Genomic DNA, 60,948 nt, shown 5'->3' with positions numbered 1-60,948 from the left:
GAGGGATGGACGTTAGTCCTTAATTCTGCCTCTTTCCCTTTAAAAGGAGTTGCTTTAATCAGTAATAACGTTATTTCAAATACCAAATGGTCTGCAACAACACCTCAAAAAAAGGCCAGGCCTCCGAAGGTGTGAGCTGGAAGAGACACAGAGTTGAACAAGTTCACAAGCAACAGGCACCTTCCAGACACAGGAAGAAGGGCAGACGGAGAGGAAGCCACGCTCTACAGGCCCGGACAAAGCCCTCGCGTCCTCCTCGCGTCGCCATGGCAACGCGGCATCGGGGCCGGCCCGGATTGGCCGGGCCCTGCGCGCGCGGGGCCTGCTGGGAGAGCACGTCCTCGCTGCAGCTCTGCCGGTTTGAACTTGGCGGGCCAGATGCGGGCTGTGGGGCGGTGGAGTGTTGCTTCTTCCCCTCCCGGCATCCTGTTCTCCGCGGACTGTAGTTCCGAGTCTCAGCCCTCCGCGGCCTCCTTCTCCGTCCTCATGACGGGTCCCCGGGGGCAGAGGCTGGGGGCGGTGGCGACGTCTATCTGTTCGTCGCCGCCGCCTCAGAGCTGCAGCAATTCCACCATGTCATTGTTGTCTCCCCTCGGCCACCAGAGATTCTCGTTTGACGATGAACATGGTGACGGAGAGGATGAGGAAGATGTGGACGAAGATACCCATGACGTAGAGGCCGAGGTGTTGAGCCTGAGAGGAACGGAGTTACCGGGGCGCGCCAGGTAAACCTGAGGCTGCCCGACCGATACAACCGGTCCCAAGGTTCCTTGGACCCTTCCAAGTACCTTCAGCAAACCAAAACAATCTCCTGTCTTCCACCTTAGAGGCTGAGCAGGCGCCTGCATCCTTAAGTGCAGCCCTTTCTGCAGAGAGTCCTGGGCCATTTCTTAAAGATGACGTGTTTTCTGATTCTTAGCCCTTTAATTGCTGCTATCTCAGTTTCCTTTAAAAATGGCCCGTATATAGTCTCGAACACACAAAACTGCTTCTATTTCAGGAGTTTTACGAATCCTCAGAAATCCAGACGGTGAACTGAAGAACTCTTGTCCATAATCTTAGTTCCAAAATGTGTTTTATGTAGTAGATTGTAATAGTGTAAAGAGCTGAAGCACAGAGATTAGTCCACGACAGCATGCAGAGGCAGGGTTGGTCTGATCTGAGGACGAACTTTCAGTGGAATAGTTATTGTTGTATCAAAGAATATTTGAAGCAAAGGGATTATTAAAAACCATCATAATGTTTATTTCTACAGTGATTCAGTCAGCAAACATCTATGTTTTGTCACATATTAGTTTAGGTACTGGGGACCATAAATAAAATATACGAGATTTTATTAAATTAAAGCCCATCTCGGTCCACTCATTTTACAGGTGATAAAACTGTATCACAGAACACAAATAAAAAGACTGACTCAAAGGCATACACCAACTTATTAGCAGACCTGGGCCTAGTAGTGAGGTAAACTGATCAGGGTTCCCTCTTATACAGCATGACTATTTTGGGATGTATAGAAATAGAAGCAAAAGGCCTATCACTGCAGGAATATGTAATATTGTAGGTCTATTTGGGGGTAAATGTCATCTTCAGAAGCCAATTTACAAGTTTCTGATCATCAAACTATATAAGGAACAATACAGGAGACCTAAAAAATGCAGACCAGAGAACCCATACTTTATGTGTAAGTGACAAGATGGCCCCTCTCTATATAAGGAATGAATGAATGGAATGTGGAACCATATGAAATGACCCATACATGGTTACAAAAGTTATTCTTTTAAAGATGAGAGGTATGTTGGTGGGAATGGAAACCAGGAAGAGTAACCACGCAGGCTGTTCAGGCTGCTTGAAAAAACAAGAAAGAGGCCATCTCGTATTAACCCCATAGACTCAGTGGTAAGAGTTAGGGTTTTAGGAGACCATTTTCATCTATGCTTTGTCGGGACTCTTTAGGACTTAGTTGGTATTAGATATTTTTAAAATGAATTTTAAAGATGTGTGAAATACCTTCTGAGCATAATTAACAGGACTAAACAATGTGGACATAGTTTATCTGCCTGAGGAATAAATGCCATGAAAAACTGCAGCTCAACTACTGAGACCCTGCATTAGCTTCCTCAAGCCAAAATGCTAATCAAACGGAACCTGCCAAGGGAGGAGCCAGACCTATCTATGTCTCACCCAAAGCCTGAATGAGCTAATAGGGCTAAGGCTGCCTAAGCACATTTCATTCCCCAAGAGTCAAAAGAATACTGAGGATGTGGGTCTAGAAAGACAATTTGTTAGGTCTTGTGTGTGGCAAGTGTCAGATTCTTATTAGGTACTCAGTAAATGTGTGTTGAATGAATTCCTGTTTCTCCTTCCTGGAGAATAGTTAGATACCATGATTATTCTCAAATGGTTCAGAAAAACTAGCACTTCTTTTCCTTTAGAAGATTACTGTGTTCCTTTAGTTGTTGTTCTGGATAGCTTGTATGGGATGAGATGAGGGAAGGCAGCCTGAGTCATAGCCCAGCCATTGTTTTGGGCTATCAGCATCCTCTGTAAAGAGAAACCAAGAGCTCTGGGATTTTATGTCTCTCTCTGTCCCTTACCAGCTACATCTGATTGTGGCATACCAGTAGAATAAGGCTTCTTTGAGATAGACTCAGGCATTGGCTGCACATATCTCTCTATGTGCTCAGATTTGTGTGTGTGCTGGGCCTCATACATGCCAGGCAAGCATTATGCCACTCAGCCACACCCCAATCCCTCAAGATAATTTTCAGTACAAATAGACTTATGCTTAAAAGATGGATTGACCTTCAAGTGTATTGGCTGGGATTGAGAAGATGATCAAAGATGACCTCAAGAAAAGATAATGAAAAGTATTTTTTCTGGAGTCTTTTATAATATGCTTTGGGCCTACTGCTTATCTATTTAGTTCTTTTCTGACTTTCATATAATTACAGTTAGGAAAGTTGTGCCTTAATAAGTTTCTTGTCATAAAATAGCTAATTATGAAGCCTTTCTTTATTATGGGTATACCTGTAGTTTATATGCTATACATTTGGAACATGTTTGCTAAAAATGTTAAGGCAGGAAGTATTAAGTGTTATCTAAAAAAAAAAAAAAACTGATTTGACTAATTTCTTCTTTCGACAGTGTTTCATAATCTAGACCCTCAGTCAAGACATATTTGGTTTTCTTCTTTCCTTTCTTTTTTCCAGTACTGGGGATTGAATCCAAGGTGCTTTAATCTACAGCCTACTAATCTACAGTCCTAAACCTTTTAATTTTTCCAGGCTGGCCTCAAACTTATAATCCTCCTGTCTCAGCCTCCTACATTGCTGGGATTACAGGTCTAAGCTATCACAACCAGCCATGCTCTTATTTATTTATTTATTTATTCATGTTCTTTTCTTTAAGGAACTCATGACCTGTGGCAGAGGGAGACCAGTGACAAGAAACCCAAGGCAGTTAATCCAGAAGTTTTTAGAAAGTTTCCCAGACAATAGAGTATCAGAATAAAATCTTGAAGGAAGAATAGCAGTTAGTTATAGTAATAATTATAATAAATGGCATACCATGTACTTTCTGAGGACCCAGAACTATACTAAGTGCTTTAGCTTCTTCATGCAGCTACTACTGTCATCTCCATTTTACAGATGAGATCTCTTTTTTAAAGAAATTTAAATATGTGCACAAGCTAGGAAGAAGCAGATACAGATATTATCCCCAGGCTGTTTTACTCACAAAAGTCAGCTCTTAATCTGGCCATATGTGGAGGTAGAGGAAAGGCATTTCAGTTTTAAGCAAAAGCTGCAGAGCACAACACCATAATGTATTTACCAACCCACAGAAGTTCAACATGACTGAAATGTAGAGTCTGGATCACCCATTTATGAAAAGAAAGACAGGAGTCAATTTATGGATGTCAGGAGTTTGGATTTCATCCTGTGTGCAAATGGGCCCCTGAAGAACTTTGAGATGAGAAGTTACATGATAAAAGGATGCATTGAGGGGCAAATCTGGCAACAGGTTTAGAGAATGATTTAAAAGGGAAGGCTAGAGACTGTTTATGTTTGGAGTGATTGAAAGGTTGGAGAAGAGAATTACTTGAGAAAATTGAAGGATGTAGAATTGACATGACTAGTGATTATATGGGCATGAGGGTAGGGGGAGTCAGACATGGAGGTGGGGAGCGGGTGGAGTCAGATCTGGATTTCTGGATTAGGTAACTGGGTGGATGGTAGTAACATTCACTTAGGATTATAAGAGGAGTAAACTTTTTCTTAGTGGGGAAGAAAGAGGGGGGTGGATGCTGGAAAATGCTTACATTTGTTTTTTCAACTGACTGAGTTCAATATCATGGAGCTGTCTATCAAATGGTTGGAAATAAGTCTGGAACTTAAGATAGAGATCTGGCCCAGAATAGCTGATCCAGATATCACCAGCATATAGTGATAGTTGAAGCTGAGAACAGATGAGATCATAATGCAAGACTGAAAAGGAAAGATGTGCCTAAGAAATACTATATTAACAATGTCTCTTTTCCACTTAGAATACAAGTTCTGTAAAGACATGAATGGATGATTAAAAAACATAACCTCCCCCCCCAAAAAAAATTAGGGAAACTGAATCTATGAGGTAGAAAACGTGGTACAAAGCAGTTGTGAGGCAACTGTTTGTTAGAAGGAACAACGTTGAAGATACACACACCTGAGTCTATATAATAAACTTGCCCCTGGAGCTTTGTTGGGTACTGAACAATCTTACTATCCATGAGTGCTGATTGTTAAGTTTTCCATAAGTTTTGTGAGGCTTATTTATCCAGCCAAGTCCTTCTGTTCTTTATTTACTCATATGGTTAATTTTCTGTATACCCGGAAGAGTCAGACTGACAGAAGGTACAAAGTGGAGATGAGGACAATAAGAGATAACCAGATTGGAGATATATACTCTTAGAACTGGCAAAAGGTCGTCAAACAAAATATTAAATGTTGAAGGAGAGAAGGCCACAGCAGTTGTGGGTGTAGCTCAGTTGGTATAGAGTATACTTAAGATGCATGAGGCTCTGGCTTCAATTCCCAGCACTGAAAAAGAGAAGGGTATATTTTTTCTATAGCTTTCTACTTCAAAACAATTTCAAATCTAAAGAAAAAAGAATATAAAAAACTTCTGTTCATCCTTTACCCAGAATTCCTAATTATTAAATTATTTGTTTTTCATCATTCTCTCGGTATATATGTACACATTACTTTTTTTTTCTATGCTATATAAGGGAGGGAAAGGGAAAGGTCTGCCCCAGGATCTGATTAAAGTTATGTGTATATGTGTGTATGTGGTAGTGGGGCTGGAGATATAGTTCAGGGGCATGTCCAAGGCCCTGGGTTCAACCCCTGGTACCACACACACACCTACAAAAGATTGTGTATACTAGTAGTAATTAGTGATTACTTGTATAGATAGAATTTTTAGGAATAAAAAAATAAAATTTCAGAAATAAATAATTTCCTCAAGTGACCTTGAGGCACATAGGTTGGGCTCAAGTTATTCCATTGGGTTTTTAAATAATTTGGTTTTTGAAGGGAGTGGCTTAACTAAATGAGTAAAGTAATTCAAAATTAGATTTCCTTTTCCTGATTTTGCATATTTTTGCTTTATATAATTGATTCATGTTTTTAAAATAATAGTATTGAAAATATGATGTTAGATTTTGTTTTCATTGTATAGTTAAATGATTTTTGACTAGTAAGAGAAGTATTTCGTGTATAAGTTCTACAGTATCCTTTCTTTCATAGCAGTAAAGTTGAATCAGAAGATAACCAAGAAGAACAGAAACAAGTGCACTTAGGAGAAAGCAGCCTGACACCATGGGAGGTGTGGTTTGTTGGCAAAGAAAAAGAAGAACGTGACCGGCTGCAACAGAAAGCTCTAGAGGTACAACTAGACAGTATTTTTTCTATTTGATTCTGAGCTCACAGAGTAGAGTTGCTGTTGTAAATTAAAATGTTAATCTTATTGTTCCTGAAAACAATATGTGTGCGTTTGTTTGTATTTGTTTACTATATCAATTTTAATAAATCTAATTATAGAAGCAGTATGTTCATTAGAAGAACATTCAGAAAATATAGCTAAATATAATTAAGAAAATGAAAATCTCTTTTAATTTCACCACCTAATAATAATCTTTGTTAATATTATGGAATATAGCCTTCTAGACTTTCTTCTATGTAAATTTTTAAAAAATAAAAACAGTCATCCTAAGTATCCAAGAGGTTTAGTTCCAGGACTTTCTTGGATTGCAAAATACTCAATGCTCAAGTCTTTCTATATAAAGGCATTTAACGTATATATCTCCCCATCTACTTTTAATCTTTTCTAGATTACTTATATCACCTAATACAATGTGAACACTACCTAAGTAGTTATTATACTGTATTGCTCACAGCATAATGACAAGAAAACAATGTGTCCCTGCTCAGTATAGGCACAGTATTTTTTTTTTTTTTGGCATATTTTCAATCTGTGCTTGATTAAATCCATGGTTGCAGAACCCATGGATACAGAGGGCTGATTATATGTACAAATGTATATCTAGAGAGACATACAATAGAATTTTGCACTTAACTTAGGTAAATTCAACTATATACTCAGGAAAAGTTTTAAGAAAGAAGAGAAAAATTGAAATAAAGACAGGAACCTATTCTACCTATCAAAGAGCATGTGCCCTAGCAAGTAAATAGATTTGTATAACTTGCTATCTCCTAAGCTCCCTATCCAGACTCACTCTCTGATTTCTTTTCATCACAGAAATGGTGAAAGATACTTCTTGTTTTTAATGAAATAGTTTCAATCTTTTTCAATCTGTTTTTTTTGCCTGTTATATTATTAATATATTTCCATGTCATTTTATTTTTTATTTTTTGGAGTGGCATTGGGGATCTAACCCAAGGCTTTGTGCTTGCTAGGAAAACACGCTACCACTGAGCTATACCCCAGCCCTCATTAAATATTTTTCAACATCACTTTAAAATGATTGCTTATTATTGGCTGGGGATATAGCTCATTTGGTAGAGTGCTTGCCTCACATGCATAATGCTCTGGGTTCAATCCCCAGCACCACAAAAAAAAAAAAAAAAAAAAAAAAAAAAAAGAAAGAAAGAAAAGAAAAAGATTGCTTATTATCAAAGTATATTTAAAATGTATTAATATATATTAAAATATAGTAAACTGGTACACTATGGTTGGATGTTTTAGTTTATTCTAGTCTGTTAGTAACCATGGTATTATAAAAAATCATGGGGACTAAAGCTTTGTACTTTCTTTGCCCTTTATGATCTTCCTTGAAATTTTTCATATTGCTTTTGAAACTAGTTGTTATTTTTGTGATGGGTTTCTACCAGGTAGGCAATCATCTGTTCAGGAGACTTGGAATGATTCAAATGATTGTATAAATTAGTATATTCTGGCATTTCCCTTTTACATGATACTTCGTATTCTAGAATACAAATTTATTCCTGGAAATATACACTGTGAGAGTAGTACTTATTTCCTCTTAGCAAGCACAGGGCTTGAAAAAGACTTTGTGGTTTAGTTTCAGCCAGGCTTAATAAAAGCTCTAGTTCTAGTCTTTTTACTTGCTGGGTATCTTAGCCAAGTTATTTAGACTTTTATACTTCAGTTTCCCCATCTGGACAAGGTGGGAAAAATAGTACCTGTCATAGGATTTTTGTGAGGATTAAATGAAACAAAGTATAAAGATAGCCGATTTTGTTTTTTATTGGTATTGGCATTTCTATCACTGCTAGTCATAGCCTTTGGAAAAGGTTTTTTTTTTTTTTAATTTGTTTTCAGAATTAATGTTTATTTTTGAGATCCCAGACTCTTCCCTTTACCTCAACTTTAGATTTTAACATTACTAATTCTTTTAACATTACTAGTTCCAATGTTTAGTGTGGCTTTTATTTTTCCTGCTTCTTTTTTTCTTGGAGTGCTAGGGATCAAACCCAGAGCCCTGCATATGCTAGGCAAGGGTTCTACCACTGTTCATCAGTCCTTGTGTAGTGTTTTTGAAAAATATTTGTTCACAGTGAGAAATCTATTTTTTCATGTTGTACATAAATATAAACCTATGCATAGATGTAAATATACATATATATTTGAAAAAGTATCTTAATTTATTCAAAACATGGTATTCTTTTTTATGAAAGTCAATTATAATCTTAAATTGATTTTAGACTCACAACTTGGAAAACACTGGTAGAGTAAGTTAGTGGTAAAGCAGAGTTCATTTGCGTTTTTTTCTAGCTACTATAGAAGTCACTTGTAAGGAGAGTCACTTTATCAGTGAAAGGGGGAGAATAATATTTACCTCTTAGTGTTATTATGAGGTCTAAATGAATATCAGGATATGGCCTACTATATAGAAAGAACTCAATACGAGTTAGTTATTGCATATGAAAGTATATAATAACTACTCTGAAGATTTGTTTCAAGAACAGATTAAAATAATAAATATAAAGTCCTTACCACAACCATTAAGCATATAGAAGGGTATAATTATTTGTATGGATTAAAGCCTTTTCATGTTTTGAGTAATTTGACATTTCTTATGACTACTTCATTACTTAACTTTGAACCAATTTAAGATATTTTTGAATGAATCTTGCCTATCAGTCACGCCAAGGAATTGTACCTATCAATCATAACATATGGGTCATCTACTCAATGCTTTGTTAGCTTATTTTGAGCTGTTATGGTCTTTATATTTTATTTCTTTTGAGTGAAAACGTTATTTTTTTTTCTTTTAAAGAATACTGCTGAAAACTATCATAGCTTTCTGCAGAAATAATGTTTAACTTCTGTCATCCAGAAAGTGTAAATTGGAGGTACTTCCATTGGAAGTAGGATCAGTTTGCTTTGCAGGATATACAAGAGACATTTCGTGTTGGGGGACTGATGATATTGGTAGAAAACAATGCAGAATTAGAAGATGGCTTATCATTATAAACTTCAGCCAAAATCTATTTGGATTTTCATGCCTTTCTATTTATTTCCTAAGTCATGCTTTCCCTTATTTTTCTGTCCTTATTTACTCTATTCCCTAATTTGCTTATAAACCATGTCATTAAAAGCACAGATTTTTGACCATAAGGAATGGTTCATTTCAGATCCCTATTAAAGCTAAGAAGCATGAAGGCCAGAGAAGTAACTTTGCCAAGGGTTTGGTTAGTGGCAGAGCTGGAACTGGTATTAAGTTCTTTAGATTTCCAATTTATGTGCTTTTTCCACGATATCAAAAAATATTTTAGAAATAAATAGATCAGACTTAGTATTTGCTTTTGAACTTATTCTTGCTTTCTTATTTTCTTCCTTTAACATTTAAAGGAAAAATTTTTTTTTTTCAGTACCACGCAATGGCACTTAACCACTGAGTCATATCTCCAGTCCTTTTTTGTAGTTTATTTAGAAACATGGTCTCACTAAATTACTGGGGGCCTCACTAAGTTGCTGATTGCTTTGAACTAGTAATCCTCCTGCCTTAGCCTCAAGAGCTGCTGGGATTACTGGCAAGTGCACTGTGCCCCACTTAAAGGAAAACTTAAAGGATAGTTGAATCATTAAAAAGCTCATTTCATTCATAAATTTTATTTCAGTAACAGACATTTAAATTTGTTTTAGACATCTCTGTGAGATTGAATTAAAAAATTGTTTTAACCCTTTACAGTTACCCTATTAAAAATGTTATACATTTGTAATATTGTTGAAATGATAAACATGGTAAACACTGAAAATTAACATTGACATTATGCAAGCTAGCACATTGGTTTTGTAGGTTATTAAATATATTTACATTTTTATTATTTAAAATAATTCTTTAATTCTTCTAAGTTCTCTGTGGTCTTTGGCTAATTTTAATTTTTAACATTTGACTTAATATAATCTGTTCAAAATTATAAAAATTATTTATTTTGTGACTAGTCCAGGTACATTTTTCCTGTTTTTTTTTTTTTAACTTCACCATTTAATCTTCAGCTATTTATCAGCCCTTAAGGAAGGAATAGGGTAGGATATAGAGTTGGTGAAACTCAAAATTGTCAGTTTGTTTTTTGTTTTTGTTTTTGTTACCTTCAATAGTAAAATATTATTTGAAAATGGCAAATGTATTGAAATAATGATGCATGTTTAGGACCCTCTTTGGAGTTTGGTTTTCCATAACCAAATGTTTACTCTATGGGAAAATAGCTATAATCCTGTTGAAATTCAGTGGTGTACCAGAAGACCACGAAGGGGCTTTTGGAAAGAAGACTCCTGCTGTATCCTGGAGGAGGCCTGCCTCGGTGGTGAACAGATGGAGCCATTCAGCATGGGAAATTCTAAGAGGAGCTAGCCTTGGAAGAGAGGGTGGTGTCTGAGAATGTGATGTATATTCTGGGTAGGCAAATACTTAGACATTCTAAGAATACAGTACTATTCAGGTCAGTGGTAGCATTTTCTAGGTACTTTTGGATCTTTTCTTTATTATCCCCTATATCAACATTAACTAAAATTTGGCATTCATAAAATAGTAATGCAACATCTTAATTTTCCTCCTTTTGAGTTACCGGAAGACTCTTAAAAAGTATATAAATATAATCAATTATGCTTAATCATACATTTAAACTTTTCTTTAAAAGAAAATTTAGAACTAGTTTGGAAAATTTCAAATGTATAGTTGTCAGATTTATATCTAGCCTTTTACTATATGTATATTTATACACATGTATATACACATACATACACACATGTGTATCTGCACACCCACACACACTCTGTGTGTTTCTCCTTTTACTTGTTTTCTGGCACAAGTCCAGACTGTCTTCCCCTTATAGAGTATATTGTAGTAACCTTCTAGTCAATCTCCCTCAGAATAGTACTGATCATTTCAAACTCAGCCTTCAGTCTTAATAAGAGCTCTAAATCATCCCTTTTGACTTGTATTCTTCATCATAGTGTTCAATTTACTCTGTCTTCAAAAAACCTCTTTCTATCTAAAGAGGAAATTAGTACCACACTTTAAATTAATTATCATCCCCACCCACATCTTTCACTTCTTTTAAAGTCATCTTCTCTCACTATTTTAAGAAACTGCTCATTTCTGACTATCCTGGTTCAAACCATTTCTCTTTGTCTTCCCTTTTCGTTCTTTTCTCCAAACTCCTGTTTTTATACCCAATAACTCAGAGTGTAGCACTTTATTCTTTGGTATACAGAGAAGGATTAGATGAGAGACTTCTAGGATTTCATCTTTCTGTGTGTGTGTGTGTGTGTGTGTGTGTGTGTGTGTGTGTGTTTGTGTGTGTGTGTGTGTGTACACGCACAGTTCTTGTTAGATCAATAGCAGGCAGGCACTCAATTAAAGTGTATTGAGTGAGTAATGAAGGAGTAATAGCTATGAGGTAGTGAAGAATCCTATCAAGGTGGATATTTGTTTTGTGGGATATGGTGTTTCAAAGTTTGAAGATTTTCTAAGCGAGATAGGGCAACTATTTTCTTTGCAGTGGAATTTTAAGATCAGAAGTAAACAAGTATCTTTTGAATAGTTATTCTAAAGTACAAAAAAATATGTTCTTGGTGTAAAGTTTTATCTTCATTTAAGATCCTGGAATTAACCTGAGAGTTGGAAAATTGCCCATTGAGGTAAGTGTTTGGGGAGAAAGGAAAGATGGGAAGGAGAAAGGGGGACCAATGGAAGATTCATAAATGTGTCTGATTATTAGTATCTAAGGAAGGAAGAAAACTAACCAGTAATTATGATTGTAGAGTCCTAGAGAAGTCTAGTTTGAACAGCTTTCTCAACTAATGCCATAATTTAGCTGATGAGTGACAGTGGTGGCATTCAACTTGTAGTTTTATTTGGCCATACCTTCCACATTCTTTCTCCTGAGGAAATGCCCAGACGTGTAGATTCTGGTGACAGCAAGGCAGTTAAATAATCTGGGGTATGAATGTGGTTTTGTTTTATATCTCAGCAGCTATAAAATCTGTGAAGAAAACTCTGATTCTTTTTTTCTCTATGGAAAACTGAATACCTTCTTTACATTTCTTCTTTGGTGTAACTCTGAATTAAAATTTTAATTTAGGGATTACTTAATTCCTATTCTTTATCTTCAGCAAGAATCTTGAAGCTTTTTATAACTGTAAAAAAAAAGTTGCAATTCTCTTGAGCTACTGCCAATAGCTTACAGTGGTGCCAAAATTTATGTGTGGGAAAGTTGATTTCAATGAGGGTAATTTAGCTGAAGTTTAGTCTAAGAAACTAGTGTTTTGCTGCCAAGCAATTATTTGCATTTCTAAAAAATGACTTATACTTTTTACCAATGCTTTCTTTCTTTGTAGACTAGTTACTTAAGTAAGTTATTATCAGTAGTGGTATATATTCTATAATGGAAACTATATTCTTGTTTAATTTGGTTAAGCTCAGCCTTTTTTAAAATATGTGATTTGGGTACTTCCATTAAACATTGCCTTTTGTTTAAATGAAATCCACAGGAATTAAATCAACAACTAGAAAAAAGAAAAAAAATGGAAGAACGTGAAAAAAGAAAAATAATTGCTGAAGAAAAGCACAAGGAATGGATTCAGAAAAAGAATGAACAGGTAAAAAGGAAAAAAATGCATACACATATCCTGACATCTCTTTTCAAAGTCTTTCTTCCAATTAGTCCTTAGCTAGGTTTTTCTTATATTTCTCTTAGGTTCTTTCTTCTTTGGGGTTTTGCTTTTGTTTTTTACCCCTACCCTCATGAATATTTATCAAGTCTCTGTCTTCTGCCCTTTGCCCTTTACTCTTCTTTTGTTTTGGGTACTAAGGATTGAGCCTAGGCACTGAACTGCATCTCTGCCCTTTTTATTTTGTTTTGAAACAGGGTCTCACTAAGTTGCTGAGACTGCCTCTAACTTGCCATCCTCCTGCCTTAGTCCCCTTGAGTCACTGGGATTAAAGGCATGCACTACAGAGCCTGGATGCCCTCTAATTTTGTTCTTTTCTGTCCCTGTGACCTCTACTAGTGTCTGCCTGCATTCAGCAATTCTAAATATTTTTTTAAATATTTTTTTTAGTTGTATATGGACACAATACCTTTATTGTATTTATTTATTTTTATGTGGTGCTGAAGATGGAACCCAGCACCTCACATGTGCTAGGCAAGCGCTCTACCACTGAGCTACAATGCCAGCCCCACCAAGTCTGAATCTTTAGACTTGAATTTTTTGAGTCTTGGATTTTTATCCATTAGATCAGCAGGCAACTCCAAATGTGTACACCTAAAAAAAAAATACCTTTGCCCCATTTCTCTTCATAGACTCTTTCCTATTATTCCTTTATTTCTATTACTTCTACTGTGTCTTCAGTCACTTAAGAACAATAGAATTCTGTTGCTCCAAAACATCCCTTCCTTTACTATATATAATTGCTGCTTCTCTTTTATTTTCTGAATGGTCTCATTACTTCCTTCAACTTTATTGTTTACTTCTCCATACTAGGATATAAGTTCTTTATAAGATCAGGAATTTTCTTCTTTTTTTCAGTTCTCCAACAGCTTATCCATTACCACACATTAGAGGTACCCAGGAATATTTGTTAAATGAATAAACCCTTCTTGTATGTCTCTGCCAGATTAATCTTTGCTGAATAGATCTGACTGTCATTCTTTAAGTCTAAAAAATTTTTTTCATGTTCCACACCTGTACTGTCTTCTGACTGAGATTTTAACAACTCTAGACTGACTGGTTAAAGAGCCTCCACTCTATTCCCTAAGCCAAAGTAGCATTTCAGCCATGTCTACCATCTGTTTTCTCTTTATTCTATGCATATTCTATGCTGATTCTTTTTACTAGGATTATTTAGGGAGCACACACAAGATAATCACAGCCGCTCCCCATCTTCTTGGAGTATTAGTTTTACTGGAAATTTTTTGAGAGGAAAATGTTATATTTTTATAGTAAAGCAAACATAGGTATATAAAGAAGTAGACTGTAAGTTTTATTTTTATTTTATTTTTCAAAGTGTTAATGATCAAACCCAGGGCCTTGCATATACTAAGAGAGCACTAAATTTTTTTACATTATTTTTAACATATAAATAAATTTCCTAGAAATCTTGAGCTTTCGGCTGTACTGCCCAGGCCTCAAGAGTATGTATTCTTGAGAAATTTTGAGAATACTTATCTTCTTACTATTTTTCATTTCCTAATTTTTACATATGGTATTTTATCAGGATGGAATCTCATCATATCCTCTGTTCTACTTTTCCATTTGTCATCTAACTCAGATTATTTCCTACATGCAGATTGGCTGTTCACATGTTAGAGGTTCTTTCCTGTGAATCTTTGTTCAATTTATATTAACTTTTATAGCACTTTATCATATGATGCTTTGTATTTTGTGTATGTTTTATAAAAAAGAAAAAAATGGCTGTTTTGTAGTATGTACATCCCTTTGCTTTCCTTGTAATTTTAAGATCTTTAAGAACAATAATTCTTTTTTATATTATTTTTTATCCATTACAAGGTTTATAATTCTTTGTATATAGTAAGCATTTCTTAACTGAATGAGTGAAGGAATTTTCTTTTTTCTTTTTCTTTTTTGCAGTGCTGGGGATCAAAACTAGTGTTTCACTCATGCTGGGTTTTACCACTGAGCTATATTCCTATTCTTCCTTTCTTATTGTTGTTGTTGTTGTTGTTATTATTATTATTTTTTAATTTGTGGTGCTAATTGAACCCATGGCCTTAAGCATGTTAGGCTAGCATGCAACCATTGAGCTATCCTTCATATCCCTACTTTCAATTTTAATACATTCTTATGTTGGATCACACATTAGAAATTTTTTTTAAAGAGGTCTTTATTTTGTTTATTTATTTTTATATGGTGCTGAGGATTGAACCCAGTGCCTCACATGTACAAGGCAAGTGCTCCGCCACTGAGCCACAACCCCAGCCTGATACATTAGAAATTTTAAAATAGCTGGGCATGGTGGCACATGCCTGTTGACTCTAACTACTTCAGAAGCTGAGATGGGAGAATCACAAAGTTGAGGCCAGTCTGGGCAATTTTCTGAATGAAATGAAAATGAAATGAAAAGAGGTCTAGGGGAGGGTGTAGCTCTGTGATAGGCTGCTTATCTAGCATGCACGAGGGCTTGAGTGGAATCCCTAATACTGCCCCCCAACCCCCATTTAAAAAAAAATTACTCTGCTATCACTTTGTTTTTTATTGTGATTTTATGTTTAGAATGATACTGATTTTATTATTAAAATCTAACTGTGAATTTAGATAAATGCTCAAATTATAGGACAAAGTTTTAAATTTTTAATTATAGTTTTTGTCCTTACCTATTGTTGAATCTGCTGCCAAGTGATATTATGAGTATCAAATAATTTCAGTAAGTCGAAGATAACATAACCTTCATCATCCAGGCATTAGAAGAAGGAAATTGGTTAGAGAGGTGTCTGTGTGTATGTGTGTGTATATTATAACCATAAAAGTATTTGATCCTTACTTGGATTGTGTTTGTTTAGAAATCAATTACTATGGATTGTGTTTGTTTACTTCATCCCCAAAAGAGTACTTTGAATAAATGTCACAATCAAAATAAGTCTATATGACCATTACAAAATTTTGGTTGACACCTTTTTGAAGTTTATATGAAAATAGTTCTCCATGTATGGTGTGCTCTCTCCTCTAGAAGCTTCTCTTATCTTCTAACTTCATTAAGCTAATTTTACCATGCCAATCAAACATAATTGTTGTTTTTCTAAGAATATAAGATACTGCTGAGGGATATATGATATATATTCACTGTTTTAGTTAGTGGTAGTAGACCTAATCCAATTATTTTTGAGGAAAAAATTCTTTTGGAGTAAGTGGTTTGCCTTGACATAAATCACTAATTATTGAAAGCAAGATTCCATAAGGTAGAAAATGATTCAGAGATGAACCCTGAAAAATTAATTTACCTATTCTGCAGCATTCTTGTGCATGTTATTTTTTTTCTTTTTTTTTTCTTTTTTTTTAAAGAGAGAGTGAGAGAGGAGAGAAAGAGAGAGAGAGAGAATTTTTTAATATTTATTTTTTAGTTCTCTGCGGACACAACATCTTTGTTGGTATGTGGTGCTGAGGATCGAACCCGGGCCGCATGCATGCCAGGCGAGCACGCTACCGCTTGAGCCACATCCCCAGCCCCTCTTGTGCATGTTAAAGAATAATTGTTCCCTCCTTTTTTTTTTTTTTCTTAAAAACTATCAGATTTCTTATTCAGCCTTAGTTACATTTACCTGTATTTGTAAAGACTGCTCTCCTGGTTCTTCTCTTCCTGTCTGGCATCTAGCTTTCTGTTTACATTCATGGTGTGTGGTCCTCTGCTGCCTCCAGCTTCATTTTAGTTGTATCTTGGGCTGCTATTTTCTCTAAGTCATTTTCACTGTGTTTTATCAAAAAATCAGACAAAAGAATTTATGTATACATTAGCAAGATTGCTTTCTTCTAATATGACTGTAAATTGTGAAATCCTTTTAAAACAAATGGCTTATCTCATTGAGTACACTTAATATTTGTGTTGCTATGCTAATTTATTTTCCAGATTAATTTTTTTGCACATTAATACAAATTTTGAAAAAGGCCTCTACTTTCAGTGTTTTAAAAAGTTATTTAAAAATAAAATTGTTTTTAATTCTCAAAACACACTGATATTTTATTGAAAGGCTTAATTCAAATCAACAAGGTATATAATTGATAACACTGTTATCAGTGTATCATTCATGCTTTCAACAAATGTTTACTTAACTTTTTCTATGTGCCAAGTAGGCCCTATTAGAGGAATTAAAATAGAAAGTCAAAAACTTTAAGTAGCCAGTTGTTCATTTCTTTTACTTGTAAGAAACAAAGGTTCTTTCAGGGCACCATTTTAGAAAAGGAAGATTAATTATTCTCCTCTGTGATATAGAACCAGTGTGCTAGAAAATCCGAAGCCACTTAATGGCTGACTGCTCTCTCAGTAGCAGTGACAGAATATTCTGACTGCCTGCTGTGCAATAAAATACACCTATTTTAAGTTTATGAGTTTGACAGATGTACGTACCTGTATAATTAATAAGCACCACAAGAACGTTTTCATCACTCCGGAAAGTTCCCTTCGCATCCAACCCCCATTCCCTTCCCATAGCCAGCCCCAGCTCCAAATATCCTGGAAATCTTTCTATTCTCTATATAAGATTCTACTTTCTATACTTCCTTAAAAGCAGAATGAAAGAATGTGTTGGACTTCTTTTGTTTTTAAATATATCCTGATATTTCATATATAGTTAATTCATTTTTATTGATGAGTAGTCTCCCATGGAATAGCACAAATTGTTTATCCATTCACTAGTTGATGGTCAGTGGATTGTTTTCCATTAGGAGATATTATGAATAAAATTCTATGACCATTTATATACAAGTCTTTTGTGGACATTTGTTTTCATTTGTTTTGGGTAGATGTTTAGGAGCTGAATTGCTGGGCTATGTGGTAAGAATGTGTTTATGAGAAATTGCCAAAGTATTTTCTAAGGTGCTTATACCAATTTATATTCCCATGACTATTGTATGAAAGTTCCAAATATTTTACATCTTTGGCAAACCTTATATTGTCAGTCTTTCATTTTAGTTCTTCCAGTGTGTGTATAGTATATGCCATTGTTTTAATTTTTATTTCCCTGAGATCTAATGCTGTTTCTCATCTTTTTATAAGCTCATTGTATTAGTCTTTCAGGGATGCATAACCAAATACCACAGACTTGGATGGTTTAAACAACAGAAAATTATCTCACATCCCAAGAGACTGGAAATCAAGATGAAGGTGTCTGTAGATTTGGATTCTCTTTAGGCCTCTGGCCTGCAGATGGCTTGTCTTCTGGCTTTTTCTCTGTGCACACATCTTTGGTGTATTTTCCTCTTTTTATAAGGACATCAGTCTTATTGGATTAGGACCTCATTTAAGTTTGATTTACCCTTGGAAGGTCTTATCTCCTCACACTTGGGAGTTAGGCTTCAACATAGGAGTTGAAGGGACACAATTCAGTTTATTATACTTATTGACCATGGTAGGCAAGCGCTCTACAACTGAGCTACATTTGTTGTTAGCTTCTTTTGGATTTGTTTTGTGTCGATTTAAGTCTGTTGCCCATTTTTTGAAGGGGTTATATGACTTCTTATTAAGATATAATAATTTGTAAGAATTCACGGTTGAGTAAAACTTAGCGACAGAGAGCAAGCTAAGCAGGCTCTGGGTTCAGTCCTCAACAAGCCTCCTCTCCCCGCCAAAAGACATGTAGGAATTATTCTTTCTTTTCTTTATTTTTATTTATTTATTTATTTATTTTGAGATGGGGATCTTAGTGATATCACTGTGTTACCCCGGTTGGCCTCAAATTCCTGGGCTTGTCAGGTGATCCTCTTGTCTGAGCCTCCCAAGTAGCTGGGAATATAGGTACATGTGACACTGGGTGAATTTTGTACATTTCTCTTCACTTTTTCTAATGTGGTGCTGGGGATTGAACTCAGGGCCTTACTCACCTAGTCTAACACCTACCGATGAGTAATCTCCAATCCTAGAATTCTTTATATATTCAGACCACAAGTCCAATGTCAGATAAATGCACTGCAAATATTTCCTCCCATTTAATTTTTTTTCCTTTTTTTTTTTTTTTTTTTTTTTTGGTGCCAGGGACTAACTCCAGGGATGTTTAACTACTGAGTCACATCTCCAGCCAGTTTTTTAATTTTTGTTTTGAGACAGGGTCTTGCTAAGTGGCTTAGGAGGGCCTTGCTAAGTTGCTGAGGCTGACTTTGAATTTGAATTTGAGATCTTCCCGCCTCAGTCTGCTGAGTCATTGGGATTACAGGTGTGTGCCATCACTCATGGTCCATTTAATTTTTCTGAATACTATATTTTAAAGAGCAGAATGATCTTCTTTCCTTCCTTCCTTCCCTGAGGATTTAAACCATGTAGACTTTACCACTTAGATACATCCCTATCCTTTTTTTTTTTTTTTTTTTTGAGACACTATCTTGCTAAATTGTGTGAGGCCTCCCTATTCACTGGGATTATAGGCATGAACCTCTGTGTCCAGCTTAAAGAACACAAGTTTTAAATTTTCACGATATTCCATATTTCAGTTTTTTTCTTTTATGGTTATGGTTTGTATGTCTTTATTTAAGAAACATTGTGTAGTTCAAGAGTATAAATTATTCATTGTTTTCTTCTAGAAGTTTTTTAACTTCAGCTTTACGTGTATGTTTATTTTGAGTTCATTTTAATGTCTGGTTGAGTTAAAGGTTGGGGTTCATTCATTTGCATATATATATTCAATTGTTCCACTGTTAATTGAATAGATAATCCTTGGCACTTTGTTTAAAATCAGTTGACCACACACACACACACACACACACACACACACACACACACACACAGATCTATTTCTGAATTCTATTCTCTTCTATTGATTTATATCCTGTGTCAGCAGTACTGACTTGTTACTACAGCTCTATAATTCTTGAACTTATAGTTTTTAAAAAATAGATAATATAAATCAACTTTTGTTTTCTTTTCCAAACTTATTTTAGTTCCTTTGCATCTTTCTATATGTAATTCAGCATCTGCTTTTCAAGTGTGTTAATTATGCCTGCTTGAATAGTGCCTGGCACTATTGAGATTTTGTTAAATCTGTAGATCATTTTGGAGAAAATGGCTCTTAGTAATATCAAATTTAAAATCTATGAATATGTTTTTTCTTTCCATTTATTTGTCTTATTTCTCATCAGTTTTATTTGGTTCTTAATGATGGTATTATGCATCATTTGTTACATATATTTCTAATTATTTCACATTTTGGGCTATAGAGCAGTTATCTTGCCTTGTTTCTGATATTATCTTGTAACATAAAATTAATTTGTGTAGTCATTTGGTATTATTTCTTCCTTAAATGTATATTGCAAACTACCAATGAAGCTATCAGAAGCTAGAGTACTTTGTGGTAAATTTTTAAATTTTGAATTGTTTTATAATAAATGGTTATCCAGCTACTATTTCTTCTTGAATTAATTTTGAGAAGTAGTATGTTTTAAGGAGTTTTGACATTTCACTTTGGTTTAAATTTTTTGGCATAACATTATTTTTAGCATTCTTCCATTTAGAAGTCTTTGTGATCTTTATTGATCTACTATTTACTGTGTGATCTTAGGCAAATTACCCTCTTATGCCTTCCTTTCCTCCTTTGTAAATAGGATGATAATAGTACCTACCTCATACTGGGATTGTAAGAATTAACTGATGGTCCATATATATAATAAAGTACATAGAATAGTGTGAGGTATAGATACCAATGAAGGGTTAGTTTCTGTCATTGAAAACATTATAGGGACTAGATGATTTCTTGTTGGTGAGGTTAGGCAGGAGAGTCATAAATCACACAGATTAAGAGAGATATATTCCAAGACCATTTTCAGTTTGTAGATTTTCTTCCAGTGAGGAGTAATTAAAATCCGTTATTGTTCCAGTGGTATTGAGGTTTTGTTATGAAAAGATTCCCTTTCACAACTATTGGTTGCACAGCAAGAAAGAAATATATCAACTTGAGGAATGGTGCAAGCCCTGATTTTCAAGACTTGCTTGTGCTGCACAGCACTGAACAGGACATATATTGTATGTAAAAATTGGGTGTTAATTTATATTACAGTATTTTACAAGATACTTTCAGGGAAGGAATTTCTCTTTTTGGATCATCTTTCTTTGCTCCATGAAAACTGACATTATATATATTTGTATTCCATATTCCTTTTATACCTTTCAGATTAATTTCTAAAACTTTGATAAAGAGAACTATCCATGCTATTATTTATTTAGAATTTAACTACAGTTGGTAGGTTATCATTTGAGTAAGGAGAAGAAAAGCATTGAGTTATAGTCTATGTAAAAAATTAATTTTTCTTTTTCTGAAAAGGGCCAGATCTTAAATATCTCAGGTTTTCTGCCCATGCAGTCTCTGTTGCAACTATTCAACTTTGCTCTTGTAGAGTAAAAGAAACCATATGCAAATATATAAGCAAAATGAGTTGGCCATACTTACATAAAATGTTGTTTACAAATACAGGTGGCCTGTGGGCCGAATTTGACATTTAGCCTTGTTTGCAAGCCTCTGATCTATATAAAACAGTATACCTAAAGATTTGCCCAATTATGTCCTTATATGCAATCTTCAGCAGGCATTATTTATTTGAACTCTATAACTCACTTATGGTGAATGCTTATCTAAGTATTTGTATTGACAAGTTATCTATCTAGGAAATGTTTATATACATGAGGGTAAACATCCATTAAAAATACTAGGATTCAGAAGTCTAACAGATAGTAATATTTATTCACTAATTTATTTAAAGAATATTTATTGAGCACCTATTGTTTACTCAGCACTATCCCAGTTGCAGGTATACGTTGGTGAGCAAGATCTTTGTCAGTTTCCTAATGAAACTTACAGCCAAGCAGTAATACCTGTTATTGACATTGAACAGGTAATTGCAGTATGTAATATATTCTCATAAACCACATTGTGCCAACCACTGTTACACCACTTATTTTAAGAATAATAGAAGTTTAGAAAATTATTGCATATAATAATCCTTTCTTATGTGAGAATAATTACAGGTATTTCAATTAAAATTCCTATTTTTATTTAAGAAAAGGAAAGAAAGAGAACAAAAAATGAATAAAGAAATGGAGGAGAAAGCAGCAAAAGAACTAGAGAAAGAACATTTGCAAGAAAAAGCAAAAGAAAAATATCAAGAATGGTTAAAGAAAAAAATTGCTGAAGAATGTGAGAAGAAGAAGAAAGAAAAGGTATTTTTATTAAAGTAGCCAGTTAGAATATATGTTTTTGGTGTTCATAGGTGCCAACTATATTTTAGAAAAAAGTATATGATTAGAGAATTGACCGTATCATAGCATAAAGATATGAAACTATCCTTACTTATATTATGTTGTCTTTAAGCTTCAAAATGAATATATATTTTTGGTTTCCGTACATTGAGTAATTTCAATAAGCCTATATATTTTTTCAGTCATATTCAAAATTGTTGTTAGTTGTTTTAAATATTTTTCAATATACTTTTATCTAGTCATATTACTGTATAATATATTAGTTTAAAAAGAAGGCGGATTGCTTTCTTTTTTCTTGGGTTTGATATCTTATTGTTTAGAGGAAGACACATTAATATCACATCCCTGATCATGTTCAATTTTACTCTCAAATTATAGAAATATAATTCAATATTGTGGCCAGTAAGCCATTGAGAGAGGAAGCAACTGGGAGAAAAGACTCAGTAGAATTTGAATGGAATGTTTAGTTATAGAATATCCTTGGAAATGCTTTGGTCTTGTCATTTTAAGGAAAAAGAAAAACAACGGCAAGTCGAATTACAAGAGAAAAAGGAAATAGCAGATAAAAAGTTTAAGGAATGGTTGGAAAATGCAAAAAGTAAACCTCGTCCAGCTGTAAAGAGCTATGGTTATGCCAATGGAAAACTTACAGGTTAGTTTTTATGTTATGTGGCTTACATAAGTATGGTTTGCAGAAGCAAATTTTATACATTTTGTTTCTTTTTCACAGAAATAGAAACTTATAAAATTTATTTTTATTTCAAATTACTGTCTTTTAGAAAATTATACTATGTTGGTAGGAATTTATTCATTCTCCATAAATAATATATAAAGGTAATGGTTGTAAAACTGCAACTTATACTTTTAAGCAATGATTTCTAACATTAGGAAATAAGTTAAATTCTCAGGAATGGAGTTGTAGTTCAGTCACAGAGCATGTCCTTAGCATGCATACAGTCCTGGGTTCAATTGCTAGCATCCCTGGTAGTGCTCTTACATTCTTGGATGAAAAAGCCTTACTCAGGATGTGTTTAAGGGTTCATCTTGCCTACCCTTTTTCTAACCTTCTCTAAGGCAGAGCTTCCAGTGTCTTTGGCACATTCTTTTTACAGGGTGGGATATAGATAGCACATGACCAAACAGAACCAATTGGCCTTTAGGCTTGGTCTGATGATAAATGGCATTGCATGTTTTTCTTTGTGCTTTATGTTGAAAGCTCATACCTTGATGACAGCTGCCTTCACTTGTTTAAATGATTTATTATTAAAAATACTCCCATTCTGTTTTGTTCACACAATGGGACATATTCCAGACTTTGTTTTGACCACCTTGGTGAAGTATGTGTTGACATATTATGCAGTCAAAGTGGGCTGCCAGGGTCTGAAAGACACATTCCTGCTGTCAGGATTAGGCCTCTCTTATATGTTGTAGAGGTCATTCATTATATCCATTAATCCATTTTAGCTACTGAGGATGGCTTCTTCCTCCTCCTTCTCCTCCTCCTCCTTCTCCTCCTCCTCCTACCCCCACCTTCCTCCCTGCCACCCTCCCTCCCTGCCACCCTCCCTCCCTCTCTTTCTTTCTTGCTTAAAAAAAGGTTAATAAGAAGTGATTTTTACCTAATGATTAAATAGTAAAGCTAAGACTTTAGGTGGGAATATACATGTTGACTAGAAATTAATTGCTAAAACAATGGACTATTTTATTAAATTACTTTGCTTTTTAAATGAGTTTATCTTTTTTATTTTACTGGTTCTCTTTAGTTATACATGACAGTAGAATTCATTTTGATATAACTACATAAATATGGGACATATCTTATTCTAATTAGAACCCCATTCTTATGGATGTACATGATGGTGTATTTATATACATTTATATGAAAATTATTTTGAATTCATTTCACTTTTTTCTTTTCCTATCCCCATCCCTTCCCTTCATTCTAATAAGCAACATATTTGTCTGCATGCTGTACTTCCCTTAAGTCTTTATTCTTTATCCTATCATTTTTATAAATTATGAAATAAAGGAATTTGTGTGCCTATAATGACCAAAGGATTTGAAGATAATTTACAGAATGTTCTTCCTTCACATAGTTATTATTGTCAGGCATCACAATTTTTAAACAGTATGTTCATCAAAAGATGCTCTTTAATTAGTAATAAAATTACACTGATTCTGTGAAATCTTATTAACTTGAATAACAATAAATCAAAATTCCCTGGTTCTAAACAAAAATCTTGATTCACTTTAGCTGTATAAGCAAAATAAATTTTTCTGTAAATTTTAGTCTCTGACAAGGGGAAACTGGTTCACAAATAAGTCATTTCCTAGACAGAGTTAAGAAATGAAGGTTTTATTCAATTTTATGGTTCTGAAATTAATTCCATAGTAAAACCTTTGCAGGTATTATTATTTGCATAGATTTTAACAATATTATTTGGGTTTTCAACATTATTTTTTGTATATGTTTTAACAATATTGTTTGGCTTCTCAGAATTATCTTTTACTACATTACTATATTTGAAAGTGTTAGTTTTTTAAAAGTATTCAGATTAGCTTGGTGTGTCAGTGATAATTCGCCTTTTTGACAGTCTAACATTTTCTAGGAATTTTAAAATAAGTAATTGTTCTCAAGAAGTTTAGTTGTTTTGTTTTGTTCTGATTTTTCAATGATTGTAGGTTTTTACAATGGAACTTCCTATCCAGAACCCGCCTTTTGTAATCCAATTCCATGGAAACCAATTCATATGCCACCTCCCAAAGAAGCTAAGGATCTATCAGGAAAGAAGAATAAAAGACCTGTGATAAGTCAGCCACACAGGTCATCTCTGGTAATTCATAAAGCCAGAAGCAATCTTTGCCTTGGAACTCTGTGCAAAATGGAAAGATAGTATATGTGGAAAATACTATGCTTTTACCTGAAGCTATTTAATTTTGAAATCAAAAAGATTTTTTACCTCTCAATCAGCAAGTTAGTACTTGATGTGATTATTGTCATACTAATTTTTGTATTTTATATGGAGTCTGAAGGATTAATTGAGAAAAGTATTTTTTATGTTTTGGTTTTTCTTTTAAGATTGATCTTGGCATATGGTTTTGCATGATAAATCTAAAAATTGTGCTTGTTTAGCTTGTATTAAAACCACACTGTAATACCCATAAAACCAAAAATTTTTCCTGTATTATTTCATACTCTATATTGTTTGCTGATGTTTATGTTCAAGAACATAACATTAAGATTAATTTGTCCAAATATGCATTTCTAAACTGCATGGTTTTCTAAATGGGTTAGAAACCAAGAATAATAAAAAACAGTCTTTGTTGATGGCTTTTAGTGTACTTTTCCCATTTAGATATTTTAAAAATAACTGAGTAAAAGTTTATTTTGTTACAGAAATAAGAATTGGGACTTTCAAAGGAAAATCTAAATACATTGTTTTATGCTCTGCATCTTAGATTGATGTGTCATAATCTTGAGACCTTAGTAATATTGTGCTTTATTTTGTAAAAATACTTACACATTAATTGTACTTCTTTGTTAGCTTTGAAATTAGGATTGTCATTACATTATTTTTTAATATTGAAATGTTAATTGTTAAGTTTTATGTTGCTGAGGTTGAAATCACAGATCTTATTAATAAACACATTTTAAGGATAAAAGTTGAAATGCTTACTAAAATAGCACACAATTTGTATTAAATTTTATTAAATATGCTTTTTAGGAAAAGCCTGTTATCTTTTTTAGGGCCTGAGAAAGAAATGAAAATTTATTCATTTTAAAGTGATTTCTATTTAGAATATATTCCATATTTTTGTCAGATTAGTCACTGGCCAAGTTTCTGGTGATCAGGTAGTATGTTAGACAATGCAAGGACAACAGAATTTTTAAAGTGTATTCATATAATCACAACTTTAGAAAAATGCACTTCTAAGCATAGAACAATTTGTTAGCAATCAGTAGGGTTTGTTTAGTCAAAATGTTGGTGAGATTTAGGTTTAGTTTGTTTGTTTGTTTGTTTTTATGCAGTACTAAGGATTGAACTTAGAGCCTCACACTCACTGAGCTATGCTGAGCTATGTTTCTGGCCCTTGTGACCCTTGACCATATTTCTTAGAACTCCTGAAATAGTGAAACGTCCAGATAATCGTTCTATTTGAGTAAATTTGCCTTTATAGAGAAAATGTAGAATTTTTCAGGGTAGCAATATTTTTCTGTTAAAAAATGTAAGTGCATTTTCTCTATAAAAGCAATTTTGGCTTTATATAACTCTGTGTGTGTATGTGTGTGTGTGTGTGTGTGTGAGAGAGAGAGAGAGAGAGAGATGTATATCTGAATTTCTGAGGGTTTCACATGTAGTTGTGATATCTAATAAACATTCTATTTCACAGCTGAGATTAACTGTTAACTATAACTATTCTAGCAAGACTTTTCATTCAGTCATTAATCATTTTAGTGTATATCCTGAGTTCAATAGATATCAGTAGTTTGAATTTTATTCTTTCTCTTTTTTTAGTACTAGGGATTGAACCTACAGGTGCTGTACTACTAAGACACATCCACAGCCCTTTTTATTTTTTTATTTTGAGACATTGTCTCACTAAGTTACTTAGGGCCTCACTAAATTGCAGAGGCTAGCCTCAAACTTGTGATCTCCTGCCTCAGCCTCCCTTGTTGCTGGAATTATAGCTGTCCACCACTGTGCCTGGATTTAATTGTAATTGCCTCTGAAGATTTTAAACAGGAAATTGATAAGGTCTGGTTTATTCTTTGAGATTACACTGGCTGCTCTGAAGAAAATTACTTAATTGGGGGGAGGGGAGAATGGGAGGAGGGAAATGTTTAGAACATTTTTTATCATCTAGCAAAGAGATCATGATAACTTGGATTAAGATGGCAGCAGTAATAAGAAATAGAGATGTATTTGAGTTATATTTTTGAGATGGAGCAAACAGGGCTGCTATTATTTGGAAGATTAAGAAGGAGGAAAAATCAGATATGACTTCTAGTTATTTGGCCTGATAGCTATATAAATAATGATAATTATAACAGAAATAGAAAGATTTATAGAGCAGATTTATGGGCTGAGATGAAGAAAGAGGGAGGTCTTTAAGAATTCAGTTCTTGATTTGTTAGGTTTTCAGTACCAACTAAATATCCTAGTGGAGATGGTAGTTAAATATATTTGTCTGATGCTCAGAAGAAAGCCAGGATTGGAGTTATAATTTGAGCAACATCAGCACATAGATGGTATTTAAAAACATGAAACTTGATCAGAATACCTAGGAAGAGTTTAGATAGTAAGAAGGGTGGGCTGAATATTCCAATTTTTAGACGTTAAACAGTCATCAAATCCTGAATCAGCAGCCAGTAGAGTAGAAGAAACCCAATAGAGTGTGATATCACAGGAGCCATGAATAGAAATGAGTTGTGAACTCTCTCTACTGCCTCTTGAGAACTAAGACAAGGAAGAGCTTTCATTATTGGATTTGGTAAGATGAAGGAAGGTTCTTGTTGAACACAATAGTGAACATGTATTGAATTATTTCTACAGTCCTGGTATTCTTATGCTTTCATATGTGCTATTTAATCCTCACAACAATCTTATGAGATAGTTACTTTCATTATTTTCATTTTATACTTGAGGAAACTGAGATACAGAGAAGTTATATTGCATTTATTGAGAGTAAATCACAGAATATGGATCAGAGCCCAAGAGATTAAGGTTCAAGCTTTACAATCAGATTTGTTTCCTTTCCTATATAATAAATATGAAGAAAAACTGGAATGAAACTATAATGAAATAGACTTCATAGAGAATCGGAGGTAAGAAAGCAGAGCCCATAAGTTAAAGCCACTTTTTCCAAAAGTTTTATAGTGAAAGGAGAAGCTAAATGGGATATGAGCTGGAAGGGAATGTAAGGTCAAGGTCACTTTGTTTGTTTTGTATTAGATGGGTGATATTAAGTGTGTTTCTGTTGATGGTAATGCTATAGTTGAAAGGCGACTTGAAGATTTAGGAGAGATTAGGGATGATTTGAGAAATGCAGTTCTTAAATAGCAAAAATGGTGGCCTATATAGAAGTAAGGAAATTTCTTCTATTTTAATAGAGAGCACATTGTTCATAGATTCAAATGTAGCTGGATTGAGAGAATTATAGGAAGTTGATGTAGGTAATTCTTGTCTTATGGTTTCTTGCTTCTCTGTGAGGTATGAAGGAAAGGCAAGATCATCTGCAGAAAAATTGAATAGGTTATTATAAGTTGGAGGAAAAGGTAATAGAGAAATAAACATTTTGGAGAGGGAAGAACAGAATTTTTAGAGATATCAGAAGAGCCAATTGGCAATGGTGCTTTCCATTTGATATTTTTGGTCATAGGGTAAAACCAATTAGCATTGTTCTATCATGTTTTTCTCCATTTCTGGAGAAGAGTTTAGCTATGGGATTTAGACCCAGAGTAAGGTTTATTCAGAATTAGATAAATAGACAGTTGGATGGAGAGAAAGAGGAACAAAGCAGTTAAAGAGTTTTCAGGGAGTGATTATAGTTCTGGAACATGATGTTTCACAAAGGATGGGTAAAGAGGGGTGAAAAAGAGGAGGAGATCTTTAATAGAAAAGTGTTTGTTAAGATGTCACAAAGGTTGGGTGAACTGGAAGGAGGCTGGAGAGGTAGGAGCTTGTGGTAGAGAGTGGCAGTGACTGTATCCAAAGTAGAACCATGGCAGTGGGTGGTCCAGATAGAAAAAAAATTAAAAAAAAAAATATATATATATGGAGAGAGAGAGAAAGAAAGAGATATGAGAAAAATTAAGAATTTGGGAGGCCACAGTATGAGGAAGAGGATTATTTTTAAAGATGGGTACTAAAATTGCCGAAAATGTGGCACAAGTAGTGGAAAAGAGGAAGACAGCTAGGTACTAGAATTTCAGTGAATCGAGGTCATGTCTTAGCCAAATGACAGTCAAGAGGAACAGTATGGGCTAGTATGGTCAGATGAAATAATCTTCAGAATATCTGGCAGTTTTGAAGGAAGAAGGGGGGATGAAGTTGTTTAGAAATAATATTGGAAACAAGGTAGGTGGGGAAGACACCTGTCTACCAGTATCAAGCCTCAAAGTTTCAGAGGGAAAATAGTATTTTCAGGAGGTTACTACAGGCATGAACAACTTGCAAAAGCATGCCTGTAGTGGGATGGTTTGGATGGGTAGAGACCAAAGGCAGAGCCACCAGTAATAAGACTGTGAAACTATTTCAGGGAGAGGTGAGTGAGGATCAGACAAGGCTAATAGGGTTGGAGGGAGATGTTTGAAAGATCCATCAGAAGCAGAACTTGCAGAGCTGTTTTAGAACAAATTGGTAAGATAACTGGTAATAATATTGTCAGAGAAAGAGAATACGGAAATGAAGGACAGATTTGGGGGGAGGAAACTGAAGGTCTTTTTCGGGGAGAGTACTAGGGACTGAACTCAGGGGCACTCGGCCAATGAGCCACATCCCTACCCCTATTTTGTATTTTATTTAGAGACAGGGTCTCACTGAGTTGCTTAGAGCCTCGGTGTTGCTGAAGCTGGCTTTGAACTCTTGATTCTCCTGTCTGAGCCTCCTCAGCTGCTGGGATTACAGGTGTGCACCACCGTGCCCAGCATTTTTTTTTTAAGTCAAATATCACTAACCTTTTTTTTTGTTAGGAAAACAGTATTTTGTTTCATTTCTCAGTATCTCTTAATGCTTCTCTCAGGAGGATAGTATATATTTTTTCTTTGGTAATTTTCTCCTATAATATTTTTTGTTCATTTCCCCCATGGAATCCTGTTTGGCAGTTGTCGGTCTTTCTGATTTAATTCTGTACTTTAAATGTTGCTTTTCTTCTATCTTACTCCTACAACCATGACTCTCTACCTAGTGAGGGGACTATTTTCTGAGAGATTTCTTTAATATTATCTTCAATTTCTTAGATAACTTTTTTTTTAGAGAGGAGGGAGGGAGGGAGGGAGGGAGAGAGAGAGAGAGAGAGTTTTTAAAAAATATTTATTTCTTAGTTTTTCGGTGGATACAACATCTTTGTTTGTATGTGATGCTGAGGATCGAACCTGGGCCGCATGCATGCCAGGCAAACGCGCTACCGCTTGAGCCACATCCCCAGCCCTTAGATAACTTTATGGTACCTTATGTTTAAATTCCAAGCGTTCTTTTGTTTATTCCTTTTTCATAGCATCCTATACTTATTTATGGATACAACATCTTCTCATTTCTAAAGACATTAATTACAATTTTTCTTCTATTTTAATTGGCTCTGTTTGCTCTGGAGACCTTTTTACCTTTCATTTTATCATATTCAGAAGTTTCCCTCAATTGTTTATTAATCTCTGTCTGACTTTATATTCACAATATGAATCCCTGTTGGTATTTAGGAACAGGTCATTAAAGAGCTGAATAGAAGCCGTGTGGGCATAGGTAGGACTTGTCAGTGGTGGATATTTTTGTTGTTTGTGGTACCTCCAAAGTGTTACAAGTCATTCCCCCTGAGGCTGTCAAGTTTCTTAGAGAAGCAGCTTCTAATTTTCTAGGGGGACATAAGCCTGGTTCCAGGGCCTGGGATAAGATAAACTGACAGTCCATAACATATAATAAACTGTGGTTCTGTGTCTCAGAGTTCATTATACATTATGTACTGTCAGTTTATCAGGGTTTCAGTCTTGCCAGTGCATAAACTGTGCTCTCCTTAGTTCTATAGGCCGAATTAGTTGTTCTTCTCCTCCTTCTCCTCTTCCTCCTCCTTTTCCTATCTTCTTTCCTTTAGTAATCAATGCTTAGAAAACTTTAGATGGTTAATGAGAAAAACAAGGAAAAAGGCATCCAGTGGAAACAACTAATTAAAAAGAAGAAAAAAAATCAACTATTGTAATGTCTTTAAAGATGAGAAAAAAAATACTGCATTCATACTGACTTCTAATTCAGACATTTCACCTCTATCTGCTTTCTTACAAAAGTTTGTTGGAATTTTTAGTTAACCACTGTATTCTCTTCTGTTCTCTTTGTCCTTGTAAATTTGTATATTTTTCCTTCAGGAAATTTCTTAGCTATCATCCTAAGGAATGGGACAGAAAGGATATACTTGTGTGTGATTAATCTGCTATGTTTAATTGGACTTTCTTAAGTTTCATTTTGAACATATTGCTATAGATACGCTTGTAGACATAGAGATTTGTTGCCAGAGTTGAGAAATTTCACTTAGTGATAGATATTTAGACCTAATCAGATTAACATAATTATTGAAGCATATCCCAAGGAGTCTGAAGCATGACATTATTTCATTTATTCACTCAACATGTAACTATCAAGCGTCCACTTTGTGCTGGCAAGAAGACGTCGGACTAGGATGGAATGTGAGGAAGGAGTATAGAGGTAAGGCAGAGGGAAAGAAGCCATTGAAGAGCACCAAAAGTGGTGGGAGGAGGACATGAAGAGAGTTCTCCTATAATGAGAGTGGGTACTTTCAGAAAGGGTGAGCAGAAGGTATTCTGTAGCATCAAGTAAAGCTAAGGTTCAGGGAGAATGAGTGAGTGAGAACTTCTACTATTTACTGAATCCCTAGCATGGTGCTGGATTCTGGGTGAACAAAACTGTCCTAATCTGAAAACTGTAAGAGCTTATTACATGCCAGCAGAGATAACAACAATTAATCTTATACTCGCCCTATGAGGAGGTGGCCCTCAGAGTGATTAAACAGACTCAGGATGAGCCACCCAACTAAACAGAACTTTGAAGAATTAGGAATAGATTCAGAACTCAGGTGTATTTCCACATATAACCTTTTTTTCTTTCAAAGAACAACCAGAGATGATATGTTAGCTTTTGAACAACAAAGGGATTTTCAGAGAGTTTGCACACATTGACACATTAATACAAAATTAGAAAGGAAATTTGAAAATTCTTAGTCATTTGTAAAGAAAATCTTAAGCATTTCATGGGAAAATATACTTTGAGGCTTTTGATGTTAAAAATAGTATATTTTGTAAATATAAATAGTATATTTCTGTGACCTCAAAGTCTGAGGTGACAAAAATGGGCTATTTATTTGAAAAACAAATTGTCAGTGAATTGGCAATTCAGTGTTTACACTCTCATCGACTTGCTTATTATGATACCCATGGCCCAGGTGAATAACAAAAGTATGGAGTAGTTTACACCAATTACATTTTATAACTAAAAACTAAATTTTCTTTATTCAAACAGAAAACAATATTTGTGTTCTTACTATTGCCCATTAATATCCTAAATTAAATCAAATGTTGGCTTGAGAAAAACTGGCCCCCCCAAAGCTACTTTACCTACCTACTGTTAATAATGGCAGTCTGCCTGAGAGAAAATATTTTTCAGAAAGGACAGCAGTGTCATGGATTTCCTCTTAAAACTGAGAATACATTCACTTATCTGTCAACCATAAGAAAGCTGTGCTGTATGTGCAGGGGCAAAAGTTGGCAAGGAACACTACCCTTTTTTTTCCTAGAAACTGCAGAGCCCTTCCACCCACCTTGTTTCCCTTTTCGCCTTCATGTTCTTCTAGCTGATAGAATCAGCACAGAACTTAGAAAAAGGAGAAGCCTCTCCAGCCTACCTTTTACAGCCCCGGGAAACACCTGAGGGCCAGAGGGAGATGGAATCTCTCATTGTTCCTTTTTAGTGGCAACACAGGGTGGTGTGGGAGCGGAATGTTTTCTTAGTTTGAATAAATTTACCAAAACAACCAACTCAAACACCTACCGGTCTACAGCTCCCACTCCCTCAGCAAAAGTCTTTCCTCCCTTGGTGTAGGCTGAGATGCAAAGTGCTCACACAGATAAATCTAAAAGGTGAATCAGAGAAAGTGTCTCTTAGTAAAATGCTCACCAGTTTTATCTGTTCAATAAAGACCCTATCCTGGTTGATCTCAAAACCTCTTTTGTATGCTAACACTTTATTATTCTGAGTGATTAATTTTTGTAATTTTAGGGTGCAGGACAGTGAGAGCAGAATCATTTCCTTTGTAGAAGGGTATGTGAAATAAAAACAGCTTCCTTCAGGGAATCTTCCGATGGGCCATGCCCAGCTCCTGCTGGGAGGTAGCAGGACCTAGGAGAGCAGTAGCGACTCACCGGAGTTTGAGTACATGTTTTGTGGGGACTTAGACAAGTCTTAACCCCTTTAAGCCTCAGTTAATTCTTCTAAAAAAATGGGCCCAATAAAGCTTAGTCCATAGGTGGATGCAAAGATTAATCATGTAAAGTACCTAATACAATATTTGGCACATGGAATTGCTTATTATGTCATTTGACTATACTTATTAATAATGGAAGTAGTATATGCCCTTCTTAGTTTGAATAAATTTACCAAAACAACCACCTAACACCTACCTTTCTGTAGCTCCCACTCCCTCAGCCAAAGGCTTTCCTCCCTTGGTATAGGCTGAGATGCAAAGTGCCCACACAGGTAAATCTAAAAGGTGAATAAGAGAAAGTATCTCTAATAAAATGCTCACCAGACTATACCCATGTACAGTTTTCCCAATATTTTGTATAGTTACAGAGAATTCGCCATTGTATTACACTGACATTTTCTTCACTCAATTCTAGTATCATTTTGCTGTTGTTTTGTAAAACATTGGGTCTTTGGAAGTTGCATGATCAGATATCTATCTGAAAAATAGGTGATGCTTTAAGGATTGACCATCTTTTAATGATGTAGATAGAACATTTAGTATAACCAGTTTCTTTGTTTTTTTTTTTTTTTGTAGAACTCTTCCATTTGAATTCCATGAGGGAATTCAGGCACATTTTGGTTTTCTCTGGATAGGTTGTTTTACCCCATTAAATTTGATGCTTGGTTAATATGTTTCTTGGAAACTCATGTAAGTTGTCTTTGGTGTAAATGATGGAAAATTATTTCTCACATTTCATAAGAATGAATTAGAAAAATTTCTCAAAAGTTATTACTTTATTAAGTCTGATTCAATCCTCTAAGAAACAGACACTAAAATAATATTAATCATGCAAGAGGTTATTTGGGTCATCGCCTGGGGGAAATGGGAATGAAGCCAGTGAACGCCAAGAGACCATGATGCAAGTCTGGCCCCTGTGGAGGAGAGAAGAGAAGGATTACATTTGGGTAGGAAGAGTCTTATTACAGTGCAGTTCTAAGAAAAGTTCCACCAGTCTGATGAGTTTTCCAACCAAAATTGCAGAGGTGTCCACTTGCAGTTATGGGCCTGCTTTAGAATCCCTTCTGTGCTGAACCACAAGCTAGAAGTAGGCCACTGGCAGGGTGGCCTCAGATAAAATACAGTAGTGGATTCACCGCACGTCATTTGGGGCCTTTGGACAGTTATGCTTCTGCAGTAGATATGAGACTCCCATTTCCATGGCCACTACACTTTTATTAATTCCCATAGCCTATGTTACAGTCTTATGTTCTGTGTAATTAATATTTTCTCAGCTATTGGTTCACAAAATTATTGAGATACTTGACAGTATTTCAAAAGTACTTATGATTGCAAACTGAGGCTGGGTCCACACTGGGATCAGGAATTAAAGGGGCAATTTCTGTGTAGAGAATTTGAAAATAATAAAGCTGACTAAAGTATTCTGGTCTTTTTATTATCACCATGTGCTGGCAATTCTAAGTGATATCACTGATAAATACTTCACCCTATCAGGACAGACGACTCCAGCCACCATGCCCCCAACCTTTAATGTCACTGCCAGGCTTCCTTTTTCTCTTCTTTTTCTTTCCAGCCATGAAAGTGCGACAAAAAAAGTTGTACAGTTTTTCTCTCCAGATTCCTGAGAGGAATGTACTTAAGAACATCTTTTGGAATGCTAGATACTGAAGGGCTTTAATGTTGCAGTACTATATGGTTTCAAAAAGTAAAGACTTTATTTATTTATTTATTTATTTATTTATAGTTGTAGTTAGACACAATACCTTTATTTATTTATTTTTATGTGGTGCTGAGAATCAAACCCAGCTAGGTGAGGGCTTTTATCGCTGAGCCACAACCCCAACCCCAAGACATTACTTTCTTAAAGAGTGGCCAAGGAAGCCCTCAGGCACCAGGCCTAGATTTTGAAAGATGGTAGATTTTGGCTTGGCAGAAAAAGGCACATGGTAGGCTTGCAGGGTATAGGTAGAGTATTCAGGGCTCAGAGGATAAGGAAGTATAAAATATATTTGGGAAATTAACCAAAAAAATTGGTGTCATACTGGGTATGAATAGAAAGTAGGACTAGAAAAGTAAGTTGGAATCAGAATGTTAAGATTTTTGAATGCCAGTTTGAGTAGTATGTGTAGACAAGTTTAGAAACCACTGTCTTAAAATTTTTCAAATATGACTTCTCTCCATGCTCACTACTATGACATTAGTCAGAGGTCACTTGAATTACTTCCTGTTCAGTCACTGTGCTTCTAATCACCCCTCATAGTTATCCTCCCCACAGCAACCTGGTGATCTTCCAGCAATACAAACATGACCATGTCAAACGCTTCTGCCTCTATCTTTTCCAACATCTTCAATCCTTTTTTACCTCCTGGCTCCACAACATTTACCAGTATAACACAGGCAGGTCCTTCTATGAGTATTGTACATGGTGATTTTCAGCCTACTTGGATGTATACCCCTTGGTATAGTGTTTAGAATCTTGGGAAAGAAACTCTTTGTTCTCTCCACCATTTCTTTTTTTCCCTGTCCCCTTTTCTCCATTCTGAGACATATTCTTCTACCAAAGGGCTTGACCCTTAATATGGAATACAAAGCCACTTTATGAAGTAGCCCTGTTTCTCTAATCTCATCTTTCACCAAGGTCTTTTTGTTACTTTAACTTCTCTTACTCCAAACTTCTGAAAATTTCCAGAAGAGACCAATTATTCCTAAATTGTGTGCCTATGCTTAGTTCTCTCCTGTCTTTTTAGAATGCCTCACCTTTTCAGCTTCTCTAGTGCTCTCTCCCCTCCCTCTCTCTCTCTCTCTCTCTCTCTCTCTCTCTCTCTCTCTCTCTCTCTCTCTCTCAGTTGTAAATGGACCTTTTATTTTATTTATATGTGGTGCTGAGAATTGAACCCAAGGTCTCACACATGCTAGGCTAGTGCTCTATCACTGAGCCACAACCCAGCCCATTCCAGTGTTCTCTCTTAAAAACAAACAAACAACAACAACAAAAAGCTTGAAGTTTTGAAAGCAATCAGCAAATCTCTCAATGTGGGGATTATCTCTTTGGAGATTTCTCTGACTCCTTACTCTGCTGGGTTAGGACTCTTATCAAGGTTCCTATGTATTTTTCTTACTAAGCTTGCTGTGTTATACTATAATTAATTGTTTTAATAGGTCTATAATTTTTACCTGTGTCCTCTAGATTTGAAAATTTTATAATACTTTTATTTCATTTAGTCTTTTGACCTCAAGAAATTCAGAGAATTATTCTTAACAGAAGCTAACATCAAAATACGTCAATATTGAAAAGAATTTCATATATTTTAAAATAAATTATAACTGCTATATAAAACCATATATATTTATGGGGTACCATGTGATGTTTTCATACACACACACACACACACACACACACACATATACTCTTGTGTCATGTTCAAATGGAGGTAAACATATCTATTCTTCAAACATTTACTATTCCTTTATGGTGAAAACATTTAAATCTTCTAGCTTTTTAAAATGTATAGTACATTATTGTATAGTCACACTACTATACAATAGCACATGAGAATATCTTTCTCTTATCAAATGGCACTTAATATCTGAAACTTTCCCCATCCTTTCCTCTCCCCTACTCTCCCTGGCCTCTGGTAACCACCATCCTACTATCAACTTCTATGAGATTAGCTGTTTTAGGTTGGACAGACCTAAAACAAAAGTAATTTGTTTTGTTCAATCACAAAAGTGTGTTTATACTTGCTGAATTTTGGGAGGGTGCCATCTATCCAAATGGAAACATTGCAACATGTTTTAAAAATATGAAATTACACTATATCCTGGAGAACTTAATAAAAAAAAGGTAGGTGAAACTCCAAAAATAAAGTATTTATAGGAAGAACATTAGGGCAACATCTGCCTTCTAAAAGCAGAGATTAAGGAGTTAAGAAGACAAAAGATTTGTAGAAGGAAAGCCAGCATAATGTATAAAAACCAGAAAAAGGAGTGTTTTAAGAAGCAGAGGTGTGATGGAACTAGAATTCCAGGTGACAAGGGGTCTTGTGAAGTTTCTCTCTGGCGACACCTACTCTGGGAAACAGCATCCACAGAGCAGGAACCAACATCTCCAGAAATCAAACTGGATAAATTTATGCCATAATCTAAACCCAAGTAGTTCTTGGCCTTTTTGAGACACACAACCTTTTGAAAATCTCATGAAATCTAATGACTATCCTTAGGAAAATGCACCTGGGTACACATACATATGCAATTTCACTTATAATTTCTCATGGTTTACTCTACCACTACCCCTAAACCATCCCCACTCAAGCTTTTAAATGGACTTCCACATTACAAGCATGGTTCCACCATCAGATCACAAACAATGCTTGGATTCTGAGGACAGGTGATATGCTTGAGGATTAAGATCTATTATCTCTGTTCAACCCTTAGTAGGTTTAAACTCATGGAGGCCTTAGGAGAAATCCTCTTTTGCCTTACCCTTCTAAGGAGCAATGGACTGAGAAGAAGTATCCCTTGGTGCCTGCTAGTCTTTCCAGCCAGCCAATTGAGCATTTTCTGGATTTCTACCTATTGACAAACCAAGTCACTAACTTAGGCATCTAGCAACTGTGGTTCTACAAGCCTTGGCTTCCTAAGAGGTCTCCTTTAGAATTTTAACCAGCAAATAATTTACCTCATCCATGTCTGACTTTTGACACCCCTTCTTTTAAATGACTCATCTTCATTTATTCCCTTTTTGAATTAAAGAATTTAGGAAAGCAATGAAACATTCTGGCTTCCAGAAATAGAAAAATAGTTGTTTAAATTTTTAAAGGAAAGGAGAGCAGAGTCATGGTCAACTTTTGTCAATCTTAGCTCAAGGAAAGAGCAGTGATGTGGGAAATTCAAAGAACTGGACAATAAAAAATATTATCTTTGTGATTTATATTATGAAGTTGTTTTATCATGTATTTTCTGATTTTATTTTCTCTGAATTAGCATAAAAATATTTTTGCAATAACTAGTTTTAGAGTGAAATCAGATGTGTTGGGAAATTGTTTTGGGATTCGAAGTGTGTTTATTTGATCTATATGTGTCATTAGTGATTAAGTCTTGATATCTCTTCAAGAGAGAATTTTAGAATTTGATAAATGGAGATTCCTTTAAGTGGAATATGATATTTTGTGAAAAAAACTAAATGTAGTGAATGTGAAAGAATATTAGTCTAGAAATAATTATTATAGTCAATTTTATATTTGATTTTTAAAGAGATAAAGTGTTTACATAAAAATCCTGCCCCATTGTATAAGGGGGCTTGTGGGTGATGGGCTAGTCTGGTGCCATGCTGTTGAATTACATGACTCTGCATTTTTCAAAACACATAGAACTTTATACCCCAAAAGTACTTTTTCTTGCATGCAAATTTTAAAAATTAACCAGGATGGAAAGCAGACTAACAAATGGATCTAACTATATTACAAAAATAACCTCTCTGGAAGGGGCATGGAAGAAAGGACTTAACCTAAATAACTTTGGGAAACAATGTTTCATCTAGATAGTACAAAGAATCCAGAAGTAAGTCTAAGAAACCATGGCAGATCAAAGGAGACTTAGGAGGAAAACTAAAGGCAGTGTAGTATCCTGGGCTGGGTCCTGGAGTAGAAAAAGGCCATCCATGGAAAGACTGCAGAAATTCAAATGAAGTCTGTAGTTGAGTTAACAGTGTTGTGCCACGTTAGTTTCTTAGTTTTGATAAATGTGCCTTGGTTATATAAATGTTTATACATGGTTATGTGTTAATGCACCATGGTTATAACTAAGAGGAATATGGGTGAAAGTGCAAGGAAACTCTTAATAATAGTATGTGCTCAGCTGTTGTAAGACCAAATTTATTTTCATATAAAAAGTTAAAAAGTGCTGCCTCAAAATCCATAAATTTAGAAGTTAGGCTTTGTTGATTCTAGTAAATACTGGATATTTTGGTATTCTTTTATTTTAATATGATAAGTTGTTATTTGGTAGAAGACCATTTACACATAGATATAAATGGAATTTATTTAAAGAAAGAGCTTTATTTTTAGGTCTTAAATAGAACTAAATCAAACTGAATAATTTATCAAGGCTCACACAGGTTGTGAATGTGCATGGGTGACTATGTTTCATCCAGCATAATGCTTTTGCCAAACAGAACTAGTGTTTGAAATATTTCCAATAGAATATTATTCATAGAGAACAATGCATGATTTCACATTAAATGCATGAAAAGAAACTATAATTTCATGGTGTCAGTGGGGGAAAAAACCAGCCTATTGTTTATGTCATGGTATCTTCTATTTTAAAAAACAGGGCTGGTGATATAGTTCAGTGGTAGAGTGCTGGCCTAATGTGCACAAGGCCAGAGGTTCCATCCCCAGCCCCCCACACAAACACAGACACACAGTTCTCAACACTGCCTGTTGCCTCCCATCCAGGCAGTGATAATTGCTTTATCATCCTGCCCCTTTAAGCGTATACATTTACATTATCTGGTCTGCTGTTATGGTTTGGATCTGGAATGTACCCCAAAAGCTTTTGTGGTAAAAGCATGATCCCCCATGCAGCCAGGTTCAGGGAAGGGTTTTTTAAGCAAAAAGAAAAAAAAAAAAGATTAAAAAACTATCTGGCACTGATCTCTTCCTCCTCCCGCACTTCTCCACTCCCGCCACCTCCTTGAGCTGAGCAGTTTTTCTCCAATATACTCTCCACCTGATGTTTCTGCCTTGGAGCTGTGGGCTGAACCTCAGAAACCATGAGCCAAAATCTTTCCTCCTCCAAGTTGTTCTTGTCAGGTATTTTGATCTTGGGGATGAAAAGCTGACCAACACACCTACATAATGGGAATGGGCATAACTGCTTCCCTTCAATTCCTGCAATTTTGTTCAGTATAAAACTTAATAAAAGTTTTTACTTAAATTTACTGTAACTTTATTTTAACTCTACAATAGATTTGTTTTTTTCCTCCCTAGAAGTGGTAATTTTCTGATAAATACTGAGAACAGATGAGCTTTGTTTAAATTTTTGAATTTAAAAAGTTGTACAGTTTCAGATCTAAAACTAGAGATAAAGCTTTGTCCCCTTTATACTAATCAGTGAATGTATATATGTCTGGGTTTGATTATAGTTGGCATCTCTGGATTCTGAGACAAAATATGCATTGCTGAGATGTCATGTCTTTCTGGCAGTCCAAAAGTATAATCACTCAAATACATAATGACTCCTCCAGCTTTTTTGTAACCTGGTCTTAAGGTCTGCCTTACCTCCCCCTCTCTGCCCCCATACTCCTAGTAACCCCTCTGATTTCTCATTACTTACCTTTTAATCATTTACTCTAAGTAACACAACTTAACTTCTGTATGGTTGTATCTTACCTCCCTTATTAGATTGTAAAGGCCTACTGAACAGAATCAACTTTTTTGTTTATTTTTTAAATGTTTTAGTTCAGAAAAATAGAATATGTGCAAATATTTGAATTAGTGACTCACCAAACCAAAATATGGCCCTTTACGTTGTGCCTAATTTCTCAGTTTTAAAAAGTTGAACAAGTTTTAAAGTCTTTATTTTTCTAGTATAATACTCACAATTAGGATCAATAAACAGTAAATTGGAAAAACAAACTGTTATGTTAAGGCAACTAAATTATTTTTCAAATCTAATCAAAAGTATTCGTGTACATTGATGATTCTAAAAATCTTTCTTTCAACTCATCGCATCTGTATTGCCTTGGCATTGTTTAAAAATGTGAGATCTTGAATTTCAACTTTGAATTTATACTCTAATACAAGAATCTGTATTATTGGTTTAGCCCAGAAATCTGTATTTTAAAAAACTGGAGTGGAGCCTTTATGTATTCTAAATTTTGAGAATCACTGGGATTGTTGAAGAAATTATACCTTAATTTGGAATGATTCAAGTACATTAGAATTTCAACTTAAGTTGTACAGGGGAAAATAAACAGTATAAATTATTAATGAATAATAATTTCAGTTTGATGTTTGGGAAGTTAATATCTTTATTAGTCTACAAATGAACTTCACTGATGTTATATAGTTTTAATGATGTAGAGTTAAAATCCTATACATTTGACAAATCCCACCTAAGCTTAGAATTACTGAGATGAAACAATAAAACCACTGAAAAGCAGTTGTATATGATTAACATGTAAGTTACTCCTAAGAACATAGAGAGTAGATAACAAAATATTACTTTCTCTTCCAAAGCTGAAGGTGTAATTGAAAAACAATTACTGCCTAATATCTTCTGAGTTAGTGTTTACTAAAGTTAAAAAATACTCTATATTATTTGTTGCTATTATAAAAAAGTTCTGCAATGGGTTGAATAGGCTTTTCAAGGCATTGATTCAGGTATTGCAGACTTAAGTGTACTAGGAGTTAAGCAAACCATTAATAAGTAATCCGGCAGTATAATGAAATTATCATGAATCAAAAGTGCCATAGTACATTGATTGCTGGTAGTAAGTAATTGAAATGAAACCAGGTTGTTATAACTTGCCATAATATAAGACGATAAGTTGCAGACAATTGAAGAAGGGCTTTTGGTTAGAAAAATCAAGAGTTTTCTGGCTGTTTTATCCTCATGTACTTGTTTTCCTTGCTCTTGACCTTGTGTTATTTTGCACTTCTTCAACATGTTACTTTATATAGGTTGTCATTGGGTGGTAGAGCACTGATGTTTTTTCTTTATTCTGCAAAGATGTTAAAAATATTTATCTTATGGGATAATATTTAATTCTTATATAAAATAATTCACCATGTGACTTGGCAGAGGGAGCATTTCTTTCAACCTCTAGCTTGTGTAATCAAGCAAATATACAAAATTAAATACAAGCCAAGCCCTAGGCTGAGTGCTTTGTCATACTATCTCATTTAACCCTCACCATGACCTGCTTGTATGGAAAAGAAACTGAGGGTGCAGAGGGAGTAATCCACTACAGATCATCCAAAATCCGTTTGTTCATATTTTGACATTGTGTGGCCCTGCTGGCAGGCACTAGTAAAGAAGATTCTTCCACCCCCAATAGCAATTTTCTCCCTCACTTAATGGCAGATGTAAGCCACAAAGGTTGCAGGCTGAAAAAGGAAAGTGTCTATTTAGGTTGGTGGACTAGCATATGAAGTCTCAACTTTTGATGAAACCGAAAGAGCTGAGGACAAGTTCAAGGTAGAAAATATGAACTTTAAATAAGTGTGACCTCATTATTTTGTTTCAATTTCCAATTCCAAAAACTCCAGATAACACCCAAGATCAAATGCAAATATGAAAACACATTCCAAAATTGAATAAATGATTTTTGGATTATCTGGGCCACTGGTTGCCTCTGCTAGTGTTTATAATCAAGAGCTGATGATGCCATGTATGATAAGCAATCCTTTGGTGAAAGACTGGATGCTTAAATTCTCTTAAGGGTGTAGAATTTTGCCAGTTTTAACAAGAACTATTTTTATAGAATGCCCTGTTCAGTCTTTTGGGTTTTAGAATGTCATTTGAAATTCTTAGCCATTTGAGACATGGAAGGCGAAGTCATATTTGGGGTGAAGGGAGGAGTCCTACTGGGAGTAACAACTTGAGCCTGACTGGGTTTCATAAAGTATTAATTATAACTGTTGAAATAACAAGTTAGCATTCATAAACGGGACTCCTATTAAGAACGAAGCAGTCACTCTCTTTCTGGCCCCCACTTTATTCTTTTCTCTTACATTCAACTTTTACAACTCACTTGTCAGGCCAGTCGTTAAATTCACATTTGTATGCTGACTATGAATACTGTCTTGGCTTCCAAGTTGGTCAAGTTGAACTACTTTGAAGCTAGTAATCTGCTGAATTAGCTGACTTCTTTCATGGTATTCCAGAACAAACAGATCTCCTTTAAAAAATCCCTACTTTTGTTATTTCAGGTGGTTTGAGTCTGTTATTTTTACATAAAGATGTTAAGATTCTTCCAAGAAAGGTTCAAAGAAAAATTTAGAAATGAAATGTTAAACACATTAAAAGGACCTTTAGCATAATGATCATGTCACTGGGTGAAAGATGAGGTTAAAATTGGTCATCACTTGACTGTGTAACCATTTTTTTTTTAAATTTGTATAGACAGTCTTAAAATAGCCCTAAGTTCTACAAAGGAATGCCATTAGGACAAACCTCAGAATAATAATAATATAGTGAGTGCTTTCTCTAATGGCCTTGGGAGGTAGGCACTGCTATCTCTGTTTTATAGATGAGGAGATAGAAGCTCAGAAATAAAGACTCCCTGTCCAAAGTAAGAATGAAATCTATCAGACTGGGGAGACAATGCAATGGAATAGGGAGCATGAGCTTCAAAGTATGCAGAAATGGGTACCAAGTCTGACTCTGACCCTTATTTGCTCAATAAGTAAGCACAGTCCTTATACTCTAAATCTCAATGTCCTCATCTGTAAAATGAAAATGTCAGCTTCAAATAGTGGTTTTGAGGATTAATTTAAATAATAGAAAATAATAATAGTTCTGGATACTTATTATTTACTATGCATCAAGCATTGTTCTAAGAATTTAATGTAAATTTTTACAATAACCATATTTTTCAGATATCCTTATTATCTGTATTTTTACCAAGAAGAAAACATTTGCATAGAGAAGCTAACTTACTAGTTAATAGCAAAACTGGGTTTCAAAATACCTAACATAGTACATAAATTAGATATATGTTATTAGATATATATATCATATTAGATATATATTACATGTATTATACAGAATGACAATCTTTCATAATTCTTTCCTTTTCTCATGATACCTTTACAAATAAATATTGGAAAAGGATAAGGATACAAAATATATGTGGGTTCATAGGGCCTATTTGGGGTCATCTAAACTATGCATCAGAGTGAAATCAGAAAGGAATAAACTAATTTTTGGCCCATTTGATTTTAACCTTGTTGCAGTGATACATTCAAATAGCTACTGCTACTTTTTATCAATGGAACAAGTCAAATGGACATATCTCAGCAAAGTATGAGGTATAATACACAATTATTTCTGGATATGTATCCACATGTTTGTGTGTAATCAGGTTTTGTTGTCATCTAAATGAATTTAGAATCCTAAAATTATGTATTAGGTCTGTTTTTCTTTTGCATGTTTTACTATCTTTTCTGATGATAAATGATTGCCATGTGGGTTTACTTTAAAAATATAGCCAGTCCTCTAAGATCCACTTTCTCTTTTCCTCTCCTTTGTCCTCAGCCCTACCTATGACTCCCCCACACACAGATACACAAAAGTAGGCTTTTAAAACTCTACCATTAAGCACAAAGAGGCCAAGGAATTTTTGGAACCAGTATGTTGGAGCCAAAAAGGTTTATCACATTCGAAAAAAGAATCTTTGGCATTAATGAAGAAACCAAAACGAGTTGTAAAACATAATTACTGCACAAACACACAGTATGTGTGAAGCTACGATCAGTCCTTTAATCTCTCATAACAAAGAAAAATCTAGACAATGTGTTTGTTGTTCCAGTTCCCACGCACACTCCTACCATATCCTGCTAAGATGTTGCCTTGCTTATACATATATTCATGCAAAGTGTATATAAACATCCAAGCTCTACTTGTAGGGTTTGAGTTCTTGAAATAGTTTCAGAGTTTTGGCTCCTTATCCAGGTAAACAAGGAAGGTCACATAGCTCATGGCTCCAATTTCAACAGTCAAATGGTCTCATGCAAATGAATGGCTGCCTTCCACTCTCAAGCAACATCTGCTACCTAGGAAAGCCATATGGTTATCTCACTTTTAGGAAGGAAATCCCCTTTTTTTCACACTTGTGAAATGAACTTCCTTAGACCTTAAAAGAGCATGCTACAGGGATACTGCCACATCGATGTTCATAGCAGCACAATTCACAATAGCTAGACTGTGGAACCAACCCAGATGCCCTTCAATAGATGAATGGATAAAAAAAAATGTGGCATCTATACACAATGGAGTACTATGCAGCAATAAAAAATGACAAAATCATAGAATTTGCAGGGAAATGGATGGCACTAGAGCAGATTATGCTTAGTGAAGCTAGCCAATCCCTAAAAAACAAATACCAAATGTCTTCTTTGATATAATGAGAGCAACTATGAACAGAGCAGGGAGGAAGAGCAGGAAGAAAAGATTAACATTAAATGGAGACATGAGATGGGAGGGAAAGGGAGAGAAAAGGGAAATTGCATGGAAATGAAGGGAGAACCTCATTGCTATACAAAATTACATATAAGAGGTTGTGAGGGGAATGGGAAAATAAACAAGGAGAGAAATGAATTACAGTAGATGGGGTAGAGAGAGAAGATGGGAGGGGAGGGGAGGGGGGATAGTAGGGGATAGGAAAGGTAGCAGAATACAACAATTACTAATAGGGCATTATGTAAAATTGTGGATGTGTAACCGACGTGATTCTGCAATCTGCATTTGGGGTAAAATTGGGGGTTCATAACCCACTTCAATCTAATGTATGAAATATGATATGTCAAGAGCTTTGTAATGTTGTGAACAACCAATAAAAAAAAATTTGAAAAAAAAAAAGAAATGAACTTCCTTGCAGCACGTTGTCTTAAGGCTGTCTCGGGTTTCCTCCTACCACTCAAGGAGTTCTGTAACCTTCACAAGCTTTTGTGGTGTTTCATAATATAATTACACAAATTAATAGTAGTGATTATTGTGATAGCTAAAATTAGTGGGATATTTACTATGTTTCAGGCACCTTGCTAAATCCTTAGCAAGGTTATGCATAGCTCACATAATTCATCCTTACCACTGTTTGGGGGTGGGGTTCTAATTTTTAAATTTTCTTTCTGGTGATTTCTCCCCACCCCCATGTCAAATTTCTTTAAACACTATCAAACAGCTCTTCAGTTTTACAGGAATATTCTTTCTTGAGAGTCATTTGAATTATCATGCTTCACTTATTAATTTCCTTAAAATGTATTTTCACTTATTCACCACATGGTTTTAGGAAGAAACGTAGGGGAGGGATGAAAGGCATCAAGGCAAACTAGCTGGATGAGCTAATAACATGAATTGGAATTTAAATGACAAGATTCACACAGATAAACAAAAGAGCAAGCAATTTGTGTGAAGGCATGTGGGCGTGAAACCACTTTGGATGTGTGTGTATATGTGTATGTGTGTGTATACACAAGTGTATATACATATACACACATATATACACCTCTGTGTGTATGTGTGTTGTGTGTTGTGTGCAAAGGAAAGCAAAGAAAATAGGTATCTGGTTGTGAATTGCCAAGGATGCAGTACTAAGATACATAGACTGTATTCCATAGGTGGTGAGATTGGAGTTTTAAGGAGAAAAGAAAAGCCTATTTTTAGAAAACTCACTTCGGCAGCTACTAAGTTACTCTAAGCAAGAAATAAAGCTGGAAATTTAAATTCAGGAAGCATGAAATTAGAGATAAGGGAAAATTTGAGAGACATTTAGGAGTCAAATTCAGCAGTATTTGTTTGGTGTTGGGATCAGGAAAGAGTAAAGAGTCTAGGATGACTGAGGTTTCAGAACTGGGAGATGTGCTAGTTGGGCCTGGACTTCTTGTTTCCAATATTTCCCCTCTTCTTCAGAAAAAGAGAGTTAAAACACTGAGGTTTCACTTCTCATTCCTGAAGAGTCCAGAAGGCAATAGTTCGGGCTGATTTGGCTCCAAGGGTCAGTAAGGGCCTATGCTCCTGTCTTCATGCCTTATCCTTTTGGTGCATAACTTTCAACCCCAAAGTCATCTCTTGTTCCAGTACAGATGTTGAAGCTCTGGTCATCATGTCCATGTTGCAGGATGGAAGATAGATGGAAGAGGGAATCACAAAGAGGTGTCCCTTCAGTAATCCCCATTTATAACTTAGCCAATGATTCTCTTTAGCAGTCAGAAAATATTAAGGACTTTTATAAATATATAAGATATAGAAAAGTGGTCAAAATATATGAACAGGCATTTCTCGGAAAAGGAAACACAAACGGCCCATAACACAGCAAATGCTCCACCTCATTAGTAGTCAGAGAAGTGCAAATTAAAACCACAATGAAAAATGGAATACCAACCAATAGGAAAGAAATTTAAAAGTTCATTTGTCATCAAGTTACCATGTCTCTGGAACAATGTACCTTACATTTTCTGTTGGTGGGAATATAGATTTAGAGTTTGCCATTGGAACAGTTTGTCATTACCTAGGAAAGCTAAAACATGAAAGTGTTTTGCAGACCAGCAATATCACTATCCTGGGTATGTAAAAAAAGTTTTTAAAATCAGGTTAGGTGAGTGAACCAGCAATTAAAAAAAAAAAAAAGAACTAGAACAGAATATTGAAAGGCCTCAGTTGAATAGAATAGAAACAGAAAATATCATAATGAATTGTTAATAAGTATGTGCATTATTTTGTTAATCTTTTGGGTTGCTAATAGTAAGTTTTTTATTGCTTTATTAATCTTTTTGGGTTGTGTTTAAAATGTATATATTTTTTCTTTTCTTTTTTTTTTTTTGGTATCAGGGATTGAACCCAGGGGCACTTTACCAATGAACTAAATTCCCAGCCCTTTTCATTTTTTATTTTTTGAGACAGGGTCTTGCTAAACTGTTTAGGGCATTACTTAGTTGCCCCTGCAGGCTTTGAACTTGCGATCTTCCGGCCTCAGCTCCCAACTCATTGGGGTTACTACAGGTGTGTGTCACCATGTCTGGCTAATTTTTTGGTTTTGTTTTGTTTTTTAGTTTTAAGTGGGAATTTTTTCCCACATTTTTAAAATTGATGCATTACAGTTGTACGTATTAATGGGATTTGTTGTTACATATAAAATGTATTTCTTTTTTTTATTTGTTCTAATACATGATAGCAGAATGCATTTTGATTCAGTCTCTACAAATGGAGCACAATTTTTCATTTCTCTGGTTATACACGATGTAGAGTCATGCCTCATGTGCATTCATACATATACCTAGGGTAATGATATTCATCTCATTCCACCATCTTTCCTGCCTCATGCTCCATCCCCTTCTTTCCCTCCCTTTGCCCAATCAGAGTTCCTCCATTCTCCCCACATCCTGCTCCCATTATGGATCAGCATACATTAATCAGAGAGAACATATGGCTTTTGGTTTTTTGGGATTGGTTTACTTTGCTTAGCATAATATTCTCCAACTCCATTCATTGACCTGCAAATGCCTCTTTTAATGCTGAGTAAAATTCCATTGTGTATATATACTACAGTTTCTTTATCCATCCATCTGTTGAAGGGCATCTAGGTTGGTTCCACAATTTATCTATTGTGAATTGAGCTGTTATGAACATTGATGTGGCTGTGTCATTACAGTATAAAATGTATTTTTTATTGTGAGTTGTATTCAACAATTTTTGAAAGCCACCTCCCAAGAGAAATGCTCATATGCACCAGGACACAATTACAAGAATGTCCATTATAGTTTTGCTTTTAATAACAAAAAGCTCAAAACAGCTCAAATATCCAACAGCAGTAACATGATAAATTGTGGATTAATCATGTAATGAAATGGTCTACATAAATGAAAATGAAGGAACAATTGTGAATTAGTCATGAAATACTCAACAGAAGTAAACTTGCTAAACACTAAAATGAAATAAACTGTAAAGCACAATATTGAGAAAAAGAAACAAATTCCAAAATATAATCAATATTATTCAATTTACATAAAATTTAAGACTAAGCAAAAGTAAATGAAGATATCAAGAGTGTTTTATAAGGTGATGGACATACATGCTCTTATATTTTTCTTATTATTTAATTTGACAGATATGTTGATATGTTTTTCATTATATATTTCACAATTCAAATTAAGATAAATACAAGCAAGAGGGAAGTTAATTTGTAGAGTAGGATCCTTAGGGCAATACCTTGGAATAGGCTGCAGAATACAAGGGAATTACATTTCTTGGACAAAAAGAAGGGCTACTCCACCTCAGAGCAGAAGGGGAAGACACAAGTTTGGGAACATGTGAAGGAATGCTCTGAGGTGTGTTTGTGGGATGGGAGATTTGGTGAGGTGCAAGTTGAGGGAATCCAAGTCAGGTGGAAGTGAGGTAGTCTGCTGAGAATGAAGGAGTGGTTAGAAGGCATGAAGAGGGTATTGAGGCTTAGAAGAGTATTTCGCAAAGTGAGGCTATTATGCTATGGATGTTACTTGGGGGTGATTTTCATGGCCATGTAGACAAGAGTTGTTTTCAAAAATTTTAAGTTATGAGTTTATTTCAATGCATTTTTTCATTTTAATAGTTTTGTATTTAGTACATATTGGGAAAAAATAACATCTCCAACTTAATATTTTATGAATATTATTTACGAAAGTGATATTTTTAAAAAAACTGAGTTACTTTAGGGCTGGGGTTGTAGTTCAGTGACAGAGCACTTGCTTTGCATGCATGAGGTTCTGGGTTTGATCCTCAGCACCACATAAAAATAAACCAAATAAAGGCATGCTGTCCATGTACAACTACAAAAAATATTTTTTAAAACTGAGTTAATGTAAAGAAATATATTCAGTAAATATTAACTCAGTTGCTACTTAGCTGTAGCAAAAATCATGAAGATGGTAACCAAGCACCTAATCTTTGGAAAAATTTGATTTAAATAAGATATCTAACAGGATGACTAGGGAAGAGGAGCACGTTGGGTGTAAGGTCTGGTGAATGGTATTTGAACCCCAGCTGTCTTATAGCTCAGACTCTCCTAGTTCATGGAGAAACCTCTATGCTTCATAAGGATGTTGATGGCGGTAACTGCTGAAAAAAAACTGGATTTGACGAAATCAAGAAAAAGTATGGCTTTTGGCCAGAATTAAGAAGAGAAAAATAAACTGAAGAGTGAGAGGCATATAAAGGGTCCTGACTTATTATAGTTTGACTTAGATTGTTTGACTTTATGATGGTGAGAAAATAATGAGCATCCATATTTTGAATTTTGATCTTTTCCCAAGCTAGCAATATATGTACGATGCTCTCTCATAGTCAGCCACTATGGTAGACTGGTTTGTGAAGCTATGATGTTGGTAGGTGTAGTTAATGTATTTTCAACCTAAGACAGTGTTCATCTTATAATGGTATCATGGCTTAAACCTCATGGTTGATACTTTCTTTTTTCCTCCCCTCTCTTCTCCTCCCCTCCCCTCCCCTTTCCTTTCTTCTTTTTGAGATGAAGTCTTACTATGCTGTTTGAACTCTTGGGCTCAGGTGGTCCTCCTGCCTCAGCCTCCTGAGTAGCATGTGCCACTATAGGTCATTTTTAAATTCAGCATCTTCGACTTCTCTTATTGGACTTACTGCAATATGCGGAAGTAGGGGGAAAAGACATAAATAATCATGATCATGTCAGCACAGTCATAAAGGTGTGAGCTCCGCTATAGAAACAGGTGGGAGCTGGAGAAGACATTTCTGAGGTGACATTTCACTAGGTGGGCAGTGTCTGTCAGAAGCCTGAGGGAAGTGATCTGATCAAAGCTCAGACACAGAAAGGCAAACTGAGTAAAATGGGTGTTAAGTAATTCAAAATGGCTCTCCTCCTAGCTCTGGAGAACCCTCAGCATTCTGTCTTGATGCTGAAATGTTCTTTTAGTCATCAGAGTCTGGCATTTTTACACACTTAAAAATATCCCTTTTGCACTATGATACACTTCCTGGGAGGTTTAAGGCAGGAAGCTTTTATGATTGCTTATGTGTGTTTGGCACCTAACCGAGACTTCAGGAATGGGTCTCAGAATAGAGAACAGGGCTTTTCATCAGGTTGGCCAAGTATCCAGATCCCGAGTTTGCCTGTGGAGGACTGGAGGAAAATGTCCCAGGTAACCAGAGGCCACTGATTATTTGGGGACAGGGAAGAGCAGGTTCCCAGAGGGGCTGGCTCAATAAGGACCATTGGCACATTCTTTAAACATTTGGAATGTACACTACTGCCAGAGGCAGTGTTGGGTGTTTGAAATGTGACTGAACAATGTAGATGTGGTCCCAATCCTCATGGAACTGTCGTGAAAGAGGCTTATGTGAATTAGTAAGCCATGGCTGTTCATTGTGGCTTTTCCAAAGCCATTGGAAATGCCAGAATGAAAAGAGGTAAGAATTTAGAGACAGTACTGGCTTTTGTTCACTGAGAAAACCTCTTCTGTATTCACTATGTTGCTTCTTTAGGCATTTCACTGAGCCAGCCAGTTAGACTGTGGTGTGCTCTTACATTTGAAAAAAAAAAAAAAAGCTTCCAAATTGCTACTTTCCTAGAAACATCCCAGTTTGCCACTAATCCTAGGCATGCCTGTGGGAATGCTAGAATTCCTTGGTGGCAATATCCACTAGCTTTTTCTTAAATGTTAGCAAATATATACTAATTTGTTTAATCCTTTTAAATACTCTGGATAATGGGCTGAAGGAATAACTATATAGGCATGGAAAACATTGTAATTAAGGGAAAGAGTAAAGAACTTCAAAGTTCATCTTCTTTGGGTTCTTGGCGTGTGAAGATTGTATCTAGTAAATGTTGATGTGTCCTGGTGGCAGGGTGTGGGTAGGGCAGTCAGTAGCTATCTTTTAAGGTAGTGCATGAATTTCCTTAATATTGTATGGAAACATTTGCTAAATATGGCTTCATAATTCTCATCTTGAAAGTGCTTCTATGAAGGTGAAAAGAGTAGTAGCATCAATGAGAGTATTCATGTACAGCTTTGCATACTTACTGTAGGACATGAGACAGTACTGCAGAACACCTTCCTGGGTGTGGGTCACCAAGTCTAGTCTCCAGCCCTAGTTTCTTGTCACCAACTACATGACCTTGTACAAGACTCGGCCTCATCTCAGCCTCAGTATATTTAACTTTGAAATGGGAGGAAACCATAGTTCATAAAGTTTTTGTATTAAAAAGTCAGATCTATGTGCAAATGCTGTAGAAACAAGGTGTTACCTAAAAACAAGAGGCTTTAGAACATGTGTGCTCTCCATACCTGTACTTGATGTATATTCTTGGCCACTAGAGGGAGCTTTAGGACTCAGGGGAAAGAGAAGTCAAAGATGTCTATTCTTGAAAGCTTGAGGCCTCAATGAAAGAAGGTGATGGTCATCATTATACAAAATACATGTATGAAGATGTGAATTTAGTGTCAACACACCTTATATACAAACAGAGATATGACAAATTGTGGTATAAAGGTGTATTAAGAATTGTAATGCAAAAAAAGAGCGCTCATGTATAATGGCATAATTTGGCATGAACATACTTTATATACAGAGTTACGAAAAGCTGTGCTGTGAATGGATAATTATGAGTGCAATGGATTCCACTATTGTCATGTATGTAAGAAATAAATAAAAAAGAATTACTTCTTTAAAAAATTGCATTTTATAAATACCCATTTAGAATTTTTAAAATTTATATAAACATATAAAAAAAAGAAAATATGATCACAGTTCCTTGTGGCAGATTTTTCCACTAATTAACCCACAGGATTCCTCTTTATAATTTTCTCTATGGTAAATTTGGTTCATAGGAGATCTTAATGTTTATGTTAAATCAATTTTAACGTGCCGGGGGGAGTGCAGGGGGAGGAGAAAACTCAACTATCCATAAGGGCTTCCTAGGAAGAAACTACTTTTCTTGTAGCAAAAATAATTCATTATAAAATCTGACCCATGGAAATGTTGTTTGAAGATTTTTGTACCCAGGCAGGATGGAGAAGAACATTATCTAATGTTGGCTTTGGGTTTCCTAATGGTGCTGTCTGAAGTTTTTAACTGGTGTGCTTTTCTCATGCTAGGGTTAGAGTGAAAGGAATTGTGACTTAATACCAGGGACGCCAGAATGGTCCCAAGGAGGTGGTATAACAGGGTGAAATGTTCTGAATTTGTATGTCAGGCAATCAGAATGTTATGGATTCATTGTGTATTTTGAGAACAGTATTGGTAGCACTTGGGTTTTGGTTTCTCTCTCTGATTCAGAACAACATCCTGTTTCACATACAAACCCATGGTCTTGTTGGGCTTTCTTCTTTAAGTGTGGAACATTCGGTGCCTAGACTCAGGACCTACATCATGAAAGGCAAAGTTCTGTAGGCTCACAAATTCTTAACATTTATCCAATTTTCGACCCAAGTTTATTAGGAAAAATTGGAGCCTTGATGTTTCTCTTCCATATAGCTCTTAGGGTTGTGTTTCAGTCCTGTAGTCAAACGAGTATCTGCAGAAAACAATGAACATCATTTTTTTTTAACACGCATTTGCAGGAAGCCATGTAAAAACTAAATTGCTAATATACATTAGCAAACTGGCCAGTGAAATTGTCAAAGCATTAATCTACCAAGTTTTCCTGATTTTAAGATATACTCCCACAAACCTTGCCCTCACTTTATTTAACTTTTTGGAATATAGGGATATATCTGCATTGCATTTAAAGAAGCATTGGCCACTCCTCCTGAAAAGCTGTTGTGAAATCCATGTCATTTCCTGCAATCAATGGTCTTTTTGAATTGAGAAAGTTTTCTAGGAAATACTTTGTTTGGTATATTCCTCAAACCTGGATGCCCCTAAAGTTCCCCTTCGTGGCTAAATTCAGGCTTGGGCTTCCACTGCAGCTTTTGGTATCTCCAACATCACCACAGCAGGAAGGGATTTCTCTCTGTTGACAGAAAGGCAGGAGTTTTCAGGTTACCAATGCTGAAGCCCTCCTAGGCTTGTTCATTGCAGTTTATGAGAAACAGCTGCTTTTCCTTACCCAGACTTGGGTCTAAGGCTCTCCTCTCCATTCCCCCAAAGTTTAGTAACTAACTGAGACTAATCAGCTGATTTGGGTCACAACAGCAGAAGGCTCTGCCAGCCCATGTTAAACATGGCTGTACCATGTTAGCAACAGGACAAACAGGACACTGATTAAGACAAACACCTTAATCAGTGATTCCATGAATGATTACAATCTGAGTAATTTTCTCTTCTCCCCCCCCCCTCCAGAAACTGCTGCTGCTTCTTAAAGGCTTTCAGGTGGTGAAGGTTTGAAGGTGGGCAACAGAGTCACTGTTGCTTAGTTTTGAACTTCTCAAATTTGAATATGCACAGGGATCACTGGGGATCTAGTTAAAATGCAGATTCTGATTCAGTAGGTCTGGGAGTGAGGTTGGAGATGGAGGAGCTGAGATTCTGCATTGCTGAGGCTCTCCCAGATGATGCCCGTTGCAGCTGGTCTTTAGACTACACTGAGTGGCAGGCCCTACGTAATGTATCTCTATTTCCCAATTCAGGCTGATGCATAATGTTAGTTGGATGAAGAATTCCTTTTCTGATCTGATCCTCTAACACTCTCAGAAATGAAGAATGAATAAGTAATGATTTCAAAGCCCTTGGAAAATCATGAGGTCACAGATTGTGTCTTTTGAATTAATAATTAATTGGTAAGCCGTGTCTTTGAATTCTAAGTTATTGCAAATGAATTCTAATGTATTTCAAATCAAAATATTGAGACTAGATCTCTAGAGCACAGACATACAGAGAACAGAATTAAACAGATCTGGTTTTTCTCGTGAAATTGCCAAGCAACTGTTTATTCATGGTTATTTATTGTTGGCAAGCATTATGCTCTGTATTACATTTAAGCAGGAACATTATGGGGACTGCATGAGAGTCTGTGTGCCAATTTTTCTTCTTCTTTTTCTCCTCCCACCCTGCCTTTTTTTTTTCCCCCAGTACTGGTTATTGAACCTAAGGCCTCATGCATACAAGGCAAGCTCTCTACCACCGAACTTCACACCCCATCCCCCATATTTTGGCTCCAGATTTATTTAATCTTTCTTCTCACCTCCAGGAACCCAATCCAATTGCTTTTGCAAAAGAGTGAAACTTCTTTAAGTGTGGAGAAATTTCAGGTTTTTATCAAATATTTTTAGGTCAGCTGCCTTTTGGAATTTCTGTACTGTTTTTAGACCATTGATTTGGCTCATTTTCTGTAGCTTTGGATCCGTCATTATGTCCACAGTTTGTTTTCTTGGTTAAACTTTAAGTTCGTTGTAGGTGAAGGTTACATGTTCTCCTTTATAGGACTGAAAAATTGAAAGTGAACTTTAAACTCAATGAGTCACATTTCCTCTTTAGTATTTGTGTTTCTGTAAGTTGCCTTTGCTTGACATACATTTGGTGATTTGGATTTTGTACTTATATATTTTCTCATAGAACAGCTTTGAGTGTTAGGGTGTCTTTCCTAATACTGAGTTGGAGTTGTCTCTCTGGTGTTGTGTCAACTAGCCCAGTTTTATTCATGGGAGGCAATTCCCTTGTCTCAAATAGACTATAGACAGTACACACTGTTGGGTAAATGACTTATTCAAGCCCAGGACATGGGGTTCTCTGTGTTGTGGCATTGCCTCCTGCAGCAGAGTAAGCCTTTAACTCCTGACTTGAAGAATAAACTTGATGCCAGGTTCAAAGCTGCATTGCCAGAAATTCTATGAGCCAAGATGAAGTAGGGCAGTCACTGCTCATAAAGACTACCCTGCTTGATTACAGGGGTTTACGATTTCCTGCATTTCTTTCCTACTTAATCCTTAAGCAAAATGCAGGATAAGGATTCATGATTACTCATGAATTTTTCACACAACCAGATTATTCAATAGCAATTTTAGTAATAGCTCCAATTTCTAAAATATTTCTTTTCTTTCTTTAGTTCTTAACTAATGAAAAAATTTAAAACTGGCCAAGTTGGTCTTTATTCCTCCTTTTTCTATCCCCCATTTAAATCTCTGTACCCTTCCTGTGCTAAGCCATGGATGATCTTACCCTTCAGGCTACCCTGTGCAGTATATCTCTATGCCTCGGGCCATACATTGCCTCTTACCTCATTCAAGTTTGGATAATAGAGTTCTCTCAGCAGCTGGTTTTATCCAATGTGACCATGGCTGCTAATAGGTTCTGGTCTCCTTAGTAAATCTTTCATAATGTATGGATAGCCCTTGTTTTATCTGCCTACCTCTGCACCATTATTTTAAAATTCTGTTAAATACGTGTTTCCAGATGGCCCTTAGGTAATGGTTTTATAGTGGGGGGTGGGAGAGGATAGGCATCATGATAAGATCATGGATAAGAAAACTGCTTTGGTCTGTGGGTCCCTTAACACAACTTCACATCACACATCTCCCTCATTATATAGTACTAATACTGTTCTCTGTTAATAACAGTAATAATCACTCTGATTACATGTGATTATTATATCTATGTATTATGTTCCAGGTACCATGCCTAGGGCTTAACAGATTTCTAATTCAACATAACAATCCTGTGATGTAGGAAGAATTCTTCTTATTTTACAGATGAGCAAACTGAAGTTCAGAGAGGTTGGATAATTGGTTTAGCATCACATAACTACTTCGTTGGAGAGACAGGGTTCAAAGTGAGGTAAGTGGGTATAACTGAAGCCTACATAGCCTTCTTTTCTCCCATCAACCAGCAGAGTAGACATCTAGGATCAGGAAGACTCCCCAGATGGGCATTGCTGTGTCCACCTTGCACACAGCCTCCCAATTTCCTCTAAGTATAAAACCCGACCACCTGGCTGCTCTCTTTCCTCTCAGCTCTCCAATTCCCCACTTTTCTATGCCGAGAAAAGCTGCTTCTGGCTTCTGCATGCACAAGAATAACAAGTATCTGTTATTTAATTATAAGGATTTATTATGGAATGGGAGGAGGCATACTAACAAATCCCATCTGGGGCTAATTAAAAAGAACTGTGTCCCTGAGTATATGTGGTTTTTCTTTTTTTTCAAGAGGGGAACAGATCCAGCAACATTTTGGCCCATGAACATGGCACGGTTTAATAGGAGCCAGGTGACTGAGACATCTCTGTGCTATTTCTGAGAAAGCAAGCTGGTCCATCACCTTTAATGTAGGAGAAATGAAGTCTCCTTCTAGCATAGCCCTAGTACGTGGATTTGTACCTGTGCCTAGATTTGTTACACTTTTTTTTAAAATGGACATTCCCAATGAAAATATCCTTTGGGAACAGAGGGAATGAAAAGACACCCAAATTACTGCTTTGGGAATAAATGCATCAGTTTGCAATTAATTTACAGGGTTTCCCAGAGTGGCCACCCACAGAGGAAGCAACATCTTGTCCCGCTGTCACAACGGGAGAGCATAGTGCTTGAGCACAAGGCAAACAGAATGTTCCTTATGCCTAGAGGAAAAGCACAGAGTTAGACTGCACTCAATATCGAGAGATCTCCTCAGGCCTAGGAATATGTGAGCTGAATAAGGTTGCAGGGCCCTAGGTGTATTTGTTCTTGTTCTGTGACACTTTAGCAATTTTGAAACAGGCACATTATCAGAAAAATATGAATCTCTAGAGAGATTTGTTGCATATTTTCAGATCACAAGTAGAATAAATTAGTATGTTTTAAGACTAATAAAGAAACATCTCTATTCTTGGAAATAAATTTAGTTTTTCTCTATTATCCATGAAAGATAATATTTATTAATTTATTGACTCATACATTCATTTATTCATCAAAGGTTAACCATGTGAGCTGGGTGCAGACACATGTAATCCCAGCAATTTGGGAGGCCAAGGCAGGAGGATTATAAGTTGGAGGCCAACCTGGGCAACATGAGGCCCTGTCTCAAAATAAAAAAAATAAAAAAGTCTGGGGAAGTGGCTCAGTGATAGTGTCTCTGGGTTCAATACTCAGTACCAAAAAGAAAAAAAAAGTGTGACACAGGCCCCCCATGTATCAGGATTTGTACTACATGTTTGGGACTCAAATACTGTGGTTTAGATATGAGGTGTCTACCAAAAGCTCACGTGTAAGACAATACAAGAAAGTCTAGAGGTAAACATAGTAAGTTATAAGAGGCGTAATCTAATCTGTGTATTAATCCAGTAATGAAGATTAACTGGGTGGTAAATGTAAGTGGGTGGGGAGTGGATGCAGGAGGTGGATCATGGGGTGGGGGGTGTTTGGGTTTTTAAATTTTGCCCTAGTGAGCAGAGCATGCACACCCCACCACCCCTTTCCTGTTAGCCAGGTTCTGAGCTGCTTTCCTCCTCCATGCCCTTCCACCATGACACTCTATGGTGGAAGAGCAACGGAGCTGGCCATCTAAGAACTGAGACCTCTGAAACTGTAAGCCAAAATAAACATTTCCTCCTCTTCGTTGTTTTTGTCAGGTCTTTTGGTCATGGCAGCACAAAGCTGACTGAAACAACTGAGAAGAACAAGAGACAGACTGAATCCACCCTCAGATGTAGCTCAAAGACAAGGAGAGATTCATAGAATTAAGTAATTGTGGCATAGTGCACTTCTAGGAGCCATGAGAAGCAACACCTAACCAGCCTGCAGGCATCCGGGAAAGCCTCCTGGGGGAGGTGTCCTTTGAGCTGGGCTCTGCAGCAAAGTCAGGAGTTAGCCTCCAGAAATTTGTATTTACATAATATCCCTCTGCTTTGTAACAAGAGAAGAGAGTAAACAACTAAGTGGATCTTATATGTGGGGATGGAGACATTGGGGTGGTAAGTAAAGGATGAGAACCTAAATATTTAAACTGGAATATTCAAGAGAGAGTACAGGCCAGTGCAGGCTCTGGCTTCAGTTGACAGAGGTTGGATCTCTGCCACTTCCTAGGTGTATGAACCTGAGTAAGTTGCTTAGCATTTGTCAGATCCAGAAACTCACAGGGTCTTTAGGCTTCAATGAAAGAATATGTGCAAAGATCTTTGCTCAGGCCCTGGCTTATTTAAACGTTAATAAATGCCAACTCTTATCACAATGCTGTTATTATTATCATATCATTTATGATTAACCTTCTAAGCTCCCTGAGTTTTCTCTCCCTGAAGAAGATAAATAGAGAAATAAGGACAAAATAAAACTAAGTGTGTGTGTGTGTGTGTGTGTATGTGTGTGTGTGTGTGTGTGTGTAATGGTGATTATCATCTTAGTTAGAGTAGGCAGACTAAAAAATATCTTCCCAAGAACAAGAACATAGTGCCCTTATCTGCTTCCTACTTCCTATCAAAATCCTGCTTTCACCCTGCTGATCTTTTTGCTCAGAAAGACAAAAGCATTAGTGACGTGCAGTTATAAAAATATAATTAAGACAACTTTCAGGGATGCTGGGACCAGATAATGTAAAATCCTCTTACTGTGAAACTCCTTTTTAAAAGTACTAATACAATCCTCAGGAGCAGAGAAAAGGAGGAGAAGGAAAAGGAGAAAGAGAGGAAGGAGACGGAGGAGGCTTTGAAAACCAAAGGAGAAAGAAAGTGAGCTGAGCTTATGCTCTAGCTAGGAGTAGGGGTGGGAGGTGAGGCTGTGGACCGCCCTGAGGGGAAGAGTTGAAACTAAGATCCCTTCATAAGTTGAAACTGTCAGCAGGTTAGGCCTCCACTGAAAGGTGACTAGAAAGAAAATCTACCATCCATGAAAATGAAATGAAAAGGAAGTTAGTTGTATCTTACATATTTTTGGAACTTGATTTTAAATCATGTGCATGGCCCTGGAACCAGTAGCTACTACAACTCCTGAGCTGAGAAATTAATATTAAAAATTTACTTTAGGCCAGTGATAGCCCAGGGAGTGATAACTTTGGAGCACCTTACAGAAGTAACCACTCTGACCCAATAGAGTTTAAGATAAAAAATGTATTCTCAGGGATAATGAAGGCCATTTACTATAAGCAATTTGCCACTAGCATGTACTTAATATTGTGACTTCAAATATATTTAAAACAGGAATCAATTGGACTATAAAGAGAAATTTAAAAATATATACATAGTGGGTTTTAAAAAACTCTCTTTGCAAATATAGATTAAAACATAAAAAGTTAATAAGCAGTCTTGTTAAGAAGTCAGTTCCTAAGCCAACATGGTGGAGATTTGGGCCTACTTTTTCTTCTATTAGGCACAGGGTCTCTGTTTTAGTGCCTAAGTCTTTGATCCACTTTGAGTTGATTTTTGTGCAGGGTGAGAGTTAAGGGTTTAATTTCATTTTGCTACAGATGGATTTCCAGTTTTCCCAGCACCATTTGTTGAAGAGGCTATCTTTTCTTCAATGTATGTTTTTGGTGTCTTTGTCTAATATGAGATAACTGTATTTATGTGGGTTTGTCTCTGTGTCTTCTATTCTGTACCACTGATCTACATGTCCATTTATGTATGATGTGTCAAAATGCATTCTACTGTCATGTATAACTAATTAGAACAAATTTAAAAAGGTAATAAGGATATGAAAGTTTGAATTAATCAGTTAAATAGCTTAATCTAGTTTACACATATGGAATAAAAAAACTAATTGCTTGTCATAATACAAAGGAAATCTCATCAGATACCAAACACTCAGTAACATATAGAATATATTCCCTGACTACACTCCAATAAATGTGAACTTGAAAAAAAATGCTTGAAATTACTCTCTACACTTAAAGATTAAAAAGGAAAGATACTTCTAAACATTATTTGGTCAGTACAACTGTCAGGATAAGTTATGCTGCAATAACATATAGGCCTGAAATATCTTGGCCATCTTAAAGCAATGAAGGTTTATTTTCCATTCATAGTATAATTCCAGTCTAAGTCATTTGGAAATCCATCCCATGTTTTCTTCCTTTTGGGCCCTACACTGGTGGATAAGGCCTTCTGGCATATTACCAGTTGCAGTGGTGAAGAGATGGCATGTGGCTCTTACGTTTTCTGTCCTACATATCATATTCCACTCATGTTCTATTGGCTCAAACACATCCATTCCCATGGCTGACTTTAGGATGATAGAGACATG

At 35.7% G+C, this 60,948-nt stretch overlaps 1 protein-coding gene across 1 annotated transcript; it reads left to right on the top strand.

Moving 5' to 3' along the window:
- Positions 1–266: 266 nt before the first annotated feature.
- CCDC34 (coiled-coil domain containing 34) lies at positions 267–25,962 on the top strand (the record flags this gene model as incomplete). Its single annotated transcript, XM_081282273.1, is given in 7 exon segments — positions 267–302; positions 304–725; positions 5,787–5,922; positions 12,517–12,624; positions 21,737–21,895; positions 22,445–22,586; positions 24,617–25,962. Coding segments are annotated over 7 exon segments (1,215 nt in total). The 3' UTR covers positions 24,829–25,962.
- Between the last annotated feature and the right edge of the window lie 34,986 nt (positions 25,963–60,948).

Source organism: Spermophilus citellus, assembly GCF_964194105.1.
Source record: "Spermophilus citellus genome assembly, chromosome: 2".
Classification (NCBI taxonomy): domain Eukaryota; kingdom Metazoa; phylum Chordata; class Mammalia; order Rodentia; family Sciuridae; genus Spermophilus; species Spermophilus citellus.
Note: the sequence above shows the minus strand (reverse complement) of the source record. Positions and strands in the feature narration are given on the sequence as shown.